Consider the following 72,089-nt stretch of genomic DNA (forward strand, 5'->3'; position numbering starts at 1 on the left):
CAGAATGCACAGAAATAATGAACATTACATTTCTTTTGCTGAAAGGAAACTGGTTTAGGCCTTTTTGTCACAAGTAGCAGTGATGATCAGATTAAATTGGGCATTAAACATTAACTCTTCCCTGGTTGGTGTTTTGTACTCGTGTAACCAGAATGGAAGCTGACAACAAGCGTATTTACATGCAGAGATAACGTAACACAAAGAAGGACTCAACCATAAGTACAGTATGTGGTAGCACAATACTGTCATTAAACCCGATGTCTCCGGTAGTTATCTGTTGTTGTTGCACGTCCATTACATTCAATGGCTACTACTGACTCCGTTATGTTCAGAATATTAAAAACTCCCACGCTTAATTGGGTAAAAATCAACATTAGTCGCTGTGTCAGCACATGGCTCGTAGCGTTCGAACTGAAATCACTGCCTGGTTTCCCCGGGGTTCTACCCGGTTTGTTCTCACCATAATGCAGTCGCCGTCGTTTAAGTGGAATATTCTTGAGTACGGTGTAAAACACCAATCAAATAAATAAATAAATTTAATTGTAAGCCAGATGAATTTTCCAGTTTGCCAAGTTACTCTCTGTAGCTTGTTCATTGTATTAAAAATATCATATTTGTTTTCATCTCTATAACTTGGCATTCTGTACATGTCGTTGTAACCTCAAATAAACAGTCAATACCATGTAGAACACAAATACACTTTCGCATCAGAGACACGTTTTAATTCCAATCATTGCATTTGTAACACCAATACCGTACTTCATTTCAACACAATGTGATCAAATCAGTGATCCTTAGAGGATACGTTTTTCAACATTCGTTTCCAGGCCAGAAAAAGTTTAGCCCGGAAAGTTTTGTAAGAGCGGAGAACTGTCATGGAGACCGTGTCCAGTTGAGCTCACAGATATTTCTGGTAGACATCACCAATGTTGAATTGGGGGCGGTTACCCAAGTCTCCAGTCCGCCATTTACATCCGCTTTTTCTCCCACGCCTTTTATAATGGTAAAACTGTTCTAATTTGGTGAGTGCATTATCCATCCCTTGCGTGACACAATATAAATGTACTACCTAGACGTATTAACGGTGTCAAGACTTAGGAAACGACTGTCGTTACAGACATAAACAACAGACTATACAGAGCTTGAAACCGATTCCCGTCTGGCGGGAAAAATTATTCATTCCAAGGAGTAGGTGTAAGACTGTGAATGAGAGAAACGAATGTACTGCTGTTGAAATTAAACATCTCTAAATTTGCTTCAGTCAAAAAACCAGTAAGAAAATAATACAGAACAAATTATTGATACATTTTTAACCATTTACTTTAAGATGAAAGAAGACGATCCTATCATCACTTCTGAGCTACGTAAGCTACATTACAGCTGAAATGAGACCTTTTTTGACGAAAATATAGATGAAAGACATAGCGCAGAACAGTTACGACATTGTTATTGCCCAGTTCCCCAAATCCGTCGCCTTCAACTCTGCCTACAAAGCGTTGGTTGAAAGAGCAGGCAGGGTAACATCTTTTTCTGACACGTTTCCGCTCTTTCAATTTTGTTCCAATAAAAACAACGTGGGGAAAATTTTATTTTTTGAACTTGAGGGGCGGGGGGAGGGGGTCCTTTCATTTAGAAGCCTGTAGATTTCCCCGGACTCGTTCATCAGTGGAAGCATTATCCCTAAAATTATCCTTTTTTGGGTTTTTGGGGTACTGAACACAACCCTTAAGTTAGCGAGAGGAACAAAATTGGACGATTGACTGATTACCGAAGTTCAAAGCAAAAGCAGACTGAAGTAACAGGTTGACGTAAATAGACTTTTAATTTTGTTGTGGACCATTTGGATATCAGTTGCATTGACATACTGATAACTATTCACCAACAACAGGCGGCTTCGAGTTCGAACTCTTTCACCGCTAAATATTAAAAAGTCCTACTGTATCAAGTGTGTTAAGCAATTATTTTTGATTACATTTACTATAACCTGGGCGTCTGAAAAAATTAATTTAGAACAGACGAATTATGTAGAAAATTGAGGAGTCGAACGTTAGTGAACTTGAGAAGTTCCAAAAGGAAACAGGTGTCAGCTGTGCCTCTTCAACACGATGGTACAGGGGATTGGTAAATTATGATGCAGTAGGACTGTTTTTACCTTTAACGACAAGAGGTTCGAACTCGTAACCCCCCTATTCATGTGGAAAATTCCGATTTCACTTAAGTGTTTGTACCATTTTTTTAAATTCGTCCGAATAGGCCTATCTGTTGGAAACTGAAAAAGTTCTTGACCTTTGTTCTATTTTTAGGCTGGATGTCTAAAACAATCATGATCTTAACCATTCTAAAAAACCCTCAACATGCAAATAAACACTTTATTACGTCTACGCTGATCTGTATTCAGACCAGATATCCTGGAATCTACCGTTAGAATCATTCGCATTTGCATATAAAATACGCTGGTCCAGACAGACTACTACCAAGCTTCTGAAGCTCAGAGTGTCAGTAAGAGCTGATGTCACACACATTATATCTTTCATTCGACTTTTCCTAGCGTTACCAAAACATTGCAGCGGAGAAGAGTATCCAAAAATTGGCGGAAGGGTTGAAACATTGACTACACCCATTTTCTTCTGACAGGTTCTTCTTCATTTTCTTCTACATGTACATGCTTGCTTTACCAACGAGATAGGCTACATCTGTCATGGCAATCCATTACTTACTCATCATAAAGTTTAATTCCAAAGAAGTCAATAAAAAAATCAGATAGGTCATAAAGATGTTCTGGGAAGCATTTTACGAAAGGGTTCATTGGGTAAGTCGATTGTAATTAATACAACTATATGTGCCTAACGCATGTATTTTCATGGTAGTTACACCAAACTTAGCTTCTGATCGCTTTGTGTAACGAGACCTGGACACATATAGCCTTCTTGATCTTCTCAAGACTTAAGCATCACTGATTCGTCTGTTAATCAGAGTAATTCATTTCTTAGCTTCCAATTCAAAGGCCTCCGTGGCCGAGTGGTTAGTGTACTGGCGCAAAAGAATGACTCAGGAACCTTTCATCTATGCTGTAGCTGTGAGTTCAAGTCCAGCTCATGCTCTCCGATCGTACCTAGGAAGGTCTACCAGCAATATTCAGTTTATCGTGCATGAGTTTCCTTGGGCTCTGACGGGGCTCCTCCCACCATAATGCGGGTCGCCGTCGTATAGGAGATAAGTAAATAAGCAAATAACTTCCAAATAACTCCTCTTATAATGGTCAGTTGTGTAGTAGCTCTCTTCCCATTGTGACAAGAATGAAAACAGTCATGTTAGTTAAAGCAATAATTTCGGTGAATTATGAATGCTAATGTAAGTCAGTAAGTGTTACAAGTTCTACCTGTGTAACTCGATAGTCAAATAAGTGAACAAAATGTTACATTGGAGACTGTTTACAGAAAAGCTTTACCTCAAAATAGAGCCTCTATTTTAGTTTCCCCATTGGCTAATTTTCAACATTCTTATCTCTGGAGTGCATCAAACACTGTTGGCATCCAAAGATTAAATTATGGACTAGATTCCTGATATAATGATCAGCCTGGAGGTTCAAGACTGTCAAACTGTTTCCTGTAAAGGTCATAGTCATAATACTGATGAAATGTAGGATTCTGCCACAGACGTGTCTCAATATATAGTCTTTGTAGAACCTTTTTCAAAGATATTGTATCTAAACAAAGGGTTTCGTTGAGGACGTGTTCTTTTAGGCATCTCACACAATTTTCATACTCACTTTAAGCGGCTTTGCGCCCAATTTATCTGCCCTATTACTGTCTACTTTGTCAACTCATCAGCAATACAAAAGATTACAACATAGAGAGTAATACCTGAGCAGTATCTCGACATCGTCAGAGTTGGCAAATGGCCACACGCATGACCCCGTGAAGAATCAGGGTTTCATTTCAACTGTCCATGAATGTACTGAAAAAGTAGCAAATTACAAAATGAATTAGGTAAATAAAATGTGCATTAATATTTGTTGCAATTTACGACGACACTTGTCTATAATTACTCAAAGTTACTACAGACTCAAACTTAAAAAGCGATTTGTGATTTTGAACCAACGAAGTGTGTTGAAGCAATTTTGTTATATCGTATACTATCCAAAAAAAGAAACGCATAACCCGGTTTTTTGCGGAGGTGATGCAGTCTTTTCAATTATGCATAACTAAGTAAGAATTGCTATTCTGCAAATATTTTTTTACACAGATTAAGGAAGGGTCCATATCTAGACAACAAGGCCATCAACTTGAGGTAAGACACTCACAATGAGTCTCCCACTTGATTGGAATGTCAGTATCTGTTGTGACCACCACGGGCACGAATAACAGTTCTGACACGCCTTGTCATGGATTGGATGAGACGCTCGATAGAGGCCTGGGGAATGTTCTGCCACTCCTCCTGCAAACATGCAACTTGCTCTTGAAGCGTTTGGGGTTGAGGTTGACGTTGGCGTAGACGTCGATCAAGTTCATCCCACAGATGCTCAATTGGGTTAAGATCCGGGGAACGGGACGGCCAGGGTAGCACATTTACATTGTTTTCGGCGAGGAAGTCCCTTGTGACACGTGCCGTGTGCGGTCTGGCGTTGTCCTGCTGGAGCAACTCCCGCTGAACGTCAATGACAGGTAAGAGGTGTGGCTGCAGGATGGTGTCTCGGTAGCGTACGGCTGTAAGATTTCCCTGAACGTGGACAAGATTTGTACGACCAGTATACGATATTGCTGCATAACGTTCGTGAGCACGTCTGTAAACCCGTTTTCTACCATCACGTCTCTGCAATAGGAATCTGGACTCATCACTGAACCAAATGCGTCGCCAGTTGCGTAGATTCCATGCAGTCACGTTGTTACACCATCGGAGGCGATTGGCGCGATGGTGAGAAGGCAGCACGATCCCAACATAGGGTGATGCAGTGTGGTGCGGTATTTTTTACTTCTTCCAAAAACGGCCTCCAAACTCAACATTTTCAACCAAGAAATGTTTTGAGGAATAAAATGTGTGCTAACTGTGACTATTAACAATATTAAAACACATTTTGCTCATGAAATGAAGACAAAATGTATTTATTTCATTTTAAAATAAAACAAAACACCTATGCGTTTCTTTTTTTGGATAGTATATTTTGTTTGCACAGATATGACAATACTTTGTGACTTTGTAGCAACGAAGAGTGCTATAAGATATGTCAATACTTTTCTTGCACAGGCTGAAAGATTTTCGACGTGCTGTTAAGCCATAATTAATCATTCTATGATTGATTCATTTATTAAGCTCAAAAACTCATAAGTAATTCGTTTTTCAGCCATAAAAACATTTTTCAGGATAGCAATGTTTTGATATGAACACAGGCAGTGTTTTAGAGTAACAGCGCCTGACTTTCTGTTCACAGAACCTAATGAGTACAGAGCACGGGCACAGGTTCATTCTTGACATTAGATAAGAGTAGACTCCATATGATGGAATTTTCTACAACCTCTAACCAACCGCCCCACAGCCGGGCCATTCGGATAACATCTTTAACGTATTTTACTTTTTACTCACACGTCTGTTTTGATAATAACCTTAGAATTAACTGTTTGAGTGACTTTTCATTTCATACAAGACTTTCTGGGAAGAAATCGAGAGGGAATATTTCAAACAGTAGCAGTTATGCCTTAAATAGCTTTTTAACACTTGGTTGAATTGTTGCCTATTAAGGTGTTTTATCAGTGATTTACGTCTCCGGTTGAAAGGTTCTAATTATGTCTCGTGGACATACGCCTCTCCCCCTCCCTTTACCGTTGACTCACGCGTATATTATTGACTCTGACACATTCTTTTCACTCAGCGACACGAATCTGACATTAACACGAACAAATCCTCTGCTGGTTTGTGCCGCATTTGTCGGAGTCGACCACTGTGTCAGACATTCCTGCTGTCTTCCAAGTGATACTGATTGCTTATAAGCAGAGTAACACCAACTGCAAGACAATGAGCTGCAAGTGCCAAAAACCAGTTCAAAGCACTCAGCTTTAACTGGAGACGTCAAAACCACCACACTAGCCGCCATGACGTGCGACATTCGCTAGCTCTTGAGCCTGTGGAGAGTCCGAGACAATAAGCTTTCCTCGACGTCATATGACTGAAATATTGTATGACGTTAAAACCCAAGCACTCACTCATTCATTAAGCTTTCCTAATTTTTTTTTAACAATTGCAAGATTGTTTTCATTACTATATAGTCTCATCGCCTTACACAAGCCCGCAGTAACCGATAATGATCATATATTCCAATGTTACCTCCGGTACTACTCCTGTTTCGTCTAGCCATAAAACTTATCGCCATGTTCTGAGGTAAAGCGCCTTGATGGATCCTTCTTTTTCCTTTCTCTGGGTATTTTACACTCAAAGAAATTTAAGTTTGGGTCAGATAAGTTAGCCTTAGTTTAGATGACATTTCCATCATCACGTAATATTCGTCTCCGATGGTAAGATTGCTGTACACATTTACTAAATGCTGATCAAATGGCACAGAACACATGGACAAGTACAAGACTGAAACGGTGACAAGTAGTCAGTAGGGAGTTATGAAGTGACAGAAAAAATAAATTCCATTTAGTTTTACCTAGACAAGATAATCCGCTTCCATTAAAATTGAAAAAAATTAAAGTACAAGGTTAAAACGTGCGTAGGCTACATAGTTTTTAGGCAGTATATGAGGTCTGAAAACTGTAAGAAGGACGGAAAAGAGAAGAAAACGATAAAAAACAGAACTACAGCAAATAGCGTTCAAAACTAAACCAGCGGAAAATACTTCCGCTTTCGATGGATAAAAAGCCAGCTATTCTTTAGTTCGAAGAACTGTTTGACCTGCCAACATAAAAGAATTGTTTTTCGAATGTTGGAATTGTAATCAAAATCATAACAAAAGAAAAGACCACAAAAAATATAACCCAAGTCATTTCAGAACTCAAGGGCACAGGTACTTTGTTATTGCGTGCTTAGTAATTCTATAAATCACCGTTTAATCTGGAATTCTTACGAGAGGCTATGGGATACGCCATGGAAACATGATGTTGGTTCCTTCGCACCCTACGCTTTTCAGCATTAAAGTACGGTCCCCCTTATTATTAAATCGAAGGCCACGCATTGTGGCCTCCTCTGGTTTAGACGTTGGGGTCTATCAGAATTATCTCCGGCTACAACAAAAACTACACTTTTAAACACTGTCTGTTTGTGACGTCATCAATACCCTATTTCTATATGCAAGGCGCGATTTTTCGATAGTTCAACACTGCAGTTCAGTGGTCGCTCAACTGTCCACTCAGATAGCGTCAACTCGATCGGATGAATAGATAGCGCGTAAAGAATCGATCCGATGGTTGTGGAGCAAATCAAAGGACATACATAGAGGCAGGGGTGGGGGGGGGGGGAGAGACGCAATGACCCAGAAGCCGCCCACCAATGCGGTTGCTTTTAGTTCAAGTCCACCTCATGCTGGCTTCTTCTCTGGCCGTAGAGCTGCATTCAGCTGCGGATGGTCGTGGGTTTCCCCTGGGCTCTTTCTTCCTACCACAATGCTGGCCACTGTCGTATAAGTGAAATATTTTTTAGTACGACGTAAAACACCAATCAAATAAATAAATAAACAAATAAATAAATAGATAAATAAATAAATAAATACAGACATAACGAGATTCACCCTTTATTGCCAGATGACCCATCGAGGGTCGTCAGTCAAGTAGAAGTGTATCTGTATCTTAACTCTGACGAACACTTCTTTCCGCCCACAATATTGTAAATTAATCACCCTATTTCGAAAGCAACGATTGGCAAAAGACAGATCACTACAAGTAAGCAGTACACTACATTCGTATCTCCTCTGCAAAATCGATAGGCAACTCTGCTTTTTATCTTGCTTCTTCGGAAAAGCTATTAGGTTCCAATTTAAAAGGCAAACCAAGGACCAATTCAATGTCCATATAGATGGTTTAGCTTGGCAAACCCTTTGAAGCGTTTTTATTTACAGTCTTGTTATCTCTTTGTGTGGCAGTGTTAAAAAACCTCCCGCCCTGTATTTCGACCCACAGAGTTGTATAGTGAACAAAAAAACCCTAAAAAGTACACATTTGGAGAGATGAATTATATTGGAAGTGGGTAGTACAGGGTTGTTAATATGAGCGAATATTATAATGGCCAGGTGGGGCCCCCGTGGCTCAGTTGGTTAGCGCGCTAGCGCAGCGTAATGACCCAGAAGTCTCTCACCAACGCGGTCGCTGTGAGTTCAAGTCCAGCTCATGCTGGCTTCCTCTCCGGCCGTACGTGTGTCAGCAACCTGCGGATGGTCGTGGGTTTCCCCCGGGCTCGGCCCGGTTTCCACCCACCATAATGCTGGCCGGCATCGAATAATTGAAATATTCTTGAGTACGACGTAAACACCAATCAGATAAATAAATAATAATGACCAGGTCTAACCTGACGCATCCAACCATTGTACATGTGGTGAACCACGTGACCCTGCACTTTTGCGGGGTCACAGAACCACATTTTCATGTGGCTGAGCACCAAGACGTGTGCAGAATTTGCTAGTGATTAGAAACAACACGCTAACAATAATAACATAATGGTTTTGGGAGGTTTCTGCGTGGTGGGAACCTCAGTCCAGCGAGATATCGCAACCAGGTCCTTGTTCCAGAGCTGGTGCCATTCATGGATCCTCATGACCCAGGCCCCCAGTTCCAACATTACAATGCGACACCCCACGAAATTTCAAACAAAATGTAGGTATTGACGTCGTGGAGGGGCATTCGAGATCACCTGACCTCAGTCCCATCGAACACGTATGAGATGCTCTTGCAGGAAGTCTTCGTGCCTTGAGACGTCACCCTCCGAATGTTCAAGAGCTGGGCGCCATGTTGGTACAGCAAAGGCACAACTTGTTTAATACTGTGCTCATGGGTATTAAGCAGTAAATGAGACAACGTTGCCTTGCTGTTGTCCAATACAGATAGCTTCTCCCAGTGAAATCAAAAAGTGACCCATCACGCTACTTTTACCTGTAGAGGGTGCACCAAGCCCACATTAATGCATATTCCTGTTTTAGTGTACGTTCATTACGTCCATAAACAAGATTTATCCACTAGCAGCACACTTAAATAACATTTTAGTAAGAATATAAAGTAACATTATAAAGAATTTTTTTCTTCAATATATTTACTGTTATTCGATTGCTGTTGTCCCTGCCGTAAGGGAGATTGTCAAACTCACCTCTCCCCTACAAAATAAACGCAATAACTATCTAGTATCGCATTAAAATGAGTAGATTGTTATTGAGCATGACACCAGTCAAAAAACGAATCACGAATTTACCTTAAATATATTCCTTCCTTGTTCTGTGTGTATTATGCATGTTGTAGTTTCAGTCTACTGAAAGACATTAGACAAATTACAAAAATATACAACACAACATAAAACCTCGAGGCATACTAGTGTCGTTTTTGGATGGTGGTACTGTTTACAGACTGTAAAAGCCACAGAAAGTGTGGGGATGTGAGTGTCAAAAAGACAACCGTCCCAGGGCTACATCGATGAATGTGGATGATTTCCGTGACAGAATTGATTTTATTTCATTCATATGTGTTTAACGACACATTCAGTGACGTTTTTCTTTATACATGACGACGGTCAATTTCTTGGAACCTTTAACGAATAAATGGCAGACTTTTGCCCATATATACATTTTCATCTAAAACGCGAAATGACTGCTTTTTGTAATAATACTTCAAGTGGTTCAACACGTAGGGCCAACAAAGCTCGGAAATCCCTTGTAGGCCTCTACAAGACTGTAATCATGCCAACCTGACGATAAAACTGATGTCTTACTTAGCTTAAAACATATTGCTGTTTGTCTTTTAACGGATTGCAGACACCTACATTGGACTGATATAGGCTGCGACTTGAGAGATGGCGGTTATTTTGAGGGCTGATTATGATGGATATAACAAATCCCAACGTTGCTCATATGTAAAGTACAGTCTCTTGAACATATGTCAAGAGGTGACAGTTGTTAAATTGGAGAAAATGATATCATCAGAAATCACAAAAGCAAATCATATTTATTGTCCGAGTTTTTACATTCTAAACGGCAGCAACAAAGAATTACCCTCTCCTAGAAACAGTCACTTGCCATTGCCACTTCCTTCCCAACCCATCCCAGCCTCTCGAGGGTCTTTACTTTCCTTCGAATCCTTCAGAACTTCACGGATAGCAAATCACTTAAGAAGAACGATAGGAGCGTTGATTAGACACGCAGGTAACCTATGCAGATAAGACGTTTGTCTTAGCGTTCTTTTAGGAGTCCCCCGTGCGTGGTTGGATCGTGACCAAGAACGATTGTCTTGTTTAATGGCGTCTAACATTCCACATCCTAACACAGACACATCATTCTCCATACTCATGTCCTGGTCAGACAAATTCTAACACAGTTATCCAGTTTTGTGCTGAACCCGGAATAAAATCCACTTACGAAGGCACGCAGTATCTTTTAATTATTGACTGCAAACAGCGTTTCTAATACGTTTATGTCCGCGCTTCCTTGTTCCCGACAAGGGTAAAGGAATGTCACATAGCAACGTCTGGTAAATAATCCACATAAAGTGCCTGTGTATCTCTTAAAAGGTTTGTGAAATCCATTCAGAGAAGTGCTCAGTAGACTAATGGAATAACACCTGTTAAAGTAAAATAGACAAGGTTTGTAGCTCCAAAGACATTTACGGTGCTGAACACAACCTGCTCTTAGCGATGGGCGATGTCTGTATTGCATCCTTCTGTGACCAAACCAAGTAAACTGCGCGAGAAAGATGGGATTTTACAGGCGAATAGTCTACACATGACCTTTAAGAGGCAATCGTCAGAAGAGTGTGAGGATCAATGCTCATTCTGCCGGTGCATTTCTAACAGGACAATAAAACTGTTCCACGCCATGAATTCGAACTTTTAGATCAAAGAAACCGTGCTTGTCCTTGGTCGCCTTGGCTTGATATGATGTTATGTCCTAAGGATTACATAGCAACCCATTCCCAACATCAGTACTAAACACTTGAGTAAATAACTTACTTACGCAATGTTCATACTCACTACAGCGCATGCGCCGCTGTATAACTTTCGCTTTACATCACTGCCATCACTAGACAAGCTTGACCTTTGGAGCCTGTGAGACGCACGTAGGCTTGTTTAGATTTAACGTCAACGCGTGTGTCCACCTGTGAAACTATTTAATTAGCATTCATCAATAAAATTGTTTCAGGTTTTGGTTAGAATCATGTTGTACATACTCTAGACATCTGTACAAAAGTAATGTAAGGTAGAGACCGACGCATGCGCTGTAAGGTGTATGCGCAATGCCCTGAGCCCATTGTCATGGAGCATGTCAAGGTATGTATATCTGGATAAACTCGGCTTCTAGCCACTTGTAATGGAAAGTGATTGCCATTCAGAAAGCAGTTCAAAACTGTTCTCAAAGTGTTCATTTCCTTTTGTTCAGAAAGCTTAACATTTAGGATAAAGTAATGTGGCCTCTTCGAGCCACATCACATCTTCATACGCATTTTTAGATACTTTTTTTCTGTAAAATCATCTCCAATGAACAACCTCAGGGTCATTGCAATAAGTTTTCATGGATTTTAGGCTCTAAAATGAGGTGAAAACTTTTGAAAAATATTTCAAAGTCTAAAAAGCCCACCTTAAACATATTTTTTGTGTAGAATTTCTTGGTCAGCAAAATTGTAAAATGTGGACATAATTGTACACAAAGCTTGTACAGATTGTATGTCCGGGTTATCCGTTTCTACCATTTAGATTTTTGTTGTATTAAATAATCTATTCACAGCCATTCTTCTCAGGAGCATTTCAGTTAGAACAGTGTGGAGCGCCTCCGTGGTTAGCATGCTAGCGCAGTACAATGACCCGAAGGATCTCAAATATGCGGTTGCCGCGAGTTCAAGCGCAGCTCCTGTTTTTCTTTTTTGAATTCTTTTTCTTTTTCTCCACACTGAACCAAAAAAAAAAAACCCAAATATACAAATAAAATAACTGATACAATGATCTCCCCATTGATTGCTAGCTGTTGTCCTTCTAGATTCTATACATGCTGAACTGTTTATGTTCAAACATTCCAAACTGTAACTTATTGGGAAAGGCTTTTTTTCTCTTTTATCTGTCAAAGGGCAAAGAAGACCAATTTGAATAAAGTTTCCTATACATCCAAATAAAAGCTGATTGAAAAAATACACTTCAGTATTATGGAAACGTGGATTCCAGTTGAAGTATATTAAATAAAAATGATTTTCAATTGTGTTAAAAAAAAAGTTGCCTTCAGAGATTTTTCTTTCTTTGATAAAGAAAGATCCATCTGCTTGTAAGATATTTAGCCATTATCATACAGCATATGGTACTAATTAGGCAAACTGCATTTGTCACAGATTTGGGACGTTATGTTCAACTTCTTTAAGTGACACAGACAGCTATTTTGATTAAAACAATAACTGCATTGGAATTCGTAAATGCGTCAGAAAGCTGAAGAAAATCTTCTCACACTACGATGGGTAAAGTATTAGAGCGTCTGTCACCTTTGCAGGTTATTTATATACTAGTTTTCCACAGTTCTCTGCAAAGGTGCCCAGATTTTGTTATCAAATCATGAAGACATAGCATGCATATTACGACATAGCCACAGCATTTCTGACTGATCTCACCGTCCGGCCCAAAGATCCAGACAGTCTAACTGTGTGCTCAAAATGTCTCGGAAATAAATCTGATGGAATTATTGCTAATCTTGAGTGGTGCATACATCCAGAATTTGTGTAGGCTTTGGCTAGTGTAACATTTGTTTCAGACAACCATGGTCAACCTTGTTACTTGTTTATTTTCTAGTGAATGAACAAGTTCAAACCTACGAATCATGCCAATCAAACAGTTGGACATGTTTCAAAGTGACAAAGCCGGTTGTCAGGCTCTGTAAGATATTGGACAACCAACTACATACCGAAGAAAATCTGGTATCAACTGTTCCAGCTTTAACAGACATTGACAACTGTTATTGAATTAACAACTGCTTATATTATCGTCATTCTAATCTACTTTTGTATTATCTTTCGGAAAATTAGTCACAATGGAAAGTTTCCGTCAATGAACCCATCAATGAACAAGGATTTTTAAGGTTAAAATCAAAGTTTTGTGAGTGAGAGTTTGAATGACTGGATTGTCAAGAATTTTTTATTCATTGTTTCATTGTTTAAACCTACTCCATGTCGAGTACGGGATTTCCCCTGAAGTTTACCCAACCAATGGAGACTGTCCTAACTATTCAGATAAAGGACTGTTGACTCAGCACCCAGACAAGTTAAAGTATGAACTATATCATTTCAGTTCAGATTAAATGTTTGGACAGCTAATCCATTCTCAGACGATGTCCGTGTACTCGGACAAGACGTTTGATTGACACCATGATGATTTTCACATCTTCTGGTTATGTTCTCTGTCTCAACTGTTTCCGGTGGAACCTCTCCAAGAGACTGGTTTACCCACGACCAATGGCCACTGTGGTTGTTGAGAGAAGTGAAGCAATACTGACTGGATAGATTGTGTCACTGATTCGCAGACATCAGCGTCAGATTTAGGCATAACGATTTTTGATATTTCCTGGCAAAGTGCCCCGACACCAGATTAATAGTCTTGCTGAACTAGACGATAGAAACTCCTTGAGAATCATATCACAGCTTACAAGCACATTTTTGTGTGACTCTTTGGTGGTATAAAAGATAAGCTGTTTTAAAACTGTGACTTCAAATACGTGTCACTTAACCATGATATCCTTAAACAAAGCTTTCGGAAGCTTCACGGATCCCTCGGTTGCATATATGCTATGAAAGGACATAAGGTGTAAAATATTCACACCTTCGTCAACACTTTTTTGAAAAGTTTTCTAAACTAGTCCAACTGCCCCAACCGGCTCAACTTGAGTAGACAACTTCATTCTACTCTCCAGGAAAGGAAAGGTCATTATTATGGTGACAGAAAATAGGCAAGTAAATACAGATCAAAATTTTGACAAGAAACAGACATGAGTTCATCGTTTCCGGTTTGGGTTATAGAAGATTTTCACTGAATGGTGTTTAAACAAACAGTTCCCCTGAACTCTGTGTGTCTGATCATGTTGGTCTTCTTCACTAAATGACGCAAACTTCAGCTTCAGCATGTATGTTTCTACGCATAGATTCCTATCAATTGACCATTATTTGTTCCAACAAATCAATTACAACGGCGTTTCAAGGGGCATCCTACCTTTATTCTCACTGAGGGTAGAATGAATGATTATGTCTTACCTCACAATATTTTTCTTCAAGCAATGACTCTCGAGAGGCGGTTTTCTTGCCAGCTCACCCTGACAAGTTTCTGCAGTAGCCTGCCCAACACGTACGCATTGTAACACATGTAGCCGTTCTCAGTTCCCTGCTCATAAACTTGAGGTTCAAAATGCATCAATTTAACAGTTAAGCTTACCGCAAAATCCAACTTATTGCATCGATACCTGCCTATCCACTATATGAAATCACACTGACAACCGAGAGCTAATAGCTTTTGTGACGTGACAGCTAATCATCACGTGACGCTATCAGCGCTGGTGATTGACCACGTTCATAAGGGCTTCTACAACATTCATACTCAGTTGTGAATTGTCCGTCAGTGCCATATCCTCAATACTAAACTTCATCTTCTCGGCTTTCAAAAGTTTACAGAATTTTTTTTTTACATATTTTTCTGTGACACCTGTGTCCTTAATCATTTTTGTGTGTACAGATAATTGCAGACTTTATGTTCACTTCAAATCCAAATATTGACATCTGTTTTTGTTGTTTAATGCTCAAGGTCAAAAAAATCAATTTTACCTCTGTTTGAACCAAGCCTGAACTTCAGAAAGGAAATTGTGCACAGAAATTTTTATTTGTACGTTATTGTTTTTAGGTATAAGGTTCAATCCTAGATTGTTGTGTCCGTGAGCATCGTATAAGAACACAATATAATCGTTCTCCCAAATCCGTTTTCACGGTGCATTACCTCGATAAATTGTTTAGGTATTCATATGAGAATCAATAAGATAGTTCTGTCTCATGACACAGAGAACACGACCAAAATTCTCAAAGAGCATCAGAGAGGCCTGCTTAAGGTGTTGGCATTGAGTGATACTTTCTCATACTTACGAAATGAAGATTTAAACTTTTCACACAAAGCTCAAATTGTCTTGTAGGGAAAATCGACCACTAAAATATGACGTACGATCCACATAAATCCGACTGTTGGGCTCGACCTCTGCTTTGACGACTTTTTCATTACACCAGATTGGCATATTTTCCTGGATGAAGCTTTCAGCTATATGAGACGAGAAGAGAGTGATTGGAACATGATGAAATTAGGGCAAAATATGTTGAACATAAAATTTGGTAAAATGTTCCCACATCAAAGCCATCATGTTTGGCTTTGAACTAATCACATGTATATACCATCGTTATCTGATATTAAAGATGCCCATAGCACTATCGTAATAATTGGCAAATAAGAGATAAATGAGTGTTCCTGATGTGTGAGAACATGAACTATGACATGACGTGCTGTTCCAGACAAGAGCATCAAGTACACAACGATGAATGACAGGTTCTTTGGCGCAAACATCGCTGTGGCGTGAATATAGGGTAACGATATATAAAACGCAACCTGCTAGCACAGCAACCATGATCTATATTATATTTGTGTACGGTATGGCATACGTTTACTCCAGCAAACGCGCAATACATTATTTGTAATAGATACTTAGCCTATACTTCCCAAATGGATGTGAACACAATCAGATATCATCATGATTAAATGACTGAATACTTGGGGTTTAACGTCGTGCTTTACAATTTTTGCCTTGTGGCGCCAAAGTGCTGCTGCCACTGAGGTATTGTACCGAAGACAACATACTTGACATTCTACCCAGTCCCATTATACTGACAAGGGGCGAACCAGTCCTGTTTCCTTGCTCTAACCTCTCAGTGCTGAGCGCCAAGCGAGGCAGCAACGAGTGCAATTTTTAAAATCTCGTATGAACCGACCCGGGTTTGACTCTCCCGATTTCAAGACATTATCACGAAACAGATTTCGATTTCGGACAAACTACTGATTTTCAAATTGGTGACGTGTATGACATACCTCGTCTGTTCACACCAGGGGGTGTGTTGGACTGCATTTTTTGACACGCCTCGTGGCCATTTGCAACACCCACGGCGTAAATACGTCATATGAGAAAACTATGAATATTTTACTTTAAATATTCAAAAATACAAGAAAGTACACTAGAGACCAATTCTGTGACGCACGCACTCACTGAACAGTCTATTTGGTCACATTTTGTAAACCATACTGATTGCTTAATTGAATGACTTCGTTAAACGCCCCGTGGCCCAAAATACCTTTTACTTTACGTCGATTTTTCCTGTAAGGGCTTAATGTCGGATTAAACTGAAGTCCTCTGGGAAGGGAAGTTTCCCCGTACGCGAGGCACAGATTTTCGCCCGGACGGACAGATCAGTATGTTTACCCATGTCGGTTTAAGTCAAGTGATCTCTATCAAAATTCATGTAATACCACCCAATCTGACCGTATGATCGTAGTCGACTGTTTATTTCAACCGCTTAAAAAGATATTTTTCGTTTGACAAATTGTGCGTTATGTATAGAAATCTGTCGGTTTTTATCACTGTCATGCAAAGTGTAAAGAAATACACTCACTTGGACATCTTTAGTGTTTCAGCTGTGGATTACTCAAATTGGCGTATTCTGATATTCCAGCCCTTTCGAGTGTGTTATATCTGAAATCAGTTTCAAAATATTTCTCTTTTTGTTTTCTCTGTATCCATCAGGTAACGTAAATCAGTTACAAGAGCCAGTTTATACAATTCTCATGCTTTCCTCAGAGACTATACATAAAGTCTGCACAGTGTGATTACGGTCTTCATCAGACAGGCAGATGATTAGAAATCGTTCTGGTGGAAATTTATATACATGTATTATCTTATTTATATGTCAGATAAAAAGAAACAAGATATTAAAACTGTCTTTTTCAATATCAAGAATAATAGTAAATCCTTTTCAATCTTATGTTTTCTTACTGAAAGCAGATAACGGCTTAGACAATATTTAATCAAAATCAGACCGTAAAATCCAAAGCCAAATATAGCCCGTCATTATGTTTCTGTCCTTCGTCACGATAAGGAAGAAATGCTGGCGTTAAAAACCTATCAACCAATCATTCTAGCCATGTTTAATTGGAGAGAGATCGTTTCGACTTTATTGTAGCATAAAACAACAGACAAATGGCAAAACTTGATTAAATGTCATCTCTCTACAGATGGGTGTACATCGACCCGCCTCTAGTGGTTGTCTCCTGTCACCCAGGACTACATAACGACTAAAAGCCATTCCTCGCTGCAGCCGCGTCTCCAGGGGTCGTAAATTGAAAAGCATCGTAAAACAAAAGTAATGTTATTTGTTTAATGTCATAGCTTGCGCTGTAGCCATTAAATGTTCCCTCGTGACAGCAAAGCAGTATGGTGGAAAGGAATAGCGGTGAACGGTTTTATCTGGTCGGCAGATTTACATTTAAACCTATACACACTTACACTTTTTTTAGAACCCCATTTTCTCCAAAATACATTTTATTTGACCTTGTAGAGTGGTACATATTATTTCAGTTTTATTTCCTGTAGGACTAATCCCAAATGGGTACACCCTGAACTTTTTCAAACTTTGTGTTAAACTATTGCTACTCAAGTGTTCCAGTGATCTGTCTGTCAAATCTACAAAATCTTAAAGAATACCTTATGGCACTCATACGGCATGTTTCTCTACGCTGTGCTTGGTTGGCGTTAACACTGTGCTTGGTTGGTGTTAAAGCTATGATTGGTTGGCGTTAACGCTGTGATTGGTTGGCGTTAATGCTGTGCTTAAAAATATTTCTCTGACGGCAAATGTATGCATGGTTCGAACCTGAGTATCCGAGATAAACTTGACGAATTTAGTTTAACATTAGTTTAACTAATGTTTCTTCTCCATCTGTTTCTTGTTTCTTCATCATTCTGTGCTGTGTTTTCTTTCAGGTGGTATATTTCTTTTCCTATCGGAGGCACTCGCGTGGATAAATCCTTACTGTGTAGAATGCTAGAAAATGAGTTGTCGATAAAAATATGTATCTTAGTTGCACTTTGATTGCAACTGCTCATATATCCATCCTGGTCATCTACTCCAACACGCTGAATATATCATCCCTAGTCCCGATTTAGCGGAATTACACACAATCAAGAAGCAGAGCTCAAGAGGTGCTAGACGCTCTGTCTAAATTTATTTACAAGAGAACTATACTTGAGAAGTTTTACATTGTAAAACTCTTTTTACATTGTCAATGTCAATGAAACTTGGAATCAAGGCGTTTGATGGAATAACGTTGAAACACTAGTTTTTGCAGTAACTTGTGGCGTTGAAATCGTCACACTACACGCAGGATCTAACAAATGCTACAAGGTGAGGTATGTACACGCCATTAGCAGGACTCTTCGGTATATTGCTGTCGAAGTACTCACAGGCGAATCTAGCTTCTTTAATGGAACTGACTGCGTTGGTCAACGAAATAAGCCGCAAACTTGACACTTTAGGTATACATCTTGTGCACACTAATGGCTCTTTAAGTGGTATTCTCAGGTATAAAGCTGTAGACCTCCGGCAATACATTTTCCCTCTGTACCATAATCACTGTCAGAGAGTGTTTTTATATTCTGTCTATATACTGACAAGGGCATTTGTTATCCCGATGGTATGGCTTTCTTTTGTGGAAATGATGTGCGGAAATATGGTTAGGTTAAGTTGTTGGTTTGGGTCTAGATAGATCAACCCCATCTGCCACTGTCTGTTCCCCTTTGTTATGTGCCCGTACAAGTCCTGTATTCAAATAGGGATCCTCATGACACCCACACCCTGAATATTTCCGCGTCTAAATATCACGTGGTGTCTGGCTTCCTTTCCATCACGGTATTATCCTGCCAATATTCACGGGTACCCATATATCATAGAGACTACTATTTGTGGATAATGATAAGTCGTCAGTGCGCGAGATTCCGTCCGTGACAATGGTGGAGCGGCAAAAATGATGGACTGAGTTCTTATCTGGCTGACTCCACTTCCATTACACTGCGGTATACGCGTCCCGAGGAGTCGAATTTCTCATAGACCTTAAAGGAACTTTGTCCAGTTATAATGCACAACACAACTCACCGCGGATATGTTTATTTATTTATGTGATTTACACCTTACTCAGCATTATGAGTAAGCGGCCAGCATTATGGTGGGAGGAAACCGGGGAGCACCCGGGGGAAACCCACGACCATCCGCAGGTTGCTGACAGACTCTAGGCTATAATCCTGTAAATTAATTTAATTTATTTTGAATCTCAAATCTATGTGAATTATCTGCAATATTGTGCGGCAAAAGAACCTTCCGGCTTGCCTTACGAAAATGAAGTGTAGCCTTCTTGTGAGAAAGTTAAAAGTCAATACGAGACCAAACATGCAGAATGAATTTATTTTAGTTTTCTTTTTGAAATTTGTATCAAAGCGAGAGCGTATTACAAATGCACTTGTCGACTCACATTAATCGTTAACCATCAAATTGTACCGCTGGAATATCTCATTACTAAAATGGACTTTATATGGACATGGAGACAACTGAACTAGAACTCACCAACGAGCTTATTCACTGCCAACCCATGGACCGTTTACATGTATGCATTTTCTATGGAAAGAATACTACAATTAACTACTTCGGACCATTAGCTAAAATACACGCGATGTCAAGTGACAAGGGGCTACATGTCCCTAATATTGGGAGCTACATTATACCCATGAATACATGCTTTAGGACTGACTATCACATTTATAAGGTCCTGGGAAGGAAAATGCTCTCCTCTTAGCAGTCCGTCGCGTGTGGTTAGTACATGGCTATGCACGATTGTCCTGCGCAATGGTGTCCAACATTCCACATCCCAACATAAACAGATCACTCTCCACGCGCACGCCCTGGGCAAACAAATTCCAACCCAGTTATCCAGATAACCGAGATTTTATGCTGAGCCCGGAAATAAAATCCACTTACCATGGCACGTATTATCTACATTATATTGATCGCAAACAGCTTTTTAGCTCCGTTCATATGTCCACATTTTGGCAGCTACTGACCAAGGTTAATAGTTTCACATAGCCACTTCTGGTACATAATTCACTGAATCTTCTCATAAAGAGTCGAGGGTTTCTCCCGGGCTGTGCCCGATTTCCTCCCACCATAATGCTGGCCGCCGTGGTATAAGTGAAATATTCTTAAGTACGGCGTAAAAAACCAATCAAACAAATAAATAAATTAAAGCATGTTCTCTAATCTGTACACTATTGACCTTGACGGATGACGCTATGACGACCTGATTTGCTTACTGATTCTTCTGGTAGTGTTTTTCAGCTACTACGCATAAAAATGTCCACATCGACTTTCCTTTGTCTGTGCCAACGACCCAATGGTTGCAATACACAGCCTTAAGATCCTGAAAAGAGAATTTCATCGGGAAATACGTTTTTCATTTTCTTCATCTATATGGTTATACATTGTATGACATGACCGCTACAGCTGAGTGAGTACCAAATATAAATAATACAGGTGTGAGTAAAGAAAATAGACGTTGACTTGTATATCGGTACGGGTTGCAATCGTGATCATACCCAATAGTCTGTATATAAGATTATTTACATTTTCATCTGCTTCATTCAGACGTTCAAAATCAATTCTCATCACACCAGAGTTCAGTCTTTACTGGAAGAACAATACTACACATCGTCCCCATACATCATTTTTCTTCACACAGATATACACACGTTCTAAATTAAGCCTTTTGATCAATCCATCTTCTTGGCGTATTTTGTGTGGGTATTTTCGTATACACAGAAATCGACGTTCAGGCCAAGTGAGTAAGTGGTAGTCTAGATCGAGTTTAATCTCCACATTGCCCTGTTTCTGTGTTGCAATGTTTCAAATTTGTCAGAAACCAAAACATTTATGAAGTGACAGGGAACACAATGACTTGGTTAAAGTTAAACCTGTCACAGTGTTATGAGTTAAGAAAATAAAAACACTGCATTCAATTTAACTTAACATCTCATTACACACAGAAAGGGTAAATTTATTCCGTTGCCAATGAAAAAAAATTGGAATTCAAGGTTAAGTCAACGGATAATGTGGAAGTCTTACGAAAAAAGAAAAAACAAAGTGCCTTAAAATTTTAAATCAACAAAATATCGCAGCGTACGATCGATGAAAGCCAGCGATGCTTTAGTGCAATGAACTGTGTGATCTGGCATCGCAAGAAAAATGAAAGCTTGAATTTATACCGGTGAAACAAGGCAACAGGCAGCGTGGAATTGTAGGTGATATTATTCGATTAAGATGAATAAGTGTTTTACAAATGCTTACCAAATGATCACAGCCAGTCAACATCTTCTCAACCACGGGTTTATTACGTTACACCACTTCAAACTAAGTATATGTGGATTAACTATTGGGCCTGCGAAGATAGGTCAGTCTGCTGCCATGAGAAAAACTGAACTAATGTTGTGCACTTGTGTGACTTCATCTGTGCTCAATTTGCTTTCATAATACGCAATTTTCGCATACACCAAAGTGCACATCCTCAAGTCATCTGCAATGCACTGGACAACTGCGAACTCGATCGGTTGAACAATTGTGGACAAAATCTAAGGACATACATACACGCCCATCCCCCTTAATACTAGTATAAACCTTACGTCGCTATATACGACTACACTAGGAGATAATAAGCTAAATTGAATGCAGTTTTATTTTCTTAACTCATAACACCGTGACAGGGTTAACTGCAGAAGAGCGCCACCAGAGATCATTCCTTTCTGTATTAACTTCTCCATCACAAAAATCGATAGTTCACATCACGTTTTCGGGTCAAATGGGATAGTTTGAAATTAGATAAAATCTCAGAGGCATACTACTGTTTTTGCGCTTTTAAGAAAGTTCACTGTCCGTGCTATGGTCTTGTATACCATAACACATATCCTGTTTGAAAAAAATAGTGTCACCATATTGATCAAACAATATTCTGTCCAAAATTACTCTGTGAATGAAAATCACCGATGAACAACTGGTGTCTACATCCCCGGATATCCACTTTTTTTTTATTGCTGAAGAAGACCTTTCTAACACGTCGCAGCTTCGTTATGGATGTTTTTCGTGTATGATGTATTTGTATAATAGATAGCCCTTATGACCGTGCATGAAGATAATCCTGTTTCAACACATTCCGGTATTAAAATGACCATTTTCAAAGCTTCTGTGATACACAGTTTACTTATTCACGTGTAAATGCATTGTATATGTGGTATGGTCCGTGCATTTCACGTGTGTAAAATTCTAACTAAAACCCAAGCCTGTTGTTTGCTGCAGAATGCAATTCCCTTGATAACTCACCGCGCTTAAAGAGCTGACTGAAGGTTCAGCGATAAAGGCATGGGTCAGTAAGGTGTAAACGTTAATGGGAAATCAGTGACAAACGCAGCATGGATGTAATGAGCCTCATTTTAGCGCTATCTTCATTATATATAACGTTTACAAGGCTAAACAGCGATGTCAGAAGGAACACAACAAATCTATTCACAAAGCACAGAAATCTTATTAAACTTGATACTTGGTCTTATTTGTGTCTTGACGCCTCGTGAACACCAACAAAGAAAACTGCTTCTTGGCAGATTGGACCGATCTTGGCTGTCAAGACAGATGACATTTGCGCTGGTGTGTTAGTTTTGGTCCACTGGTGGTTGTCATCAGACCAGGCACTGTTGCTGCGCGATAGCCAGCATGATCGCAAATCTCTCTCACTTCACTGTGTGATTTGATGGGATATACAAATGAATTGAACGATCTAGAGTCAAAACAGCATTAAAGCAAATTAAGTTTATTGTAAACTACATACAGTATATTGTCATACTGAGGACTTTACTTTATTTTTTTTATGTATTTGATTGTTTTTCACCGTGCTTAAGAGTATTTCGTTTATACGACGGCGGGAAGGCTTGTGATTTGAGGGAGTCTAGGGAATACCCACGACCTTCTCCAGTTGCTGAGACACCTTTCCACTTATGACCGAAAATGATGCTGACATGGGTTGTACTTGAACTCAAAGCCGACAGCAATGATTGGAAACGTACACCAACCCCTCGGTCAAGGAGCCCTCAGTAGAGCTTTGAGAGTCACGGAAAGCTTTGAAAAAAATGATATTTGTCATTTAAAATCTCTGTCATGTGTCTTATTATACGGACTTGGACGTTTTCCTTAAATTCAATCATACAAGAAACCAGTTTCTTCTAACTGCAGTAAAATAGCAAGGTGTGATTCCTTTCCAGTCTGTAATAGGTCATGATACAAAATACGTATGGTAAAGTTCAGACATTTCTCTGAACGTTTTGCTTGGATGTTCCAAATTGTGGCTGTCCATCGACAGAAGGAGAATGTCTATTTTATTGATGCCCCATATTCCGGGAACCTGTCAGAGCAGGCCACATCATCCTTCGTACCCAAGTCCATGTCATTAGTTCAAAGTAACCATCCGGATAGCCAGCATACTAATTGTGCATCCGACAAGGCTACCACTAACTGAAACACCGGGCTGCCAGTATCAGTGTTTCTACTACAGTCGTATAAGTGCTCTGGGTGTTTTAAGGGAACAGTAAATAGCCGGGTAATAATCCATAAACTGTGCCTGCACAAATCTTAGAAGGTTTATAAAATCTATTTGGACGGGGGAAAATAGCCTCTGGTAATCAGCCCTGTTGGATGGAAACAGTATCAGGGCTTAGAGAGCGAGAACACCACGTCAACCAATAGCACAGCCGGAGTTAAACGACTGTATTCAAGAATATAACAAAGAGGTCTCAGTATTATAGCCTTCCATAATCAAGTTAAGTAAACACTTCAGAATGATTGGCCCCATGACAACATGGTTTACATGCAATGAGGATGTCATTCACCAAAAAGGTGTCACAGTGGATACTATGAAAAAACGGTAAATATCCATAGGTACAATAACTGAGATGTGGATTCATGGTGACAAATATAGAAAACGTAAGATACTTACATCGATCTATTTGCTCATGGAGCCCTTTTTACTGTATTCTATCATTGTTTGGTACTTCAAATGTTCCATGGTTGAACCTGTAACATTACTCCGCACTGGTTTGAGTAAACAGGCTTCTGAAAACAGGTTTTTACTAGCATTGCCTATCAGTGCCTCAAGTACAATAAATCCATCGTAAGCTGAATGTTTTACCACTTTGTACAAGGCGAACTGCACCTAATGCATTTGCTTACATAAATAAGACTACAACTGATATTCATCAATGTTTGCTCTCACAGGCAGAGAACAGTGACTCGAGAGTGGAATGACCTTTTACTAACAATTTAAAAAACATTGATACTAATCTAGTCTCGAGCAGTCATATCCAACTATGTACAAGTTAATCGTACACATGATGTCAGTTGGCTCCTTCAAGTACATAACAATGCGCCAAAAGTGATCCGAGTGGATCCGCCCACATGACTGGACTCATTATCACATTGCGTGGGCCCACCGTGAGAGCCCTACAAGAACGGCCTTTTGTGCATACAGTTTAAGCAAATAGTACCGATGCTTCATGTACCCAACCAGGTCCCAAAGATTTCAATAGCTTAGAAATACTAGAAAAATGTACAAACAGTTTTTAATTGTGTGTATGTATATTTTCAAATACCTGAAATAGATGAAACAGATCCGAAAAAAGAAAGGAAAATATCCGGTCAGTACAAAATGTACTTTACACAGTATAAAAGGGTCAAACTATAGCAACGTATGAAATAATAGTTAAACAACGTCAACGATGATACTGCTAGTACAAGTACAGTACATATGCAAAGTAACTCAAAAAATTTTGACGATCTCAATATTTCGACTATAATTATGCCATTCTGAGAAGGCTTATTTATTATACTAACTGTCCAGTGGACCAGCTAGAAAGCAGAAGTATCTGGTTACACATCGTATATGATAAGGGGATTATTATCACTTCTCTTAATTGCGTCCTTTTTGCCTCTACGGGCTAAAATCTCGATCAGTGTCTAACAAATGAGGCAGGAGGTGCGTGTCCCGCCGTTTGTTTTACAACATAACATTTTGTCCAGCTTGGAGGGAGATAACTGGCAAACCAACCCAAAGGTTTTCGAAATACTAGTGCCACGATTAGTCTTTAAAATAGTTCCTCGCACCTTTCTTCGACATATTGAATATACTGCAAGAGGCGTAATGTGGTGAGTATACAGTGGAATCACTCTTCAAAGAAACTGATATGTAATCATAAACAGACCTAAATTAAGAGTATTCATGATAAAGCATATCCGACTGGAGGTTTACGAAATGACAAAAATGGGGTGACATTGTATGTAAAGTAAAACATATGACAAGAGTGGCAATCTTTTTTGTTTAGCAAAAGGGATTATCATTTTCATACACAGATGTCTGCTGTTCTCAAATGGAAAGCACCGGTTTAAACTCTTTGACAATGGGGTCCTGCAGAATTGTGTCAACCTCGTCAACGAGTCTGTGTTGATTAGCATATTGTACTTCATAGCTCGACATTTCATACCCTATCTTTATCTCTAGAGCATTAGCTTCGACAAATTAAACGTTTCCAGGCAAATGTTTATCTGTAGATGTTATAAAGACTTCCTTACCATTTTTTTACAAGGAAGTTTTTCCAAGAAGCCATATTTCTGCTGTAAACGTACAAATTATCCAGGAAATTTTAAAGGTTTCTTGTTTTTCTGCTTTGAAATGGTCCTTATCCTGAAAGGTGAAATAGAGTTCATTTCTTTAGCCTTCTTGTCACAGGAGGCTGATAATTAACCTGTATTTTTTGCAACCAAGCAGGGAAAAGGAAAACGATTTTTAAGTATGTCTGCTATCCTAGCTGAGCACCGTGTTACACGTAATGTCAATCAAGATGGTCGTATCAAACACTACGATTTTTCTTTTTTATCAAACGATGATGGACAAGCCACTAAAGATGACCAAATAAATGTATTTATGCCAGACACGTTTGATAAGAAGTAAGAAGTCTAAGTGTCTTAGACTCTGATGTCTGCTCTAGTCCCAGGATTATCTCGGGTAAAGACAATCCCTCTATATACTCTACAGTCATGACTACTCTGCACGTGACTAACGGCATCAGTTTGGCGGGCTTTGTTTATTTATTTATTTATTTGATTGGTGTTTTACGCCGTACTCAAGAATATTTCACTTATACGACGGCGGCCAGCATTATGGTGGGTGGAAACTGGGCACAGCCCGGGGGAAACCCACGACCATCCGCAGGTTGCTGGCAGACCTTCCCACTTACGGCCGGAGAGGAAGCCAGCATAAGCTGGACTTGAACTCACAGCGACCGCATTGGTGAAAGGCTCCTGGGTCATTACGCTGCGCTAGCGCGCTAACCGACTGAGCCACAGAGGCCCCTGGCGGGCTTTGAGTGTCTCTCTTATACAACCATTAGTCGTTCATTACCTAATTTTTCAAAGCTAAAAGAACAGAGAGGAAGAAACTCAGAAAAGTACAAAGTGTAATTTTGTTCTTTCGGTTGAGAATAAGTTTTAAATAAATAAAAAATTGTCAGTTGAGATGTTTAGTCAGTCTGTTTATATATAACACGGAGTAAAACCTTAATATTATTCTAAATGTTTTAGGAAAGGAAGCCATCCGGCGAGATGTAGACTAGGTTTTTATAAAAAAAAATAGCACAATTGGCAAAGATTAAATCACTATTTACGACAGATGTTGCATCTGTAATATGTCATGTGAAACGTATAAAATATATAAACAATAAAGTTTTCCGTTTTCTAAACCTCAGGCGAATGGTTTTAAGAAGATTCCATTCAAACTCCTTCTTAAACTAACAGTGAATAAATAAATAAATTAACACGCTCAAAATGCTCTGAATTGTTTATTTGGAAGACACAAAATTTCCAAAGTGCAAATCTTATTTCAATATTTTTTAAACTCAGGTAACGGGTATCAACAGGTATTTTTAGTGTTTGATTAAAGCTTGTCGTGAGGTGATTTGCATGTACATTTCATCAGATATAGCTCATATAAAACGGCTTTATCTCAGACAACTAACCATATCCTGATTTCGCTTGCTTCGCACAGTTTTTGAAAGAAGATATGTCTAGATACTGACAAGGTGTAGTGGTTCGTTACGCTGTCACGAGGAGTAGTGGTTCTCTACGCTGTCACAGGGCATAGTGGTTCCCTACACTGCCACGAGGTGTAGTGGTTCTCTACCCTGTCACGATGCATAGTGGTTCTCTACGCTGTCACGATGTGTAGTGGCTCCCTACGCTGTCACGGGGCATAGTGGTTCCCTACTCTGACACGAGGTGTAGTCGTTCTCTACACTGTCACGAGGTGTAGTGGTTCCGTACGCTGTCTGCAGATGTAGTGGTTCCCTACGTTGCCACGAGGTGTAGTGGTTCCCTATGCTGTCACTAGGTGTAGTTGTTTCCTTCGCTGGCACGAGGTTTAGTGGTCCCCTACGCTGTCACAAGGTGTAGTGGTTACATACAATGTCATGAGATGTAGTGGTTCCCCACGCTGTCCGGAGGTATAGTGGTCCCCTACGCTGTCATGAGGCATAGTGGTTCCCTACGCTGTCACCAGTCATAGTGGTTTACTACCCTGTCACGAGGTGTAGTGGTTCCCTACGCTGTGATGAGATGTAGTGGTTTCCTACGCTGTCTTTGAGCATAGTGGTTCCCAACGCTGTCACGAGGTGTAGTGGTTCCCTTCGTTGTCACGAGGTGTAGTGGTTATCTGTGCTGTCACAAGATGTTGTGACACCCTGTGCTGTCACGAGGTGTAGTGGTTCCCTACGCTGTCACGAGGTGTAGTGGTTTTATACGGTGTCACCAGGTGTAGCGGTTCCCTCCGCTGTCACGAGGTGTATTGCTTCCGTACGCTGTCATGAGGCATAGTGGTTCCTAACGCTGTCACGAGGTGTATTGTCCCTGCGCTGTCACGAGATGTTGTGGTTCCCTACGCTGTCACGAGATTTAGTGGTTCCCTACGCTGCCACGAGGTGTAGTGGTTCCCTTCGTTGTCACGAGGTGTAGTGGTTATCTGTGCTGTCACAAGATGTTGTGACACCCTGTGCTGTCACGAGGTGTAGTGGTTCCCTACGCTGTCACGAGGTGTAGTGGTTTTATACGATGTCACCAGGTGTAGCGGTTCCCTCCGCTGTCACGAGGTGTATTGCTTCCGTACGCTGTCATGAGGCATAGTGGTTCCTAACGCTGTCACGAGGTGTATTGTCCTTGCGCTGTCACGAGATGTTGTGGTTCCCTACGCTGTCACGAGATTTAGTGGTTCCCTACGATGTCACGAGGTGTAGTGGTTCCCTTCGTTGTCACGAGGTGTAGTGGTTATCTGTGCTGTCACAGGATGTTGTGACACCCTGTGCTGTCACGAGGTGTAGTGGTTCCCTACGCTGTCACGAGGTGTAGTGGTTTTATACGGTGTCACCAGGTGTAGCGGTTCCCTCCGCTGTCACGAGGTGTATTGCTTCCGTACGCTGTCATGAGGCATAGTGGTTCCTAACGCTGTCACGAGGTGTATTGTCCCTGCGCTGTCACGAGATGTTGTGGTTCCCTACGCTGTCACGAGATTTAGTGGTTCCCTACGCTGTCACGAGGTGTAGTGGTTCCCTACGCTGTCACGAGATTTAGTGGTTCCCTACGCTGCCACAAGGTGTAGTGGTTCCCTACGCTGTCACGAGATTTAGTGGTTCCCTACGCTGTCACGAGGTGTAGTGGTTCCCTACGCTGTCACGAGATTTAGTGGTTCCCTACGCTGCCACAAGGTGTAGTGGTTCCCTACGCTGTCACGAGATTTAGTGGTTCCCTACGCTGTCACGAGATGTTGTGGTTCCCTACGCTGCCACAAGGTGTAGTGGTTCCCTACGCTGTCACGAGATTTAGTGGTTCCCTACGCTGTCACGAGATTTAGTGGTTCCCTACGCTGTCACGAGATGTTGTGGTTCCCTACGCTGTCACGAGATTTAGTGGTTCCCTACGCTGCCACGAGGTGTATTGTCCCTACGCTTTCACGAGATTTAGTGGTTCCCTACGCTGTCACGAGATTTAGTGGTTTCCTACGCTGTCACGAGGTGTATTGTCCCTACGCTTTCACGAGATGTTGTGGTTCCCTACGCTGTCACGAGATTTAGTGGTTCCCTACGCTGCCACGAGGTGTAGTGGTTCTCATATGAATGCAACATTGTTGAAGTTTACGTGAATTGCCAATCATCAAATATGGAAATAGGTATGGCAATAATGGTAAAAAAAAAGAAAACTTATTGTAATAAGGGATCGAATAAAACGCTGTTCGGGTGGGCCATTCATTTTAAATCGGAAGGTTCCTGCTAGCTTCACCACCTCCACTGGCAGAAAATTCAGGGTGAAACTTGACATATTCAGGAAATGATCGATCTGCAGGAAGATTGCAAGAGATCAAGTTGATTCTCCCGCAGATAGCTGATCGATTCCCGTTTTCCCTTAGGCAGGGAATAATGGCACTTTTATTGGAAAAACCGGTTATTATTGCAAGCAGTGAGGTCCATAGATCAAAGTGGTTTAAAAGCCTTGGCCTAAACTTCCCCTCCTCCTCTGTTCCACTTTTGCGGCAATAAACGACTGATAGAACACCTTGGGCTGTTTATGTTGCCTTACTTGAAAACACCAGTTAAATAAATAAATACATATTTGAATCTGAAGTTTTTTGGAGAACACTCTGCTTTCCACCATTATGACCAAAATTAAAATCAATTTAAACTGTTGAGTTAAAAATTGTGCCTCACAGGTGAGGAAGTTTGTTAGTTTCATGCAAATGGTCAGTGGTTTAATCTGAGCACGTCGGTATTCCATACCAGTAAATTCAAGACGTGAGATATTGCTGAGCGTGACATTGCAAACGAATTGATAAATCAACTACTTTCAAATCTAAAGGATGTACACTGTATTATATTCAAAATAGTAACGCAATGTTTCACATATTAATTTTTCTATCGAGTCTGAAGGGAAATAATCAGTAAAGCATGACAGATTTACAAGTGAAACGAGCAATCTGGTGTCAAATGTAATAAAAGACTAACAACAATGTGACAGTTGGCAAATGATCACACGTAACTAGCTCAGTAAAATACGGGTCCTTGCCAAACTGGTTATGTAAACACTCCTTGCACCATGGCTTCAGCAGAATTAAGCAAAAATGTATTGCTGTTAGACGCAGCAATACTGCGATATAATTGACAACTGATATTTAGTAATGTTTGCACCTACATCCAGAGAACAAGGGTTCAAGGATGTTACAATTTTTGTTTATAATATCGATTTAAATGACATCAGGAAGGCCACATTCATCAGTGGACCAGTTACTATCAGTTTGCCCTTACAAGCACACAATAATGAGTCAAGAGTTGCAGTGACCTGTCTACCTACATCTATTGATCATCATCACATTGCTATGAAAATCCTACAAGAACTACATAATTAAGCTACTTTTGTACACAATCTAAGCAAGTAGTACAGGTGCTTCGGATGCCTTACCAGCTCTGAAAAATTCCAACAACTTACATAAGCAGGAAAAGTTGAACTATACACAGTTCGACAGCTTTAAACAGTCAAAAAGAAGAAATACTTCTAAATTCAAGATATCCAAACAGACCAAAACACCTTTGGTGTAGATTCATTTTCTGGTGTATAAGATCATATGATATTACCAGTGCTGGAATTGCAAGGTCTATTTCGTCTTAGTTAGCTGAGGAAGTCGATCAGTGCCTAACAGGAGGTCGGAGGTTCGGAACCACCCATCACTACTAGTTAGCATCGATTTTAGAGGAGGTTTGACATGCGTTTGTTGATGGACGCTCCATTCCACCACCCTACCCCCACTCCACCGATAAACCAAAATCGCCGAGTACGGTCTTGATTTCTCCAGACAAGTAAATAACTACATTCATCTTTCTTGGCCGATTGGGCCTAAATCAGTGTCAAACAACCCGCGACATATAGGGGATTTGTCATGAGCGATATTTGACATACCCAACTGTTGTAAAGCCTTGATTGTGTAAATAGATTTCCTTTCATCGATTTTTAAAATCTTTTATAATAAAATGAATTATCAATCGATTTTTAATTGAAAATTGTCATTTCATCGTTACTTTGACCTACCATTTAGTTGTTACTTTTGTTCAATAAAGTTTCTCATATAAGTAATATGTATTAGGCTTATAGATTAGCCACGCCAGACATTCCCAAAACGCTAGACGATTGTCAGAGAAAGACAGAACTAGGTAGAAGTTGAGCAAAGACCGGCCATGGATGGTGCTGGATGATGCGGATCCCACCTGAAACTCGTCCTGTCACGGGAGTACGAGAGTATTCTTATGCACTCTCAGCTGCCCACGAGTTTCTTATTTGACAGTCTGACAAAGGCGTCTTTGATCTCCTAGATCAAGCTTCTGTAAGAACTGTACAATTTCCATTTCCAGAAATTTGGCTTTTTTCTTTTTCAAAGAAGGCGCATGCGTTCGGGGGATAAGCATAATAAGTTAAGGCCTGATTTCAACACGTATCAGGCGATAGTAGACAAATAGCCGACAAAAAATACATGCGAATATTTATGTGAATATTGAAATAGCTTGGAATAAACAAAAGTTGTATATCCGTATAAAGAGTCAAGTGCCTGTTATGTCAGAAGGCTGGCATTGTGGTGTATGCGACAGAGTGTAAAATATCCTAAAATGGCCACCCTTTGTTCTGTAACATATAACGGGGCCAAATGCTGAAACAAGTTAACAAGTAGTCAAATGTGCTTTGTCGTATACAAGTACAACAAGATTAACCTTAAACATGTCATGGAACTGGAACATTGTTGCTGCTTAACAAGGTCTGTAGGAAGTACGGGAAGTAAACGTAGTCTCATTCAACTTCGTACGCATGCGCAATACAAGATTGCATATTAAATGATAGCACACCACAGCATGTTGAGTAATTCTAGACGAGTGACGTTTAATAAATTGTATTCATCATCATTGCAGCTTGGGGGTGGGGGCGTGGCGTGTAATGGGCTTCTATTTAAACATTTACCTGAACAGTTAAACGAAAACCTAATTGCCGTAATTTGACAGGAGCTAGTACTTCACCGGTTGCGTATGAACATTTGCTAACTATCACAGTGCCCTCACTGCTCTGGTTTTACTCCCCGCACTGTAGAGCTCAACATCTAGAGATTATCACTAAATCAAAATGTTGTTGCAAAAATGTGCTCATCTGGAAGTCGATAAAAGGATGAATTAAAAAATAATAATAACCCTATTGTTACACGAAGTAAAACACCCATTAAAAGATTCAAGGTAATTAAATATTCGCATTTGTCTGTTCGTTCGACGCCTCCTTGATATTTCCAATTCAATGCATCAGACACTTTGTTAAAGAAAATGCAGTGGAAACCCTCTTCAGAAAAAACTGTTGTGTGTGATATTTTACATTTTACAAGAAAGAAAAAAGAACGACGTTTGTGAGATTCTAAGTAAGTTTTTTTTCTCGGAGTCAGAGTGAAATATCTTCTTGTTCATTTCATTGAGAAAAATATTGTCTGCCGTAATATCTCCTGCACATCATCCTGGCTAATTTGAAAGGTTTCCTGTTTTTTTTTTTTTTTTGAGGCAAGCTCATTTCTTAAACTTTCTAGTCACAGGAGGATGATAACTGACGTGTATTGTCTTGCAAGTAGGTAGAGAAAGGAAATTGATTTTTTAAGAGTCTGGCCGCTATCCTAGCTGAGCATCCTGTTACTAGCAACGTTAATAAATATGGTAGTTTGAAGCACTGCAGCTAATACTTTATATCAGGCGAGGATGGATAAACACAAAAGTAAAGCGATAAACACCGGAAATAAGTGTCTTAGAATTCGATGTCTGTCCTTGTCCCATTTTGGCATGGATAAATCATTAATATACACATTGCCAATATGGATCAGCATTGCGTGACCACCTGTATCAAAGTTTGACAGACTCTGTTGACTCGTAAGAGTTAAAAAATAAAAGAACACCGAAAAAGAAAACTCAGAAAGCAACAAAGTGTGAATATGTTCTTGCGTTTAAAAAGTTTCAAGTTATTAAAAGTGTTATCAGTTAAGGACATCGAGTCAGCCAATAGCAATGTGGCAGAGAAACATTGCGTAGGTTTTCATCTTACTTATCAAAAAGGATTAAACCTTTTTTCCGAAAAACTGTTGGAAATCATGTGAGTGATACCATCTAAATATGAAGAAAAATTTCCCTTTGGTGTAAATAGATTCGTCGGTGATTGCAATCAAAAACCGTTTCCTCTACTGCCTTCTTTAAAGAATAATAATGAGACCTTATGTGCTGGTCCCATGGAACTAAATCTGAATGTACCTGTTCACTTTGCATCAAAACACTGGCAGAACCTTTAGCTTAAGTTAACCATTCAGTTAAAAATAATATAATCAGGAAATGATCGATCTTAGGAAAGGATTGTCAGCGAGGTTGGTTTTCGCACAGATAGCTAACGGATTCTCGTGGTTTCCTCATTCATTCCAGGTTTTTATCACTCTCAAAATCTTCACAAAACGACAATATTTCATGTTTACTAAGAGTGTTCGCTTTTCATCTGAACGCGAATCATTTGCTGATATTTTTCCTTCTCCGTTCTGCATGCCTCGAAGACAGCTCCCGAGAATGTTACGACGGCGACAAAACGCTGTAGGCCTAATATTATTGGATAGTGTCTAATGAGAAATAACGATTTGCTGTACGTGGGACCCCCTGTAGGGACCCTCAGTGTCTACGCTTTGAAAAGTGTGATTTTAGTTAGAATGTTAAAGTTAATTAATTGTGCCAGTTATCTACTACAAAGTATTACAATTTAATTTGTGTATGTGGAAATTGTTATCAGGTGGGTACGATCATTGGGTATTCTGTGTTTTTTTCGCATGCGTATGAGTGGCTTGAAATTGCCTAAGCTAGTCGCCATCTCGCCATCCTCCCTAATGATACACGATTCGCACCAGCGTGTATATTGTTTGTCTCTTCTCCAGAATAAAGAAGACTTGACTCAACTCTCCTCTTGTGAATTATTTACAGGTCTTACATGTACAATTTACTGCTAATGGTGTATGCTGTGATCCCCACTGAAAAGTTCAATCTTAGAGGTCTCGGAATCATGCGAGCATTTGAACACATCGAAACAGACATAAATGTTCATCTTATGTTTATTACCATATACTGATTTTTAAGGGATCATCTTAGAACAAAGAAATGGCAAAAGAGACCTAAAACGTCCTGGAATAACTTTCCTTTGGGATGTCAAAAACTGCGAGGACCTTGTATTTTTTATACTAGCATCTGCTATACTGGCTATACTTTTGTTACTAACTGCTGACTGAAGGAAGCCATGTTTTTTTTTTTTTACTTCTCTGGCTCTCTGGGGACATCCCAGGAAATCCCTCCTTCGTAAAAGTACATGAATTCTCTTGAATGGTTCTGTTGGTAAGAAATGTATTGAAAAACATAACACTTGCTTTATGGAGCATCAAGAAATTTTGCTTTTCATTTGAGTTCGGTTTGTTGGTGTCACCATTAAATGCGTATCAAAGCAAAATAATACTGATCACCGTAATTTTGTTATTGTGAATTTTACAGTGCACTATGTTTTCATTAGGCACATAAGAGCTGCTTAGAGGTTTTGACCTATTTGTCTACACGACACGGATCGGTTATTAAAAAGCAGATACTTTAACATATACATATACACTGATTGTTGGCCATGTCATCCACTTATGATTACAAGCTGGTTCATTATGCAGATGGGAATATTCGACTTGTGGACAGGTGTTTAGTACACCTGAGATTATTGGAATGGCCCCGGGAACAACAGTGGTTTACCGATTATCAAAATATTGTCGTTGCTATGCTATTTACAACAGCGTTCTTACATATATCAGAACACGACCCCGGGATCAAACCCGGGTCGGGTCATACCAAAGACTTAAACAATAGTACTTGATGCTGCCTCGCTTGGCTCTCGGAACTGAAAGGTTAGAGCACAGAACATGGCTAGTTGGCTCGGTGTCAGTGTAATAATGTGACATAGTTGGGTGTCATGTCTGGTGCTTTCGTCATGATGCTTTGGTGCGGCAGAACTTTGATGTCGTGGACTCGCCCTCGCTCGGACCTAATATTTGTACACACATAATGAATCCTCGTCGTCATAGGACTGAAAAATGTTTATAATATATATATATATATATATATATATATATATATATATATATATATATATATATATATATATATATATATATATATATATATATATATATATATATATATATGCTTGGGGTTTAACGTCGTACTTAACATTCAGAACAGAGAAAGGAATTGTCAGACTGAAGAGTGATTAATACTATCTTCTATAGACTACACTTAAACTTATCGTACGAATATAATCATAAACATATATATGAAAATAATTCATAACTAACTCCAATAACCGCTGTCTGGTGAGAGCTGTTTTGTATGGTGTAACTACGACAACCGCCGATAAGCACATTTAAAGCACTGTCATCGCCAGCCGGTTCACGTTCTCAGAATTCACCGATGAGTAACTTTTATCTTTTATATCTTTTTATGATTGGTTTTATTCATAAACACGTTTTATTTTAGCACCAGCTGTTTCATGCGGCATGTGACATTCAGGAGTCTCCAAGGACACCTGAAATTGACAAAGACAACAAACATTCTGTCAAGGCTTCCAGTATAAGTTTTATATGTCAGTGTCAGTACATTAAGGTGGTGAAGGACCGCTGTTTACAAAAAACAACAGAACAAACAAAAAACACGGAGCGACCTTATTTGACGCTGTGGGCGAAAAATTCTTTCAGTCACGCAAATTTGAACTTTAAAGAGACTAAACATACCGGAAGTACACCCTCGCGTGGTTATGTTTTTGATGATTGACATGGAACGTTGTGGGATGCCCAGTTAAAACTACAATCTGGATGTCAGAACTACACTCCATTCATCCCTCAACATCCCAAAAATGAAAAAAAAGGAATAAGACTGTCATCATTATTAAGCATATCGATCTGTTGATGATAAAAAAGGTATACACAAAGTTTCAGGCAAATTAGTGCAATACTTGCACCAGCAGGAGTTGCATGGACAAAATAGCAGGAGTTACATGGACAAAATCTGTGTACATAAAAATCTATTATTGTACTAAAAGCCTGAACGGCAGTAAGTATGAAAATAATTACCCGATTGTAATTAGACGTAGGCATGCACAGATTAAGATACGTTGTAGGGACGATGTATGTCGTATTTTATTTAAATAGGTTCAGTATTTTAGGCAGAGTTCCATGGACAAAATCATAATATATGGAAAAGCACTATTACGTAAAGTTATGTTAAGGCCAGTAATAACGTGAATCGGTGTTGCGCTTTGACAGAAACTTTGATGTTCACGACTCGTTTTGTAAAATGAGAGCCATGCGGGCCGGCGGCAGATGAGCATAAAACTGTAACACCGATTGTCTACGACATATAGCCATTAAGACTGTGAGATACCCAGTTAAAATTAGAATCGTCAATAAGTTGATTTAACATTTTTGGAGTCAAGGGTGTTAGAAAGACATTGAATCAATAAAAACATGACGGAAACACGCAACACAGTGAATTAAAATGGATGGTCAGCAGATAACCACTCGTGTTGCACGTCCATTACTCTAGGTAACATTTTTTAAATGCATTTGATTATTTATTCATTGATTTGATTCGTCACGAAAGCAGGTCACGATGAGAGTTAGGAGCCAAACCTGTGTAATGGTAAACCATTAGCTTTTGTTTTAATACCTGTAGCAAGCATTGTCTCGGTGAACTAAAATGCATGGAGATAAACCAAAAAACAAAAAACAAAACAAAAACAGCAGACGTTTAGCAATAAACCATAAAAACGCAGATACAATGACATCAGTACAGTAAAATGTCGACCAAGTAACGTGCTGGAGTGTGCACGATCTTCTATCGTTACAGGTCAATACAGATGCACTAACTAATCTCTTCACCAGTACAAGTGAACAAGTTTACAGCTTGAAACCAACTTTCTTTGAGCCAGAACGATTTGTTCGATCAGAGAAAGACCATACAATGGAAAGCTCACTTCACGGTGCTTTATGGCGTTTGCGGTGAATAGCTTACCCTAAATATATGTCGTCCACGCTTAACACCGAATATCTGGTCCTATAGCGACCTATAGCTCTTGCAGGATAATAAGTGCCTCGCCGTATGACGCGGCAGGTTGATAAATGTGTACTACCTAACCTCACCACTCGTATCTAAACGAAGAGTGTACACCCTGTGATGACTGGCACGCCATCAAAGATCGATATTTGACAAAACACAGCAGATGACTAAACTTCAAGTCATTGACAGCCTTTGCTGGTGATTTTGTGGTTCGTCATTTGAAAGCTGCTGATATGTAATTTGATTCGTAGCGAACCCTGCCTCAAGGCAAAAATGCAGATTGAACCGATGTCCTTTTTTCTAGCGGTGTGTGTGATTTCGTTTACATTTGTACATAAACACTCCTACTGGACCTTTTCCTGCGTTTAAGTCACCATGTCACCATAGAAACGATTATTTTCTTTTATATCAAATTACTCCACGTTAAACAGCAAATGTAAAGCCGGCGTTGAAAAAATCCACAAAAACGATGCCTCCATTGCGTCATAGGTTTTAACAGTTTTGTGCAAAGTTTTCTTTCTCCTCACATACTTATAGCTCTGTGGAGAGTTATAAACTTCGAGTCTTAATCATAAACAATCGTTCTGTCTTTGCAGACCGATTGCCTGCGTGTCAGTGCGTGATCGGAAGACGGCATCGAATACAAACGAAGCTTAGCCACATTTTCCTGGAAAATGCATAGACAAAGAAAAGAGTTTCTGTCTATTCATAACACGAGCATATTTGAATGTAATATTTTAAATGGCAAAAGATTGATTTAGAGGAAAGTAAGAGCAGAAAAAAAACTACAAATAAATAAAAAGAAAATGAAAAGCTGGAATCAGCACAGATTGCTCGAGGAGGGTATCGTAACATATTTGTTCATTTAATTTGGTGTTCAAGGCCGCAACCCAAATGGCCCCAACCCTGTGGGACAAGGCCAAACTAACGTCTTAAGAGACAGAGGCATTAACTAGGTCACAATGATCTGTCAATAGGATACATTACTCAGTTGAAAATCTGATGTAGATTTCATCAGCCACAGACGAAGGCTTCTTTCAAAGTATTAGTCTGTCTTTCGTCTACTTTCAACAGAAACTCCCATGCTACACCTCTATGACCCGAAAAGAAATGTCACCGCTGCCGGAGTCACCCACTCGTCAATGATGTATTAAGGTATTTGGTATTAATGTGTCTGCCGGAGAGAGCATCGTCGGCTATGATCTACACTGGTTGTCAATGTAGATGATGATGGATGAGTTTAGAGAAGTTTAATTTGTATTCAGTATAATGCAAGGGGCCACCGTGGCCGAGGTGATTAGCGTGACGGCGCGCGCTTCGATGACCTAAGAGCCTCTCACCAACGCTGTTGCAGCTCATGTTGGCTTTCTCTTCGGTCGTGCGTGGGAAGGTGTGCCAACGTCCTGTGGATGGTCGTGGGTTACCCCCGGGCTCTGCCCAGTTTTTTCCCACCATAATCCCGTTGTATTACTTTTAATCACATCATACTTTGAAACAATCCTTGGTGAAAGCTATTCCGCAACCTTTCTCTTTACATTTGCTTGTTTTACAGAGCCTTTCCATGTGTTTCGGAGGACAAACTGTATAGGTAGTTCTAACTTTTTGGAGCACTCATTGGGGTATCCGCTATCTCGATTTTGCTCCTATACAAATTGCTGTATTTTCCAATAAGATAATCCTCATACTAGTATAAGAAAGTCGGAAACAATTACCAGCCCCATCGTTATATTTTGATTTTCTGCCTGTTTTCATCAGGTCGTCCGACTGCTGCATTGTATTGTTTCCTCACTCCACGTGACAGTTAGATGATATATATTAAAATATCTTAAACAAAGTATACGCCTTGGGATTTACTTTCATCCTGAGCGTATTGTGAGGTACTACATTAGGATTAGGATTGCTGAGTTGACAGAAATCCGCATCTGCGACTTTCAAATCTGCACCAGTCTCCTGATGTGTACTTCGACCAGATAGCATCTGTGGTCAAGTGGAGGTCAGCATGTTACTTCAAGTAACCTGTTTGGTTTCGCTTTGTACACACGTCAGTTACAATGTCTATCTCTCTGTAGTAGTCTCTCTCACGAAAAAAGGATCACCATAACTTTACATGAGACTCAAATGGGTTTGTTTGTTAAGGGTGAAACCATGAGACCCTTTGCCTCACTAAAGAGGTTGTCAAATATGGTTGTTTGTGGATAAGTCTACTTTCTGTGACTGGGCAGCCCATTTTACGTCTTAGTGGTTATCCGTCTGTTGTAATCAAAACGTCTGGCTCACGGTTAGCTTTCATGTGTAAAGGGTTTTACTGACGAATTAGTAAGCTGTAAACTATCTGATGATAAAACATACATCCCTTTTAATATTAATACGTTCCATTAAAATACCCATCAAAACAGAATAAGTTATATTATTGAAAATTCATTATATGGTTTATTTAAAGAAATCGATACTAAGATTATTGTGTTCTTAAATAATAAAATTGAATTGTCACTCTCCTGTCCTTACAGAGGTTAGTACCACAAATAATTCATTACCGTTTCTACAAAACGTCTTGTTGATTTGCGTAAGTGGGAATGCGTGTCAGCAACTTGCGGATGGTGGTGGGTTTCCCCAGGGCTCTGCCCGTTTTCCTCCCACCATAATGCTGGCCGCCGTCGTATGAGTGAAATATTCAAACACCAATCAAAATCAAAATCAAATCTTGTTGATTTGTGTACTAGGCTATTTGATGACCCGATCGATACTCAACTGCATCACTAATCCAATTATTATCTTTGGAAATAATCCAGCATGTGTCGTAAAGACTTGCTAACACTGTCAGTATCGGTACCCCATAGCATGTACTTAAGCATTTGTTAACACGGTCAGTACCCCATATCATGTATTTTGTTGACACAGTCAGTACTTAATGTCGTGTATCTAACTGCTTGTTAACACGGTCAGTACCCCATATCATGTACTTAACCATTTGTTAACACGGTCAGTACTTTAGCTCATGTATCTAACCATTTATTGACAGTCAGTACTTAATCTCGTGTATCTAACTGTTTGTTGACACGGTCAGTACCCCATATCATGTACTTAACCATTTGTTAACACAGTCACTACTTAATCTCTTGTATCTAACTGTTCGTTGACAGTCAGTACTTAATCTCATGTATCTAACTGTTTGTTGACACGGTCAGTACTTCAGCTCATGTATCTAACTGTTTATTGACAGTCAGTAGTTAATCTAGTGTATCTAACTGTTTGTTGACACGGCCAGTACCCCATATCATGTACTTAACCATTTGTTAACACAGTCAGTACTTAATCTCTTGTATCTAACTGTTCGTTGACAGTCAGTACTTAATCTCATGTATCTAACTGTTTGTTGACACGGCCAGTACCCCATATCATGTACTTAAGCATTTGTTAACACAGTCAGTACTTAATCTCATGTATCTAACTGTTTGTTGACACGGTGGATACTTCAGTTCATGTATCTAACTATCTGTTGGCATACGGAAATCTTTGATGTGTGTAGTCAGTTTCGACAGGAAAGTGAAGCTCAAGCATTGATTTCACATGGTAGGTTTTTGCCATTACTTATATATGCTTACAAAATATTACACCATAGAGAGTAAAACCAGAGGAGTGACGACAGCGTGACAGTTGTCAAATGGTTACGCGTAGCCGGTGAATTAGTCTCCTGTCAGTTTACATCAGTTAGAGTTTTGTTTCAACTGTTCATGTATATGCTGATACAAATTAGCAAAGTACAAATCCACTGTAAGACAATGGCTTAAGCAGAATTAGGTAAATAACACAGTCTTGTTAGTTGCAATTTATTAACTGGTCACTGGTCTAGAATTACTCAAAATGCTGTGTTGTCATCACATTGCTGACTGTTACCATAGATGACCCTGTATAACGTTACTGTTTAACAACAATGGCGTGCAACGTTATCCAGGGACAAACAACGGTAACAACATAGCTATAACAACTTTATTCATGAAATGCCAACTAGAAGCACAGCATTGAACTTCTTTTCGTGTAGACTTAATATCTTTCAAGATAAATTTCAGGAGTCTATTACAGTTTTCTTTTTTTTCCAATCCCTGTTTTCAAAATTTCACAAGAAATGGTGTTCGTCATTGACACTAAAATGGCCTCAAGGGACATTTGTTGTTCACACTTTCATATATAATTCAGCGTTGACATAAACTTCTGTGAGCAAATGTCTTTGACTGTATGCACAGAAGAAAGTATTCTTAAAATGATGACATTGTCGGAATGTTTTCTTCCAACTAAAGGTGATGGATTGCACATGTATATGCTATAATTTACAATAGAAAATCAGGCCAATATATTAGCCTAAAAACTGGCGTTTTTATGGTGACAATATATTTCACCGAAGGTATTATTTATGGAACAGCCAGACACTTTGTATCTCTGTGTTTTTTAGTGTAGATATGAACTGTTCTATACGAGACCTTTGGTTTAACGGATTCTAGGTAGATTATACCCATAGGACAACCGCAGTATAGCTATGGATGAATGGCCTCTCACTGGGATGACATAATATCTCGTGGTACTGTTCAGCGGAACTGTACTGGTTCAACTGTTTATTATAACCGACCGAGTTATTATAAATAGTTTTCGTTCTCAAGAGATCATGGAAATGGGAAAAATTGATATAAAATTTAAAAAAATAGTGCATTTCTTGGAAAAAAGCCGGAAGCAATCTTCACAATGTGCAGGAAATGTGTGTTTTCTTTGTAGGGTGTAACTAAAAAATTAATTGGTGATGAAAATATCTTTCCTACTCTTTACCATCTTTACACCGTTGTTTTCCATTTCCTTTTCGGTTCGGACCTAGAAGGGAGATTGTCCATCAATGAAAACAGTTCGTCGTGATCTGGATAATCGTTTCTGCGAACAGCAAATTTTCTTTTATGAAATTCTACTGGTATTTTATGCGGAGGCGTGTCAATAAATTGAATTCGGCGTAATATTCTAGAAAATCAGCTTCGATCTCTTGAAAAGAAATGCCTGCATCTTACTGTAATCCTAATTCTCTGAATATCAATTTCTGAAAATCGTATTGTTAACCAGAGTTAATCTGTACAGGACTATTTCTATGATCCCAGCAAAACCTTAGTTAGAACACGTTACCGTTTTCCTCACATTGTGACATACAATAACACTAAGTGTCAGCGCTAGCTCAATATTACACTGGTTTGTTTACCATAGTTTAATACAATAGCTACACCAACATGTGGTTAGCATCAAATCTACACGGTTATACAGCCTCCACTACTGTCTTCGCTAATAGACTACATTGTTTTTTATAACAGAATTTTCCAGCATCCATCTCTAAAACCATACTGTCGTGCGATCTTGTACTACAAGAGATAAATTGGGACATACATTATGCTCAAACGTATGTCAGTGTCAGAAACAGGGTTGAGGTTAAAGTCGATAGCAGTTTAGGTAACTGGTGTCACCCTTCGTCAAAACATTGAACCGCGCCCATTATCTGGCAACCCGTTTGGATATAAATATATATAAACAGGCTGCCTGATGTAGAGACGTATGAGAAAATGTAGAATGTTACAAATGTTGTACTTTGCTTTCGTAACATTTTATTGCAATGGCCAAGCAATTAGGTTTATAAAAAATGGTTAACGAAGATTAAAACAATGCATTGCGAAGCGGTGGTTCTGTGTGTTTACGTCCACTATGTCCAACACAGTTGATGACCCTTTCTGAGCTTACACCATAATTCTATCAATGTGCACAGATCCATTTATTATTTTTAAATACTGTTTGCCCCCGGGCCACCATAATGATGGTCACCGTCGTATACATATAGGTGAAATATTCTTTATTACGGCGTAAACATCAATAAAATAAAATAAATCAATAAATACTATTTGACGAAAATGGTTTCATATGACTCATACCTACACACAGCAAATTTTACAGCTGTTCATTTGTCTACTTTCAACTTGACGACTTGCTGGTTTAATATCATTGCAATCGTTAATGTGTCAGTTTGTCCTTATTTCATTTTTTCTTGTTCACCTAAAATGTAATTTTCATGTAGCATGTTTTGTGCTGCCAGACTCTGTAAAAGGGAATAATTATCTTAGATGGACAAGTGAAATAAATAAACTAGAACTTACGAGTAAATATGGTCGAGCGAATTCCACATTACTGTCGGTTTCTATAAACGTGATTCCCTCTGAGGTCTAAATCACCGAAGAAGGTTTCTGGCGCACCGCTAAAGACTTTATTACACACGAAGTGTTAGATGGATAAGAAAGGTGTGAAGTTTAAGATTTTGAAACAAAAATGTTTGCAGAATAGATATTTTGACAGATTATCGCATGGATTTTCAACGTATGAGGTCAGAAGAACAAAAGACAATTTCCTATATTAATGTATTTTGTAGCTTGGTAACAATGAATATGAATATTCATATAGGTATGAATATAATAAGACAGATAAAAGAGAATGCGAAATAAGGCATTTGTAAAATTTATGGGGTTGATCAACCATCAAAGAAATAAATATGCAGATAAAGCATTGACTGTATACCAATTATACGTTTGTAACCGCCGGACCGTAACACTTTCACTAAGTATCTTCCAGGCAACGTTCGCCTTGTCACTTATGCATTAAGGTAGAGACTAATAAAGCTTATCTGGGAAAACACCTATCTCCCAGAAACTGGACCACATATATACAATTCATTTCTTACTTAATAATATTTATTTATTTATTCGATAGGTGTTTTACGTCGTCCTCAAGAGTATTTCAGACCTTCGTACGTACGGCTATAGGTTCTATTAACTCAACAAATAATGAACCTTCTAAAGCTGAACGATCTGAATACGAATCTTTAATGTAATTCCCCGTGGTTTTTACACCATTCCATCAGCGTGGCTCAGTATGCCGTGTGGTACTACCAAAGGAGAATAGGTTTATCTGTTTCCAATACCTTCGTCTTTAGAACAAATTTTCGCTGGGACATAAAAACACATAAATGGAGTTCATAATGACATTAGAGGCTTCACAGGCAAATATGTGAATAGAAATCTTCTGCAGACTGACGTCCTCTTTCGACCGTCTCCTTAGCTTGAAGCTCGACTGTTCGGGTATCTCACCACGTTACTATCGACCATTCCGTGACCCAACAATCGCGCGAGGCGTTACTTCCGGCACACATAGCAGCTACACGGGCCACATTTTAGTGATATTTGAAGAGTTTTTTTTTGCGACAGTGTAAAATCATGTAAATTTACCCACAAATGACAAAAACTAAACGCTATATGTTAAACTCAGAAGAAAAGGCGTAATGTGGTTTCGTGTGGTGTTTGAGGCTCAGCGAGCAATGTACTTTCCTGTGAGAGGCTAGAAATGTTTTCCAACGCTTTTCTGCTATATAACAATTGTGCCATGCGGGCGTAGTTTGAATTGAAAGCAACTATAGTTTCTTTCGGAGAGACTATGTGTCAGCTGTCACACTGTTGTCGCCGCTCTGGTTTTTACTCTCTGTGCATCTTTAATTATATAAGCAGTGCTAGAAATATTTTCCCTCGATACGATCTAATGAAGGTCGTGTAATCATTAATAAATTATGTTTTCTCAGATATTCTAACTGTTCATGTAAATAACAGCACATTATACGCCACCTTACATCATGTCCTAAGACGAATTAGGTAAAAAAAAAATTGGACGGATGCTATTTGCAATTTATTAGAAGACAATGGTCGAGATTTAGCCAAAGTGCTGCGTTGTCCCCACATGTAACGAAAAAATACTGCAAAGTGATCAGGTCCGTAGGAAGCTTAGTGCACTAGCAGAATCCTGGTTTATGCAAGAACACACTGCAACATGTAGGCGATGCTAAATTTTAAAAAGACTTGACAAAGCACAGTGCGTTGAATTTACCAGTATGTTATGAGGCAGACTAATGTATCCTTTTTTTATAAATACATGGTTATTGTACGCCTACATACATGTAAAGATTGTTTTACTGCATGAGCTATTTCTTGGAAGGTTGCCCAGAGAAACAGTAAGATACAAACATCAACTGTTTTCAGCCGGCAGCAGTTGCGACGTCTGTTAGTATGTGATGCGTTAGTTAAAATTAACCAGACAATGGCTGTTTTTTTAAGGTTTCGAAGGGAGATTTTTTAAGGTTTTCAAGAACAACTGATTTCTTTTTCTCCACATTAACTGTTTTAATGTCTTTTGGTGAGAAAAGAACTAACATTCATATGCTGTTAATATTTAAATGATTTTAGTGCTATATTTGTTGATTTAGCTGAAAACTACATTTTTTCAGTCATTTATCACATTTGTTATGAAAATCTTGAAAGCATTAAATCTAGAACACCTAATAAGTAAGCGTCAAGAACAAATCGCCTTTTTATACAAAGTTTCGTCACGGTTTTATACACCGTGACGTCACATTTTTATACACAGTAACGTCACATTTTTATACACAGTGGTGTTGTCAGCTTACATCTGAACGAGAAAACTCTGTTACTAGAAACACTGTTGTACAAACGTTTAAATCATGTGCTTTTGTGCTGGTAATACAGAAAGGTTGGTTCTAAATTCTAAACCCAGGGAAACAGATCAGAAATAATTCTCAGATTTTTGGTGTTTCTAATAACACTCATCTTTTTAAAGTTTACTTTCGTTTAGGTGATTTTGCTGTCGGCATTACCGAATGTTAATTTTTTGTTATTAATCACGTTTTTCTTTGGTATCAATAAATACTAATTTCTAGGTTTACTAACTGATAATCTTAGTTAAAAATGAATTTTAATCTTTCATAATCTTTAACAAAAGATCCTTAATCTTTGACAAATGTTAATCTTTGTTATTAACGAATGCTGATCTTTAGTGTCAACGGATTTCATTTTTTTTTTTTAGAATTTCTGTAAAAATGCTATTATGTATAGGGGTTTCCCTTTTAACGGGAACAAAATTCTGATTGTCTCCCATATATGAATCTTTCCTACCACCATTTGCAACAAATCTAGTTAAAATCTCTACCCATGCTTCCCACAACACTCTTAAGTTTTGTGCTGATGCAGCCGACTGGTTAATTAGTTAAACACACTATATCGTTTGGATAGATTGCATGTTCTTCCTATTGTCTATCGCTGTTTTTATAGTACCACTGAAGGTGTCAGTGCAACCCAAACGTAAAAGTAATGACGATTCCCAATGACCTGTGTTTTACGGGCCATCTCTTCTATCCCCTATTGTTTTCAGTCATCAGCCAGCTGTCCTGGTAAAGACAAAGTCTGTGTCATCTTCTCCCAAAAGACATAAACACCATTCGCTGATGTTTGCATTGGTCTTTCTCTGAAGTTTCCTTTAATCACCACTCGCCAAGTATCCCTAAACTAATGACCAGAAGTAGACGGGCAATGAAAAACCTTTCTTTCATGAAATATTAACTGGCTAGTCTCTTTTGCTCCAGACGTGTTGCGTCTTTTTCTTTTATGTAAATCAAGGGATCTTGGTCAGTTACTTTGCGCGATCCCAACCGACAAGTTGACCAAGTTTAGACGGTAAGTGCAGCCTTCCCTATAAGACAGACAAACCACTACATAATGCTGCTACATCTGGGAAACGTTAGATCAAAGATGAAAGAATTGTGGTTAGGCCGTTCACCTCATTTTCTGGCCACAGTGTGAGGAACCCCGTGTTTAAATATTGTATTATATATTTTTTTGTCAGTGTCTGACCTATATATTTCTCAGTCGAGTGTTCTCTAGGCTTCGGTGTTTATTTCATGCCATTGTAAATAAGGATTACCTTTTGGAAATATGTATCGGTGTTGTACATGTTAACGATCAAACCATCCAGAATTTTTTTGACGTTAGTCTATAGTATATCATATATTCAAATATGTGTACTGAACTCATCTGACGCTTAAACAGGCCAGTTGTTTCTCATCTTTACTCTCCGATAGTGGTACCCTTACAACAGAATAAACTAAGCTTTACAGTTACAGAGTTGTCTTACCCACGACTGGTCATATTCTGCGTCTCAGGTGGGGTTTCACAATGATGGTTGTGTCAGAAAAATCAGTTTACATTTATCCTGTGTTCTGCCCAAATCTCAACTGTCTAGCGAGAAGGTCAGAGTTTGCTCACAGTCTGTAATATTGGTCATGATATACTTCTCAGTCTGTCTTGAATCTTAACAACATTTCTTTGAACAAAAGACAGATGAGGTTTAGGGCATATTTATGCTGTGACACGTGACGGGCTTGTACTGAGTAACTAACACGGTATTAACAAGCCGAGAGAAATGCACAACACGCTCACTTCTTTTTAATGATAATAATAGATTAAGTCAAGCAGATACTATATCTGTAGCTTCAAATTCGGTCGGTTTAAAAAAAAATATTAACTACTGTCTTAAAATATAAGCACAAAAATCTAAAGTTATACAACATTTATTTTTTCGCAACTGGGTTTTCACATTTAAAGTCCTGACCAAAAACATACGAAGGGTAAAGCAAAATCAGCTTTGTTCGAGGATGTTACACATTGTAGATTACTTGATTCATAAATAATGTCAGACAGAAATAAGAAGTGTGGTTATGTATGTTGCTATATCCAAGAGAACCTAGAACTATGGTTTCCATCCCAATATTGGACTCGAAATTTATAGCTTCTCCAGCTCTGTTTGGGGGAACCTTGACCGTGAACCCTGGATGGCCCTTGAAGGCAACTTGTCTTCCACAAATATGGAGTCCAGGTTATGGCAAATGTAGGTTCGTCAGTTACTACGGATTTCTCAACCGCTTACGATACTGACGATATTGCGTCGAACAAGGGTAAAATAAATCAATTCAGTGGTTTTCTAAGGCAATAATCGGGCATACATTTACATTCCTAACATACATAATCTTGAAGGTTTCAAAATTTGCGAAGGTCCGGATAGAAACTTTTCATAAAAGAACCAGAACAAACCGAAACATTGAATCTAACGTAATTAGAGAGAATCCTTAGCTTTGGTCACATATTCATAGCCATTTGTCTTGAGTGGTCGTTATAGGCTTCAAAATCATCGCTATGTCAGGATATTGACTTTCAGTTTGCTTTCGTCCTGAATCCCCCCCCCCCCCCCCCCCCCCCCCCCCCTCTCCTTCTCGTATAGGTTGAATGAAAGTAGTATGGTGGGACACATGATCAAGGATGATGATAAATGGGTTTATTCCGCGCTACATTTGTCAACAAATCATCTGGAATTAAGTGAAAGGGAGAATTTGTACGATCTTGTACTTGCAGCCTTGGAGAAAATGGGTTGATGTATGATGCTGCCAGCCGATCCACAAGTGTGGCGAGAGGCCTAATCCGCAGGTGTCCTTTTATACTCACAAGAGTGATGAGTGTTACTATTTCATTAAACTAGAGTAATCGACCTGGGCGGTGAACCAAACGTGTATGTTTCAGCTAGAACTGAAAGATCCCGATACCTCATTTATTTTGTGTTGTCAGCCTGAGCATAGGTTTACAAATTCATTGTGGAAAAATATAATAATAACCATTTATGAAGGATATAACAACCAGTGCTGACGCATGACTGTGATATAAAATAAACTAAAAGTTTTCTTTGATTTTGTCCCAGAAATTTCTTGCAATGATTTCACTTGAACAGTGGGGGTATCTAGGGCGTCCAAATTGGGAGCATAAATGTAGTAGTAAGAATTACTTTAGAAAGCTATTATTGGGAAGTGGATCTTCTGCAGTGCGTACCAAGATGGGAAAGGACTTATTTATTTATTTATTTGATTGGCGTTTTACGCCGTACTCAAGAATATTTCACTCGTACGACTATGGCCAGCATTATTGTGGGAGGAAGCCGGGCTCAGGGAAACCCATGACCATCCGGGCGGGAAAGTAATAGGATCAACAGGCCTGGTCACATGAGCATTCTTAGCGCATGCGAGGCTGGTGCATTTTCTCCATCCCTTTTCTCCCAGTGACGGCTTAGTTCCAAGATGGAGTGGACATCATTTTTTGACCTGACACCTGAATACTACCACTTGATCTGTGTAACCGTATATCCCACCACATCTAAAATGTGAACAGTAAAAGGGCAAAAAAGTTCACGGTTCGAAACTATCTTGCTTGTGTCCAGAACAAGTCCTTCGCCGAGGAGCAGAGTGGAAAAGTCACACTCGCCTTACTCAAACTGTGTACATGAAGGGCTTACATTAAAGGCCATCGCCGTTTCGATGATAAAGATAGCATTTGTTTGTAAAACAGATTTAAGTTTAAGATGTCAGTTCAAACAAAGCTGACATCTATTATCAATTTAAAATCCTCACTGTTAAATAGTTGTAGTATAACTTGCGACGAAATCTACAAAAACTTTGCTTTCTTTGAGTTTCATTAAAATGGACTCGGTAAAATAATTTTGGGACTTTTTATTACCTTGGAAAGAAGCCAGCATGCTACTGCTGTTATTGCATAGTGCACAATGCTTATTTTTTCCCCTCTTTTCATGATTCGGTCGATTCAATAAAAAAACACTATACGATTAATAATTTGTGGAAATTTAGTTTTTCGTTTGCATTCAATAAACACTCTTGAAAGTTATGAAATGCGATTATTGACCTCGAACTGCGGTTCTGGCTTTAGTGATGGATTTTCGGAGTTGTCCCTCCTTTCTTTCGGCAGTGAGGTCTCCCCCATCCAGAAATCTGGAAGAATGTGGTGCAATAATTTTCCGCGCATCCATACGAGAAAATGTTAATTTTCTCAAACATATCAAACTTAAATAAAAAACAGAATGGGATAATATCAAACTTAAATAAGAAAACAGAGTTGGATATCTTTAAAAAAAAAGGTCAGTGATAGTCAAATCTATGAAGTTGGGAGATTTAACCAGTGATTGCTCACACAGTGAAAAGATAATCCTAGAGACTTGTTGAAGTCCTAAATTTTACTTCATAATACATAAAATTGTATTTCGTAATCCAAAAATCTCTACCTTAACTTAATATTTACTTACATTGTATCCAAATGTCACTTCGTCCTTCTTTTGACTGGCACCGAAAGATCTGTCAAAATATTCTTATTACAGGAAAACCCAACACTTTTCGTATTTCTTTGGTAGGTCGAAGTTCATCGGTGTTTACGTTCAACTTGCACGACATGACATTTGGCTATCACAGATCTGGATGGATAGAGAAGCAAATACGAAAGGAAATACGAAGGGAAAAACATACTTTCCAGGGAGTGTTTTTTTTTTAATCGTGACAACGAGTTTTGTTACAAAAATGTGCGTAAGACTATCGTTTAAACCGTGCAAGGCTTCCTATTGTTACCGATGTTGATAAATGTGGCTGAACATTTTTTCCTCAGTCACCTTTGACAATTAGATCTTTTAATATGGAGGTAACACGCCACCTCCAAGGACCATCGGAAGGTCAGGACTGTATTGGTGTCGAAGAAAACGCCGTACAGATCTGTGACGGGCCCGTTTCTTTTCAATCTCCAAAGCCGGTTCTGGGGGGAATCCATTGCAAAGAATGGTTCAGTTTATTAACGGTCAATGTCCAAATCTTAAGTGGTATATTCAACAAATTGAGTACGCTGTGTTCCAGATATCAACTGGCTGTTTTTATATATCGTAAATATTGCCTTTTGTATCAAAGAGAAACAAAGATAGGACGATGTCTTTTTAATTTTTTTTTACCAAATTCACAAATTGTTTTAATTCAATTCGGGAAATTTGAATCTTGTTTGTCAATGTTCGTTAATCTGTGACAGCGTCTGAATACGAAATGTGGTATTAAAAGCCAGTGTTAATTTAGGCGATTAAAACTGCATTACAAGCATGCATTGACTTAAGCACCTCGGGCCTTAAAAGCTTCCTCGGTACCACAGTGCGATAAGAACAATATCTGGCCTCTGATGGCGTAATACTCCAGGCCCAGTTGTGAGGAAAGTGTATCTGCTAATACTGGTGTTAAGTTATTTTTGGGCTAAGTACAAAATTGAAGGCCTGGCTTAAAGCTAAATCTGGTATTAGGTCTTGTAATAAATGACTAACAAAACAGACTTCCGAGCACTTGAGTGTTTTCTCTCACGTAGATTAACAAACTGACCGGCCGCTTTTGTGGTGTACCTGTAATTCTGTCCAGTGGTTCAAGCAAAGTCTTTGATGGTTAACACTGACGTCGCACGTATATCTAAGGCATAGGTCCCAGGTGTATAATTTGTTTATAATTGGTTAAGCTAATTTAGTTTTCACAACTTCTCATAATAAAAGGCTATTCATCTTGAGCTGTCTATGGGTTCAGAATTTTGGAAACCACACACATGTGAAATGTTAGGCTGCTACAAACTTCGTACATAACCAGGATTCGAAATCACTTCCCTGCCTGCGAAAGAACTTATTAAAGAAAAATCAGGAATCATTTCCGATGTATTGGCTTTCTGTTTTTCTTTTATAATGCGCATACAGACTGAATCTACGGTTTAAGTTACTAGCGCAATTGCCCACAAAATGCCGTCTAAAAGAAACCTTATGTCAGTGTGACCTTATACGTGGTTTAAGTGTCTTGTACATGGTTTGAGTGTCTTATACCTCCGGGGCATTAGGAAAATGAAGCATTTCACTGATAATAATTAACGTATCCTATTTCTTATGTAACTTTGCCACAGAGAAGTTAGCCAAGTCAGGTCGTAACAAACTGCTGAAGTTTTACCGTTAAACAAGCGGAAAGAAATAGTTGCTGTATAATTGTCACAAATCAGTCATTTTTTTTTCTCCCTTTCTTTTCCTCCTTATAATTACTCTACAACACGAACTTGGGCTTTGCTCGTGTCAACAAGTCATTCACTACACATTTTAATGTATTGTCCGAGGCAGCGAATGGTTTACCATACACAAGATTGAATATCCTTCGATTTAAGAAAATGATCTATTACAAAGGCTTGAACACTGACGGAATTAAACAGTAGTTTTGGACACAGACAGAATTATTCATGTACTATATTTTGTGCAAGAAAGTATTACCATCAGGAGACTGTATTAAATGTTGATTGCCGAAAATAAACCACCTAGTGAACGCTCTTTAGTGATAAAGCATAGCCTGGAGTTAGCGATTTTGATAAGATACATAAGCATAACTTTTCCGGCTCAGACAATTGATCAGCCTAAATAAACCTCCCACAGATCGAATCCGCAAGGCAGTTAAGATATAACCATTTTGTGCACTTTTCTTTTGCTTGGATTTGCATACTGAGACAGACATTGCAACTAGTCTCGGAGTGGTGAAGCAAAATGAAGCAGTTAAAATTTGATTACTTGCACTACTTGTGTCATTCAAACACCAGCTCAATTGGGATGCTGATCAGCTCCATCTGACCATGGATGGTATCTAAAACACCAAGAAGCTGATGGAGGGTTAATCAGATGTACTCTCTACATCTTATTAAGTTATCCGATCGCAGCATCGTCTGTTGGTGAAGGCAGATGATATATTTAACGAGATCCAGAAGAGCGGACAATCCCATATAAATTTACAATATTGCAATTAATCAAGTTTTAACTGCTTCATTTTGCTTCACCACAAACAGACTAGTTGCAATGTCTGTCTCAGTATGTTTAATGCACGTGTATATGACGACAAGGAATTGTCATACGTTAATAAAATATAGGGTGAAGTGAGTTTAATAAGAAGTAAGAGAGACAAATGAAAGAAATAATTACTTAGCTATGAAAAGATTACTCCCACTTCCCCTCTTTCTTTCGATCTGATACTGAAACTATCTTATTAGAAAATAAAATGTCTTAATATAGGGTTTTGTCTTTGATTTTGCTATCTGGTAGCTTTTTTCACCGCTTTGGACCTTTTCGTATACACCTGGAATTAACAAAGGCAGCATATGTAAGGTCATGTGTTTGCTACCGTTGAGAATATAGGTTGATGTATGATGTTGTCAGTCGATCCACAGGTGTGGAGTAATCTGGTATTTTGACGTCGAATTCATACTGCCATTCTCAGTGTGGAACTTCAAGTAGCATCAGTCATCTGGAGGATATTCTGATATGTTAGCTTAGGCAAAGCTTTACAACTTAGTTCAAGGAATTTAAAATTTATCGTGGCAAATATAAATCCTGAAGAATATAAAGACCAACTTGGATGAAAGGGTTTGAAAAGGAAATAAGGTAGAAGTTCTACCCAACATTCTTCCGGATGTTTTGTACGATGGTACATTTAAATAGTGGCGCTTCCTACGATGTCTAGATTGGGAGCATGAACGTGATGATGAGTGCTACGTTAGAAAACCATTTGTGGATTAAAGATGGTTGAGATATGTGCATGGAGACGGTTGTTATCACAATGAACCTCTATTTCTAGATTGCATCAGTTTTTGCCCGAGTCGTGTTTGAGACAACACACACACAGTCATCAACTGGCAAGTTAGATCCAAGTTCAAGTTATTTTTTGACGTGACACTTCCAAATTATCATTTGATCTGTGTATGCGTATAACACAGCACATCTAAACTGTCGACTTGAAAAGGTAAAGGGAGTTTATGGTTCGAAACTAATTTGCTTGTTTGCGAAACGATTTCTCCCTCTAGGAAGCAGCAGTTATACTGTAGTTGTGATAACACAACACACGCGTGGCTCAGTAAATAGCAGGAAACTGGCATATATTGGCGTGGTTTAGTGTTCGGTACATTCAAGCTACCCACACCGCTTTTATAATTAAGATATCATTTATATGTAAACAGATTAGGTTAACCAAAAATTGACATCTCTCACTGATTTAAAATTTAATGTACTTATTATCAAACAGCCGTAGTATAAATGGTGACGAAGTCTAAAAAATTTTGAGTTACATTAAAATGCACTCAGAGTCGGTAAAATCATTTGTGGAATTTTTATTATCCACAGGAAAAAGAAAACCCAGCATGCTACTTTGGTTATTGCATAGTGCATAACGTTTAATCTTTTCCTCTTTTAATCACATATGGTTTATCATGCCAAACGAATAATTTGGTCAATTGAATAAAAACACAACGATTAACATTTTGTGAAAATTTAGTTTTTGCTTTGCACTTAATAGCTCTTGTGAGAGTTATGAAATGCAGTTATTAATCTTGAACTTGTACTTCGTGGAAAATGTCTGTTTCTCTATTAAGCTGAAAACAAACAGACGACCTGCTTAAAATGAAAGTAAGAAAAGGTGTAATTGTGGAGATGTAATTCGTGACTGCTTAGAGACAGGAACAACAATCATAAAGCGTTGTAGAAATCGCTATCTGTAATTAACAAGTCCTAAACCCCATGCATTAACTTAACGTTTACTTTTATTGTGCCAATGTCCCAACCCTCTTTACTTAAATTAATTAAAATATCTAAAATTGTGTTAAAGGTATTTATAGGGAAAACCCAATTCCGTCAGGCAACTTTGTGCAGATTTTTAATGCGTGAATGATTTGGTGTGTTTTGACAATTTTTTACAGCGTTCTCGAAACGACGGATATGTAATTTGTGTAAACCCTTTGTTTTAGTCTACGACTGTCTGAATTTATAGAATAATTGTCTGGCCTTTGTATGGACGACTTTAGCCTACATGCCATATGATATGTTTTTCCTTCAGGTAGATATTTGAGCTAACAGGAATATTGGCCGGCCGGGTTTAGTTCAAGCCGCTGTTTGTTCACGTAAATTTGGCCAAACACGCTTACGAGAAGAGGACGTGTATGGTTTGCCCTACTCCGATGGCGGACTCAGTTTCTCCTGTCGCTGAGCTGGAATAATGACAGACGTCTCACGTGTATAATCTATCTACAACTAGGTTAAGCGAATATTGTTTTCACAAGTACTCGTACAATCGGTCGTTCACCTTTCACTGTCTGCAGATTAAGTAGTTGAGAAACCTAAAGGTGCATCAGCAAATTTAGGCAATTTCATTGGCAACACCGGATGTTATGTTTTATGTATTTAGCCAATACCAGCGATAAAATAACAAAACTGTAACCAACTACTGCACTTTTCCCTTGAAACATGGGTAAAGAAATAATTCTTCTTCTTTTTTTTATCAAAAGTGAACGTGTTTTCCCTTTCCACATGCGTCTATTGAATCCATCATAAACTAGGGTTTTGTTTGTGTGAACAAATGATTAACTATACATGTTGAAGCAAATCTTCTAGAATAAACAAGATGGGGCATCTTTAATGTCATGTCACCCATCTTTAGGCCTTGTTATTCTGCCCAGAGTTTTTTTTTTTATTTTGTGTACATGCTTACCGTTTAATAAGAATTAGATAAAACAGTGCTATTTCATGGACAGTTATTTATTGGAGATGTCATTGATCTACACTTACACAGAATGGTCTGTTGAAACATGATACATGAGAATCTCTGTGCCCGGCTCTGACTATCAACTTAAATAAGTCTTTCTTAGATCTAATGAAAAAAAAAGAGACAGCTAAGATATAACCATTTGTGCTCATTTTTTCTCCCGGACTTAGCCCGTGGAAGTCTTGACCTTGAGCTTAACGTAATGTTTATTGGAGATGGATTAATGGGAACGCGGGTTTGGGTAAATGAGAAAGAAAACGTACGCAAGCTTTGGCAATCTCTTGCGTTAGGATTTGAGCGTTTCCTCACTTGGAAATAAACACACTTGATCCAATATGTTGTAAACTAATAGCAATATAATTAAGACTTACAGCATGGAGAGAAAACGAGAACAGCGACGACAGTGTGATAGTTGGCAAATGGTTTCACGAAACCGGTGAAATATAGCCTCTTCACAATTTACCTCAGTTAGGTTTTTACCCCCTTTCGTCAAATACCAGGTACAAAAACATTTTGGAAAGACATTATCCACGAACTGTGTGTGGCAAAGCGAAATGAAGCTGGTATATTGTGATTGCTTGTAGTATCATTCAAATGTTACTACCCAAACTTATAAAGAGATGGCTTGTTCGAAATACACGACAGTTTAGCGGCACAAAAAAGTAACAAAAACCAGCAGATTTTATTTTACAACAATTTATTAGGTTTAACAAGAACAGATAACAAGACTTTTACAAATACTAAAGTACTTAAGTTTAACAAGAAAGGATAGCAGTATCTATACAAATACTAAAGTACTTACATGTACAACGGTGTCAAGTTCAAACGGACGCATATACTCCACAATGCTTAAAAATTGCACAGAGGCAATATTCATAAGAGGGAAAATCCACAGTATAACTGAGTGTATGACGAAATATACACAAAATTCCACAGACAGGGTCCGTGTACTAATAATCACCGTGTACACAAGAGCACAAATTAAACATACAAGTTCAGACTGAACAAGTGCTCGGTGGAGATAGGATATAACAAAGTCAGAGGCTATAAAAACACCAAAATTCAGCACAAAAGGCCTACTAAAGTAACACACAGCGAAAGCATCCAAAACTCTCAATAATTCTCCTTTCTCCTCTTTTGACCTGCTTTCATAGGTCATATATAGACTGGTTGAATTTTCTAGAATAAGAAAATTCTTGAAGACTTGTTGTAAACAAACAGGCCCCGAACTGAGCGTATTCTGGAACATTCTAAGGCAGAGGCAGACAGTAGGCCTTGAACTCAGCATATGTAAACAGTGACAACCTAAATTTAGAAGCTGACAGCAGTTGTGCACATAACACAAATAAGACTACATCACAAAGAGTAAAATCTGAGCAGCCACGACAGTCTGATATCTGGGGAATGGTTTCATGTATTACCGTTAAAAAGGTTTTATTTCAATGTGCATATAAATACGGAGAAACGTGTACACCCCCTTGCACCATAGATTATGCAGAATTAGGTGGAAAAAATGTAGTGATATTAGATCCAGTTTATTAGACGAGGCAAGTCTAGAATTAAAACCCCAGTTCTGCGGCGATACTGACCAGAACCAACTGAGTACTTCTCATCAAGAATCTGATGGAGACTGAATCAGTCGTAAATGCAGATTTCTGCCAAGTTACCAATGTTGCTTTACTATTTCAGACTGAAACACGACACGCCCAGCAATAAATACAAAACCCCGTATTTACTCAATTGCTCAGTCATGAAAAGATGTTAGATACTGGCCTTGCGATGCGCCAAAGCAGTCTGCCTTCTCTTCCTTATGTAATCTACATGGATATTACATTCTGTGTATTCCATAATTAACATAAGTTTGTACCTAATTCTCGCTTAAGGCATATCGCTAATTTGCACCGCCGTGTAATCTGCAATATAACGGTTTATATGAAACTATATAATTAAAACTAGAAGAGCGACGAAAATGTGATAGTCGGCAAATGGTCAAACCTTACCGGTAAAATCAGGCCTTTTGGTAATTTTTCTCACTTAGGTTTTTATTCTAACTTTTTCTGTAAATGCTTAAAACGTAGCACCATACACTCCCCTAGTACTCCCCTAGAAATATAGAAGAAGCTGCCAGATGGTTCATATATCTGTCTATTCTGTAGCCTAGAAACAAACCATGTACTGATATTACTCATTTTATACTCATTCCCATGTACAAAACGGAGACGTGACTGTTATTCTTTCTGTAGATCACAGTAATTGTCTTTCGTGGACTATAACATAATGTAACATATCATTTATTTCCTAATCTGCCAACGTGATCAAATCGAAACAATGTGACCTGTATCGTGACAGGCTGTAAGGGCGATTCATGGCGGTTATTGGTGTCAACCACTTTAAACGAACGATTGTGAAGAGCTAAAATAAGCTAATGGTTCTCCATAATATGTTACAGGATCTTTTTACAGGTCGGTGTGTTGTAATTCCACCTTTTGGTCTACTTCCATAGTGGTGCTTTAAAGGATATTCAGCTTAGGAGTGTAAATGTAGTCTTAAGTGTTATGTTAGGAAACCAGCCATTATGTTTGACACTTAAAAAAATCATTTTATTACAGCGGGATTCATCAAGCAACATTAATTTTTTTTTGTTGATACTTTGTTTTGACTGTTTTTCTTGATCAAAATGTTTAGGTTTTTTAAAAATGAATAAATAAATAAATATTCATATACTATCCAAAAAAAGAAACGCATAACCCGGTTTTTTTGCGGAGGTGATGCAGGCTTTTCAATTATGCATAACCAAATAAGAATTGCTATTCTGCAAATATTTTTTTACACAGATTAAGGCAGGGTCCATATCTAGACAACAAGGCCATCAACTTGAGGTAAGACACTCACAATGAGTCTCCCACTTGAGTGGAATGTCAGTATCTGTTGTGACCACCACGGGCACGAATAACAGTTCTGACACGCCTTGTCATGGACTGGATGAGACGCTGGATAGATGCCTGGGGAATGCTCTGCCACTCCTCCTGCAAACATGCAACTTGCTCTTGAAGCGTTTGGGGTTGAGGTTGACGTTGGCGTAGACGTCGATCAAGTTCATCCCACAGATGCTCAATTGGGTTAAGATCCGGGGAACGGGACGGCCAGGGTAGCACATTTACATTGTTTTCGGCGAGGAAGTCCCTTGTGACATGTGCCGTGTGCGGTTTGGCGTTGTCCTGCTGGAACAACTCGCGCTGAACGTCATTGACAGGTAAGATATGTGGCTGCAGGATGGTGTCTCGGTAGCGTACGGCCGTAAGATTTCCCTGAACGTGGACAAGATTTGTACGACCAGTATACGATATTGCTGCCCACATCATTACACTCCCTCCACCAAATCTGTCCACTTGGCGTACGCAGTTAGGGGCATAACGTTCGTGAGCACGTCTGTAAACCCGGTTTCTACCATCACCTCTCTGCAATAGGAATCTGGACTTATCACTGAACCAAATGCGTCGCCAGTTGCGTAGATTCCATGCAGTCACGTTGTTACACCATCGGAGGCGATTGGCGCGATGGTGAGGATGCAGCACGATCCCAACATAGGGCCTCCTCGACCTGAACGCCGACGGTCATTTGTTGTCCCAGTATTGTTGTAGCGGGCAGCAAGCCGTGAAATCGTGCTCTGGCTGACGTGTAGACGCCTAGAAATGGACGATTGGGACTCTCCAGCTTGAAGTCTTCCAATGGCAATATTTCTTGTGACAGTGTCAAGACGTGGCATGTTGAATCAGCTTGAAAACACCACTTGAAAGACGCCGATTTCCGGCCCGAAGTTGCGGTTTTATAGTCACACACTGCATGCTTTCCATGCGTAAGTTCGGTGTGTAAGACTGCACGTGATGCAGTGTGGTGCTGTATTTTTTACTTCTTCCAAAAACGGCCTCCAAACTCAACATTTTCAACCAAGAAATGTTTTGAGGAATAAAATGTGTGCTAACTGTGACTATTAACAATATTAAAACACATTTTGCTCATGAAATGAAGACAAAAGGTATTTATTTCATTTTAAAATAAAACAAAACACCTATGCGTTTCTTTTTTTGGATAGTATATTTTCACCCAAACATATTTAAATTTTTTCAGCTACCTTTCTTTTAAGAACTGAATTAATCGTTCCTTAACAGCTGAGAGATTTGTGATGGAAGGCTGTAGTACTCGTGTACTAAATCCAAATTGGGGGCCATAACATGTCGGATGATTTATCGGCACCGACCTACCTTTTAGATATCCAGTGGAAGCTTGTCAGAGATGACAACGTTAATATGCCCAATACCTCATCCGTCTTTTGTGCAAAGTACAGGTTGTCAGGACTTCGAGCGAGTTAAGCGATATTCCATAACGTCTAGATAATACATTCCAGACGATGATCAGACGTTCCTTTCCATATAAGTAGGCGATGTGACCGACACACACACTAAGTGAAGATTGATCTTCCTGCTTGCGTACCAATCTAAAACCTCCAAAAATGTATTGAACAGGAGAAAAAGGGAATCGTTGTGATTAATTACCCAGATAACTTCAAATCGGCTGCATTAAAAAAGCTTAATTGGTATTGTTGGCTATTGTTCTACCGGTTGGCGGCATGAACTGTGATTTGCATGCTTCACTTATTAATAATTGAATGGGTTTCAATTATAACTGTAAATGCATTAGGGAAGCATAGAGGGAGATCTCACACGTGCTTGCAGCAAGACTACTGGTTTGGTATACTGGAAAAGCTTTCGGTAAGTGAGTATATCCGAAAACATTGTCATATCAGATTAGATTTTACATTAGATTTCAATAAGAAAATCTTCACAACCTGAATTAATATTTGACCTACTGAACATTAAAAAGTCGGACAAAAAATCAGGATATGTTTCGGCAAGCTTTGCTTAAATTAAGGCTAACTATCGGGACTATAAGTTTGTATACACTGATGGGTGATGGGATGGAGACAGGGATGCGCCTGATGCTGTCTTGAAGCAGTGAGTCACTTCTCTTTGTCTTCAATCTCCATCTTCAGTCCGCAGCAAATTGTGATCACGTGATGTCTCTCGTCTGCCCGCCATTCATTACATGGAAGAGGAACTGTCAGGTATGGAATTAAATACGATCACTTCATTGTGTTAATTTCATTATCTTGAGGATGTGCATTGCACATCGCAGGTACTCTACGCCAAGTGGACGACTTGAACTATAGAGTGGTCCATGGACTCGAACTTGATACTCGTTTATTGCGTCTATTTAACTTACATCTAAAGTCATGGAGAGCCAGAGACAGCTTGACCCCAACATCTTTTTTCTCCCAGTTCACCACGACGACGTTGCATTTAAGACAGAAAGACGTTACAGTAGAAACTGATACATGATAACATAGTAGACATGGCGCTAAAACCCTTTTCTGACATAACAATGTCTTGCTCCATAATCTGGTTGGAATTAAAGCCGGTGTAATAAAACACTTATTAATAAACTGTAGAGAAAATAAATGAATCCATACACATATACTTAAGTATATTCATCGCCTTTGACATGAGGAATGAAATCGTCGAACCCTTATTAAATGCAATGTTATTCATCCTGTCACTGATTATACACTGTCCTTCTTTAAATCATGGCCCGTCTCGATGAGACCTGCGCCCGGTTTCACGAAACACCCTTAACGTTACGTTCACTTAACTCTCACCAAAGCCTGTAACCGGCCCGAATAGCAAAGTTGGTAGAGCGTCCACTTCGGGACCGGTAGATCCAGGATCAATCCTTGGTCGAGTCACACCTAAGGAAGTTGTAACTTCCTCGCTTGGCGTTCAGCGTTCAGCATGGAGGGGATAGTGCAACGACTGGTTGACCCCCATCAGTATAATGGCTCGGGCGGGGCGGCTTACTTGCCTTCGGTAAGTCTTCTCTGTGAAGCAGCACTAAATAAAAGAGCGGTGGAAATCCGTCCTGCAACAAGGAGGCACATTACACGTACATGCAACCTAATGTTTCCTTCGTCGTCATATGACTGAAAAATTGTTGACGTTAAACCCCAAGCACTCACTCACTCACCCAAAGCCTGTACTCTAGGTATTATGTCGTCATGGTAGTTGCGAGATCGTGACGTTAAGAGAGCTTCGTTAAACTGGGCCCAACTAATTTTAACGAGATTAGCCACGCTGTTGGTAGCAACAGTAATATAAATTTCGACATGCCACACGTTAAATAAATAATCAGAAAGTTTGATTGGTCATCTGAACTTCCTATGGAAATGTTATCAAAAGCAGTGCAGGAACTAAGGCTGCTCTCATTGACATTAAGAGCGCCCCTTAGCTTTATTGAGCGGTAAACAACTCTCTCCTAGGGTACGTTACACTCTCTCTACACGCTATCATATTCTTTAAATCCCTTCTAGTCATACAGTATCAGATTTTCCTGTCACGAAATTAACCACCAGACAACTAAAATGCACCAAGGAGAAAAAAAACATCTGTGACCTGTACTTGATGTACCTAATCATTATAATTAGATTCAGCACAATCAGTTTGCCAGTTCAAACCATAATCATCAGCTCCACGGTCGGTGACAGTTAATCTTTCCTTATGTCCATGCTGGAACCGATATGATTTTTTTTTTTGATTGGTGTTTTACCCCGTACTCAAGAATATTTCACTTATACGACGGCGGCCAGGATTATGGTGGGTGGAAACCGGGCAGAACCCGGGGGAAACCCGCAGGTAGCTGATAGACCTTCCCACATAATGCCGGAGAGAAAGCCAGCATCAGCTGGACTTGAACTCACAGCGACCGCATTGGTGAGAGACTCTGGGCGCTAACCAACTGAGCCCACGGAGGCCCCTGGAACCGATATGAAGCCTTCACAGAAACATCACAGACACTGGTTAGTCCATATCGTCCAATTTCCCTAATGATTAATAAGACCAGCAAATAAGTTTTTGCTGAGATCTGGTAACGTTAGAAACCTATGTGGGAATAGTTTTGTCAGGATATTTTATCATCACTCCTCCCTGCAACATGCAATCCGGTTGTCATAGATTTATTTATTTATTTGATTCGTGTTTTACGCGGGTCGGTTGTCATAGATATGTGACCTATGGTTTTCATGAGATGAAAAGGAAATGAAATTCGAAACCCATTATATCAACATCAACATCATTAAACTCGGTAAAAGCTTGGAAAAAATGCAATCTGCACCACTCAGATTGTAAAGTTAATACAATGAATCATGAGTTGTACATGCTTTGTGACTATAAAAAGCAGATACTTCTGACACATTCTCTTGGAGATTTAGAAATAGCTACTTATGGTTGTAATGACACCAGTGTGGCGTTAAGCTATAAATATTTGTTTAAGATTAAGTAGCTGTTTTACAGCACAGCCGGGGCCTTTGACTTTACATATGGATGTACCTGTTAACTTTGTCCCTAACCAAAAAAATCCAGCCTCTGGGTTGAACATCATATAATCCGATAACGAAAGTATAAGCGTCATTAGAGACTGGAATGATTTGTGCCCATAAACATTATAGGTTCTGGTATTTCCTCTGCTACTAAATGTGTACTAGTCCATCACATGTCCATGTGTCCATCACACGACGATTTTCATCTATTTTTTATTTCTCCATTGCCTCATTATTTTACGACAAAATAAAAGGTTTCTGTTGAAGTTTACAAGGTTCTATTAGTTAGGAACGCGACAACACTCGTGTCCCATTATCGAAGACATTATCTGAATATTATGAGGTACAAAAAAGTGAAACAGACAGCATTGGCGTGTAATGAATGGCCATTTTTACATGAATCGTATACTTTCATATATCCCTGATCATAGCACAAACAAATCGACACTAGATCATAATGATAAAAGAGTCGAAAAACACATTCGTATACCAGCCGTCAACCAATAAGGACATTCCGGATCAATAATCGCAAGGCCAATTCCCAAAACACGTATAAACACAAACCACAAAGGACTAAAAAAAGCATTTAAGGTACGAAAATAGGACGGAATCATGCGAAGAGAAGAAGTCAACAGTTTCCCAATGATGTTGGAAAGACGCAAGGTATGTTCTTTGCAACATGCCGGAAACATGAGGCGGAAATACAGAAACGGGCAGTTCATGAGCCATCCTAGACCGGATGTCAATCATTTTAACAAATCAAACAGATTATAATACAAAGTATTCCGGCGGAAAATTGCTAGTTAGGAATGGTGTCCTTTGAGACATTATCGATACAATATTAAACTGTTCAGAACCAACTCTGTTGATACTGGAAAGCAAATATAGACGCATTACGGGATATGTATGCAGACAGCTCCAAGCAAAGCTGTCATTCTCTTCAAGAAATCAAATCGTTTACAGAGAAAAGCATCTTAGCGAGAAATTAATATTCAAAATTGGCTTCCTTCGGGAGAATCCGTCATAGATGATAAACTGATACAGATCAAACTGACCCATGCTACAGTGGAATAAATAGTTATTTCTGACATTTTTCAAGTGCTACTGGCACGAAACCGTGATTTGGGAAGCCGCTAAGAAGTTGAAGAGAAGTTGGTCGAAGAATGAGGTCTTGTTAGTGAAGATTTCCATTCACATATTTTCCTATGAGCCTTATCTAGCCATTATGAACTCCAATCATGCTTTTGATGTCCAAGCGAGAACTTCTTCTAGGACGAAATGAGTTATTGTGTCTGGTAAACTATTGTTCTCTCTAGTCCTGTCATACGCCATATCAGACTGCTCACCGTAGGGTGTACAAGATCACGCGGAACAAACAGCTGTGTTTGCTAGCGGAGCATTAGGGCTCTTCTCGAAGTGAAACCACTTTATGAGGTTGTATAGATGTCGACACCTTTAATGAACCTATCACCGAATTTTGTGTTTCATAAAAGTTCTTTCTGATACAAAAAGAACACTCCTACTCCTTTTTCTTGGTGTATTTGGAGGTAAATAAATGCCCTAGTTTCGTCGAAAAAGATGTTTTTTTCAAGCTTTATTGGCTTTAAGTTGATACATGAAAGACAGCACCAATGCTATTAGGAAGCCACTGGGGAAGCGAATTGTTTATGTCAATATCCCGCGTTGATTCGTCACGGAGACGTTCGTGGGGTATTTATTTATTTATTTCATTGGTATTTTACGCCGTACTCAAGAATATTTTACTTATACGGCGGCGTCCAGCATTATGGTGGGAGGAAACCGGGCAGAGCCGGGAGAAACCCACGACCATCCGCAGGTTGCAGGCTCCTGGGTCCATACGCTGTTCTGGCGCGCTAACCAACTGAGCTTCGGACGCCCACTCAAGTGACATTGTATTCTAGTGTAATCATTGCTCTTTTCTACCACCGGTCTGCACAGACTAACAATCACAACAACCGACTGAATGAGCCTACTTATCAAATGTAACATGTTGATCTTACACTTTTGCAGTGTTTGGACACACAAAGGCCTACAGCGGTATGGATTTCTTAAGTGATTTGACGTGCAGTCTCACACATTGTACCATATTTTTGAGAATGTTGAAAACTGACAAATTTCTGCCTTCATTTATTTGACTTGCAATCCTGTCATGTAGAGAGTCAGAAATTTGTTTTCAGTCTATAGGTAAAAATTATCAAATTTGTCTGCGACCCACGAATCGTCGGATGTCACAGTCAACTGGTCGTTAAGGAGTTCTGAGAGTTGGATCCTTGTATGTGCACGTGTGCTTTAGTCTTTATGTACATTGAAGAACACTTTGTTTCAGTGAATTATTATTATGAAAACCGTCTCAAAGTTGTATTGGATAAAATCGGTTCTCTAAGGGAGTCACGTGACAGTAGTAAAGCGTTAAACTTTAGAGATTTACATTTACACTGTATTGTACTAGTTTTAAACGAATTGTTCTTTTAGTTGAAAAGACAGATGCAATCCTTTGCTCTTACCCTGTCTCGTCAAATGCCGAGCTAATTGAGAGCTGAAATGTGCAGAACCCTTTGACATGATTGTCCAAATATGTGTTCCAAATAATCGCTTCAGCCTATGAAACTGAACAAGACACTTTACGGCTTCAAAGCCAGTTGATTTAGATAGGATATTTCAGCCATATTTAAGAACGATTATCATTTTTATGGAAATCAGACAAAAAAGTCTCACCTTTCATCAAATAAACTCACGTAAAACTGTTATGTTATAGCTGGTGGATATGACAACACGAACTTCATCTACCTAAGTGATATATTTCAATGTTACTAGCCACTGAAGGTGTTTCTGCACATTTATTTTCTAGGAAATAACATATATAGTAATTGCAGCTCTAGGTACAAGGGTTTATCTTCTGTCAAGTTGACGGTTTAGTTTGTCAAGTTATTAAAGCGAGTGGTTGGGTCAAGGTACCAAAAAGGACATGTTTACCTTTCTTGCCAATTTTTCTTTCTCTTTAATAACTTTCTCTAAGGAGTTATGAAATAAAAAGTCTTGACCTTGAACTGTCGTTCTTCTTTCGGTGATGGATTGCTGAAGCTGTCTCTGCCTGGACAGGAGATGATGTCGTCAGAAAGAAAAAAAAGCAAACTCACTTTTTCTGCAACCACCGCTTAAGTTAAACGCAGATAACTGTCCTATGAATCAAAGTTTTTATTTAATCTAACATGAACACATAACGCCTTGAAATTTCACGTGACGTAAAAATCTATTTTTTGTGAAAACAGATTAACAAGCATTCTGGAAACACTGGTTAAAGTCGTCAAAACAATAATCATGTCAAAGTCCTTAGTAGGGCAAAAACGGCCTTGATATTCTTAAAATTTGCCGCAACGCTCCAAAACTTGAAGTTGTTGTCAGTGAACCAATGTTTCAAATTTCAATTCAAAATGACCAACCAATTGGAAAGAAGTGGGGAAATTGCCGAGTTCCAAAAATACTAATAATGTCGAAAGTGGACCAAAGGGCATTAAACTCCAACTTTATGGCACGATCAATGTTTAAGATAACAGTAAGATATCAGTACAAACGTTCTAAGGCCGAAGAAAGGTATATAAAATAAGAAATTAGATCGGGTTCATCCAGAGAGAAGCAGTTTTCAATGATGACGGAAGGACGCAAGGAATGTTCGAGACGACTGAATTATAGCGCGACCTACATGTACATCGTGTACCATGATAATTCATACGATATCCTAAAAATACGGTAAATAATGAAATAAAACGAGTTCATAAATACATATTGCTGCGCCGAAAATAACAAAGCAATTTCCCAAAGAAATATGTAAAAGGTATCTAAATGCCTAAATAACTAAATATAGCTGGTAACGAGTAAGATAGAGGCAGTCATCAACATTTAATGGTGTGGAGAATGCATGACATAATGCTCGTAGCATCATTCTACTAGGGCACCAAGAGCAGCTCATCTGTCATCAAATTTTAAAGACATGGGGAAGACATTTGATGTTTTATTCATAACATAATACATATAACATCCTACTGCTATACTAAGACCACCAAAGGCAGTTCATGTCATTTTTGTGGGTTAAATACTGTTGTGGGCTATTGAACGATAGGTGTTGTCTGTGATGGAGATCCCAGTACATCTGAAGTATATTTTGAAAGCAGGGCATAGCTGAGAACATTGCAAGTAATTGTTTTCGCAAACCTCTTTGAGTATTTTGAGTATTGAGGAATAGCAACCAACTTCAAGATTGTCCTCCTTTCCTTTTATTAGTGGTCAGAAAGGTCTCTTGCTTAGAAGGCACCAATTCTTGAACAAGTAGTTCTCACCCACCATTGTCACTATCATCTTCTGTGTCCTGGTGTGACCATAAATACCAAGGCCAGGGATCTCCACAGGCATCTGTCAGATATAGTCTTTCCTGATGTGAGATGGTTCATGATTTACCGCCAACCTCATCAAAGTTTCATGAATCAACATTATAATTTGACATCGACTACCTCTTTAATTTAAATCCATGGGGTTTAAAGCTTAAAAGGGTTAATAGACGAGGAAGATAGCAACAGGAAGTACAACTTTTAATTATATTATTTATTACATGTATATATCAATTGGAGACAGAGATAGTTTGATAGTGAAAAGAATGTTTTTGTGTAGATTACAGGTTATTGTTATGGGAAGATTCTCTTTTTCCAAACAACCATCTGAAAAAAACAGACTCGCTTTTCTTAAAGTACAAGTCAAATATTAGATATATTGAGGCCAAAACATCCAAAAATGCTACCTCGTCGAAACTCTTAAAGGTCATCAGCAATTCTGTTGCAACATATTCAGACGAAACATTTTTTCACGATACAGAATTTGTGTGAACATCCGCAGCCCTAAAACTCGTAATTAAAATTTTCTGCAGTATTTGTCGTAACATTACATGATCATTGATTTTACATTGATAACTCTGATTAACAACATGGCTGATCTTTCTAAATCTCTACCTGAATCTGTGTTTCCGGGATTCGTGAGAACAGTGATTGATATTCAACACTGTTATCGACTTTATTACTAACAAAGAGGTTCGAGAATCACCCTGGAACCAGGTACGTGTTTTTTTTTTAAATTAGCGGTTGTCCGAACGGTCATTTACCCTGTGATATATACGAAATTAATAGATTAAAACTGACTGCAAAGCAGAAACACAACAAAGATGCCACAAGCTACGTTTACAATCAAGAAGTACAGGTTGAATTTATCAGTTCAAAAATATACCGAGAGGAACGTCGTTTCGAGCAAGCGTGACATGAATGGTGATAGGCTGTATGGACAATTTCTTTAATTCGCAAATTTAGCCCATTTTTGTAACGTGTGTTTCTTATTGGGTTTTTTTTTATACATGTTTGTTTCCTTTGCTCTTGGTGTGGTGCATAGCCTGGTATGTTTACTCACTAGATCGTCACCCAGCCCAGAGGCTCTAGATGTAAGTATTGATTTATTGTGGAATAAACTTCTTAATGAATGCTTGTCTAGTCACAAATAAACTGTCAACGCTTCCAGTGGATTTGATCGTTTGTGTACAGTGCTCCTAGTCTCTTTGAGGAAAGTTATCTCATGGAAGACTTAACCTTGACCTTATTGTTCTTGTTTTCCTGGAGAAGGATTGTATGGAAGTTCTGAGTTGTGGACGGAAAAAGAGCTTATCAGTCAGAGATAAAAATGTTACCCACAAAGACACCCGTTTTAGTCAGGCAAAGGATTAGTGCTTCATGGTTTTCCATTTGGGCTAGTTAGCTATAAGGCAACGAAGACTTTTTTCAGTCAAATACACAGAGATAAAATTTGCAAGTTAACGACGTGTAGGAAACCCAAACCAGTTAGAATGTGATTATACTTGGAGTATCATGTCAACACCAATTCAGCAGAGATGCTGACCGACTAATATGTGGCCGAAGCACCGGATGAGAGGCTGATGGCGATTTAATCAGTCGGAGATGCGGATTTCTGTCAACTTATCAGTCACATTGTCATCTACTATTTCAGAGGGGCGGCACACTCAGGAACGAATGTAAATGTCAATGTCTCGTTTGGTCATACAATATTAAAGATATTTGGTATTAGTAAAGAAGCAACAGACCAAAGCAGATCAAGATTGGTGATTATCTGTTTGGTTTGGTCATGAATGAGTTTGACATTTCAAATAGGATTGAGAGAAAGCCACCACCAGTTGTAAAATCCTTCATGAACTACGTCTCATAAGACCATGAGGCGCCAGATCAGTCTGGCGTTCAATCTACGTTTTGCCGTGCAGATACGTGGGTGCACGGTATACGCGCCATGAGAAAAATTTGCTTATATATATATATATATATATATATATATATATATATATATATATATATATATATATATATATATATATATAAAAGCAAATTTATATATATATATATATATATATATATATATATTATATTATTTTATATTGAATATGACGAGGTAAGCCAATGGTGTAATAATTAGACGAATTCATCAAAAGTAAAAGAGAAAAACAAACCGCTTAATTGCTCAACTATCTTTCTTTCAAAATGATATTGCAATTATCCAATTAGAAACGAATGTGCTCAAAGTAAGATGGTATCTTTCATTTTGCTTTCCAGTAGCTTCCGTCCCCGCTTTGCATCTGTTCTGGTGACTGGTTCGGCTGTACCATGATCGCAGAGGGGGATGAATAATTGATAAATAATCTTCAGAATCCCCAACAAATCCCACGGAAATACACGACGGGAGCATAAGTACGACCGTCTAATTGCTGCCGATGCATTGATGTGCAGTAAAATATAAACTTGAACACTAGCACCATACTGGCTTGTTGGAATAACCCTTTCTTTCATGCTCATTGTGGATCAGATGATGGTCCTCTTTTGTCAGGTGGAACATACTTAAATAGCTTTTGCAAATTAATCTAAATAATTTGACATATATCAGGGGAGATTCAAATGATTATGATTACAAGTAATATAACCAGTTATGATGAAACAAAATTTTGTTCACAGTTTTTATTTGTGTTCGGTGTGTATATTGTAGAAATTTTCATACAAAAGTACAAAACCCTTGTCTGGTTAACGCGATGTTCCACAGTCAATGAGATATTTCTGAAAACTTTCCTATCCATTTATAAATGCTGACATGTGAGTCAGACCCCGCACTATAAAGTAAAGATTAATCTTTCTGTTTGCAGAGTTATTGTGGAGTGCCACCTGTAACTCATATTATGGTCAACTCACAGGTAAAACAGGTGTCTTACAGGTACAGAACGTCAAATGTAAACTCAGGCTTATTCCGATATTGATCAAAATATCAACCATCCCTTGTGCTCTGGCCAGTCTCTGATCGGCCCTCCATAATGTTGGCCATCATCAGATAAGTAAAATATTTTTCGAGCACAAACTGATAGGCTTGTATATGTTTTAAAAAATGGCTATTTGACCACTATAGTAGACATGTTTTCATTAGAAAAAAAAACCCAGTGTTTTGGAGAAACCGTTTCAAATAATTTACTGAAAACGTCAATGTTGTAAAAAGGAAGCCAGCCTGTTTTAATAAAAACGTATGCGTGTATAGTCCCACCATATACAGGTAAATCGTTTATGGATAAGATATCTACGTTGACATGAAATCAGCAAGGCGTTTGTACATTAATGCGTATGTTTTTATAAATACATGCCATGCATCGATAATTTCCAGTGTATGGTGTAAAACACCAATCAAATTAATAAATAAAGAAACAACGAAAGAAAGAAAGAAGAGAACGACAATACTAGACGTGTTTAATCTAAAAACATTATGTGGAGCTAAGTTTGAAGGAAAGAGATTTCCTGAAATAAGGTTTGTGTTGACATGGACCTTTGTGTTTACAACGGAGAGTCGTTTGTGGGGATTGTCTAAAAGTAACAGTCCAAAACCCTGGTGTATATATAAAACGAATAAGGTGGACCAGACTTAATTGCTTGGTTGAGAATTTGCACACGGAACAAAAGGTACAAGTCTGTTAATATTTTATCGACGAAATGTCATGTTGCCCTGTAGTCATCTGGTTGAGGCAATTTAATAAGAGATGATATGAGACATCAAAGAAATTCAATGGTAAATATTACCAAATCCAGTTTCTGCCCTGCGGGAGAAGATGACCCAATTACTGACAGATAATAAGAAATAACCTTGTAGAGGACACGTTCCTAACAACATAGTGCAAAACATTTTTATCTGGAAACTATAAAAACTATTAAAAAACATGCACTTTTACGCTCAGTTTACTACTCCACTAATTGACGTCTACAAAAAAATAATCGGTTGTAAGAAATAAGAAAGACTATCTTCTTGAAAAACCTGAGTCTTGCCTCGAAGTTACTTTTGCAAAGAAACTAGTTGCATTTACACACATTTCACATTATATTGTTGTACAGGTAGCTGTTCTCACACTGAGCAAAATAAGAATACAAATGTAAGGCGGTTTCACCATCCTGTGGAACACCACTTTGGTTGTATGTAAGGAAAGATTAATAGTGAATTTGACTTTCAAACTAAACCAAATCTGTATTAAGTAATTTATTATTTGAAGTTTATAAACATAATGAAATGCTTTTAAAAAGCTACTATGTATCTCTACAATATTCGATTAGGCTAAATTCATAAGTTTATTATGCTCTCGTGCTGCA

Source organism: Liolophura sinensis, chromosome 8 (assembly GCF_032854445.1).
Source record: "Liolophura sinensis isolate JHLJ2023 chromosome 8, CUHK_Ljap_v2, whole genome shotgun sequence".
Taxonomy (NCBI): domain Eukaryota; kingdom Metazoa; phylum Mollusca; class Polyplacophora; order Chitonida; family Chitonidae; genus Liolophura; species Liolophura sinensis.